The 72,089-nt window shown below is 34.3% G+C and overlaps 1 pseudogene; it reads left to right on the top strand.

The window, feature by feature from the left end:
* The first annotated feature begins 19,591 nt into the window (after positions 1 to 19,591).
* LOC130835879 (T-complex protein 1 subunit zeta-like) lies at positions 19,592 to 21,181 on the top strand (annotated as a pseudogene).
* The last annotated feature ends 50,908 nt before the right edge of the window (positions 21,182 to 72,089 follow it).

The raw sequence follows: 72,089 nt of genomic DNA on the forward strand, positions 1-72,089 counted from the left end.
CTGAGAACTTGCTCTTAATGCATTAACAGATTAGGTTGGATGATTGCAATAAGAGCTAAGGTTTACTGGGCACACAGAGTGCTCTAAGCATTGTGATAACACAATCTTCACAACTTTATGATAATGGTACTCCTATTATTCACATTTGGTAGAGAAGAAAATAGAAGCAAAGAGAGGTTAAGTAATTTTCAAAGGTCACAGAAATCTGATTCAAGTCTACAGGCTACATACTCTATTTTATTGTCTCTCTTTGATTTCTCTTCTCCTCAGATACCCTGCCACTTTTGTCATTCAATTGGGCTCTCTACAACCTTCAGTCAAAGGACAAGTAGCACAGGATCTATCCCTGAAACCCACTCCTGTGAGCCTAAGGACTCCCCTATCCAATTCATATCTATCCATTATCTTGAGAATGAATAAGAAATTTTAATAAAATTAAGTTATATAAAAATTTATATACAAAAGAACAATTCCAATACATAGTGTTACTGTATAGATAGATAGTACAAAAGTAGAAATTATGACATATACAGTAAATTATCTGTTTTGAATCAGACCGGTGTATTTATAGAGGAGATGCACACTAAAGACAGAAAATGAATAAGAGTCCCCCTGGAGACGTAAAAGGTTAAAGTGTACTGTTCAAAATTACTAAACTATTCAGTGATGCAGCAAGACCATATCATATTTTGTTTTTGTGTATCCCACCCACATATATTCTCTTCCTGTGCTTTATCCATCATAATATAATTCCGCTGTTTCTGCCTACACTCAGGGGCTTTCATCAAAGTGAATTTGCCTAACTTTGACATCACAGGTATAAAGATTTTGCATTGCTTTTGACTAAAGATGTAACAGAAACCAGGCAACTCTTTCTGATTAGACTCGAGGTAATTAAAATGTCCCCAAATGTAACACTTAGAGCCAAAAAATACACAATTAATATACATATAATTCTAGGCAATGATTAACCCTCCAAAGACAACAGCCATTGTATTTTTATATGTAGTGATATTGTGCGTAATCCCCAGAACATTGTCTACCATTTAATAAATATTTGTCGAGTAGATTAATTTAATAACCTCACATTTACCTACCTTTTTTTCTGATAATAATAACTGACCTGATTTAACCCCCAAAGATATATTGCTAATATTGATTCATGTTAGGAGAATTAGGATGACTAGTGATGCTGTGAGCAGTCATTATGGCTCTTGGCTCACACACTTGGGTAGATACAAAAAGTATTTAAAAAATAAATATTTATATATTTTGATGCCTTGTCCAGTGTCTTACAGAAAATAGAGCTCAAAAAACCACTCATGTGCTCTTGTTTTTATTGAAGAATACAATTCCAGGAAAGTAGAAGTGGGGATAAAAAGGAACTATGACCAGAAAGGATAGAGACCAAACAGAAAAGGCATTAGGGAAGTGGTTGTTCTTTATAACAACCACAGCTCATTTCTTGGCTTTCAATGATGTTTTCACAGAAGTTTATTAGCTTCTACCTTGTAGAATAATCCGTGGATGTGAGGAAGAAAAAGAAATTAATTTCCTGTTATGCTAGTCTGCTGTTTTCTCTCACTTGGAGTTGACGCTAATGATAGTTAGACCATGCTTTCCAAATTGTGTCATTAAGCCAGCTCCTTTTAGCCCAAGGTCTGGATTTTCTCCAAGTCCAGAAGTGATGAGAAGAGCCAATAACACTGGGGTCTAGTTTGTTAGTCTAATGCTAGTTAGTTATATATTACTGACTCCTAGTTATATATTACAGTGTAACAAATTACCACAAAATTTAGTGGCTTGCCGTAATCCACATTTATTATCTCAGATTAACTGTGGATCAAGAATCCAGGCCCAGTTTAGGTGGGTCTTTTTCTTCGATGTCTCTTAAGATGGTAATCAAGGAGTTGGCCAGGATTAAGGTCTCAGCAGAACATTTGACTGGGGATGATCTACTTCCAAGTTCAGTTATATGGTTGTTGACCGCATTTAACCCCTCAAGAATAGTTTGACTGAAGGCCTCAGTACTTTGTTGACTATTGTCACATGGACTCCCTGACATGGCCACTTTTTTTTATCACAACCAGAAGAGAGAGAATTTGCAAGCAAGATGAAAGTCACAATTTATGAGTCTAATCATGAAGTGACATTCCATCACTTTTGCCATGTTCTGTTTGTTAGAATCAATTTAATGGGCTAGTCCTCAAAGGGAGAAGATTTCACAAAGGTATGAATACCAGGATGTGGATATCACCAGGGGCCTTTTTGGGGTTTGCCTGATGTAGTACTAAAGAAACTTCAATAAAAATCAGTTAATATTTGAAAAATATTTTTTCCAAAGTTCATATTTTAAAGGAGGATGTGGTAGGTGGAATAATGGCTTCACTTCTTAATCCCTGGAACCTATGGATACATTACTCAGTAATGAAGCATTAAGACTGCAAATGGAATTAAAATGGCTAATCAGCTGAAATTAAGATAGGAAGATTATCCTAGATTATCCCCATGGGTCAAATGTAAACACAATGGTCCTTAAAATATAGAAAGAGGGAGGCAGGAGAGTCAGTGTGGGAGTTGTATAGTGTGAGAAAGACTCACTCAATCATTGCTGGCTTTGAAGGTAGAATGGAACCATAAGACAAGGAATGCGGGCAGCCTCTAGAGGCTGAAAAATGAAAGGAAATATTTTTCCCCCCAAAGACTTCAGAAGAAATGCAGTCCTTCAGTATTTTGATTTTACCCTGGTGCGATCCATTCCGGAATTGTGACCTTCAGAACTATAAGGTAATATATTTTGTGGTTTTAAAGCACCAAATGTATGGCAATTTATGAAGGCAGCAATGAGAAATTAATACAGAGCTATTCTGCCATTTTACTATTTATTTACATTAAATGAAGCAATATAAACTTAGACATAGATAAAGATTTATGATTAGATAAGAATATATTTTATATATGAGTGTATATATTTATGTGAATGTATGAGTAAATAAGATTAAATTGGACAGAAAATATTATAGTCATAGTTTGTGTAGATTTAACAGTTTTGAAAAAAAAAAGCTTTTAAAGCACACTGTATACCAAGTGTAAGCCACAGTGCCTAATATTAAATCACTAAGATTAATGATTAATATTTGATTTTAGTTTCTTCCTGAGAAAGCAAACTTTTACATGGTGAAAATTGTGTTTGCTGGATTGTTACCTCTGATAAAAGTTTGAGTCTTATGACCTTAATTTAGTAGGCACATCGGTTTTAATCAATCACTGTTCCAGCATTTTGGGGACACACGTCACCTAAATATGGTTACTGTGTTAATGACTTTGATTTAGCAGCAAATCAGAAGAAAAAAAAACCCAAAAACCACTTTCCAGTACATTTCTATTTGCTGTATTTCTCTAGATTTTAAAAATGTCTATTATTTATAATCACCATCCCCATTCAGCTTCAAAGACTTATAACTGTTATGTGCAAATGTGATACTATGTCTTAGACTTGTTTTAAGGGGAATACCACGTTATTAATAGCAAGTAGTAACTGACAGCATATATTATACATTGGGAATTAGATTTGATTTACAAAGCTAAAGAACACCAAAGAAAATGTGTGGATTCACAGCATTTGAGTATTGAGCCATGTTTATAAATTTTTTTTTTTTTTTTTTTTTCATTTTATTTTATTTTATTTTTTTTTTTGGGGGTACACCAGGTTATAAATTTATATGATACTCCAAGGGGACTTTTTTCTCATATAAAACATCCATAAAATTGTTAAGAAAAGTTCTAGCATTCTTGGATTATGAGCAACACTCCCTCAGGGTATTGTAAAAATTAATTATGAGCACTGTAATTAAGAATACAATGAAATTTATTGAAATTAAATTTATCTCTGATACTGCACAGAATGACAAATTCCTATCTTTTAACATAATAATATCTTTGTATATGTTAATTTATGGATTCTAAAATTTAACTCAAAATGAATAAAGTTTTCTAAAACCATGATTGTGTTATTGGCTAGTACTCATATTTTCCTTCTGCTTTGAGATCAATAAGCTTTGTATATATAAAGAGAGTCATAAAATGTCAGACTTTGATGAAACCTTAATGATCATTCAAACAAATGTACTCATTTTTCAATTATGAAACCAAGTGTTATAGAAGCTATATTATGGTACACAAATTTACATAGCAAGTTACCAATAAAGCCAACTATATAGCACAGCTCTCAGCTCCCAAAGCTAAGGCCCGTTTCATTTTTTATACCATATTATCAAATCACCTGACCATCTCAAGCCATTAATGAGGATCCAATTTCACTAATATAGAATATTATCTATTAGAAACAATTTTTGTAAAACAACTTTATTTTTAATGTAATTCCAGTATAGAAAAAAACAACTCACATGTTAAATATCTTTTAAAGAAAACAACGGAAAAGTCGGGTGTACCTGGGTTGGATTGGGACGATCCTAATTTGTTCCTATGATCCCAGCCTAAATATTAGGAGTTCTTACTTTCTCAATTAATTATGATTCAAAGCCATCAGCTGAATGTTGGGGTGAAGTTGTGATAAAGATAAAGAAGGGATAAAGTAGTGTGAATATATAATAAGAAAGTAAGCTTCCTAAGGGCATAGTGTAAGATCGCAGGCAGTTTTGAATAGTCATTTGAGCTATGTTATCACTTATTTAAAATTAAACCAGTGAAACTGATTGCATGAATTTTTTAGAAGATAGCTGACTTCAACTGTGATTGGGGTTCACCAGTTCTGTGATGGTAAAAGAAAGGGGATAGTCAATTGAAAAGTTATGCAAAAGTTTGACTTATAAACAAATCATGGAATCAAATCTGGGAAGGAGAGAAAATAGAGTTCAGTGCAATGGATACTTAGACTATGGTAGATGACTTTCTCTGTAGTGAAAGGGAAAGATGGGAGGTAGTGGCCTGGGATATTTATAAATAGTAAAGTTACCTGTGACGACAAAGCTGTGACTAAAGGAGTCAGTGTATGTGAACCATGAGTGTAAGTGAAAAGCAAAAGATATTACTGAAGTGGAGGCTGAGAGATCTATACATTGTAGCTGAGCAGAGAGGGGGCTTTGGAGGCACACCTGAGCAACAGAACACCCACTCCATGGCACCAAGCCTCCTCCTTCTGGCCCTGAGACTAACTACAGTGAAAACACCTTCTTCTCGATAATGCTAAAGCCAGATGCTGTCCTCAGGAACAGCTATTAATAAAGGCCAGAAAGTAGAGAGAACATTCAGAGTTTGCTGCTACCAGATGTGGGGTTCTTGGTGGCAGAGAGAAATGTAGGAGTTAATCAGAGTATCAAGATTCTAAAATCCATGACAATGATATAGAGTAATTCTGCAACTATAAAAAACTCAGAAAAAAAAGGATTTCCCTCACATGGAACACTGTATTTAGGCAGGCAAAAGCTATATCATAATGTCAAACACTAAACATCATGAATTTATTCATAGGATAGGCTCCCAAGCTGTTGAAAGTATTCAATTCCTTTTTAGTTTGTTTTACAGCTAAAATGCAGATTAAAATCAGTAAATTGGCAGGGGAAAAAGCAGAAATATAAACATAGGCAAAAACAGCAATAAAATGAAATATCTAGTAATCTGACTGAGGGAGATCAGAAAAAATAAAGAAAAGAAGGAAGTTAGGAGGGTTAAGAAAGGGAATGAAAAGGGAAAGGGGGGAAGAAGGAAGGGAGAAAGGAAACAAAGTACTAAAATTAATATATATGTCTATTGAAAATTGGTATGCTAATATAGAGAGGGATTCTAAGCTGTGCAGGTTGTAGCTTTATATTATGGCTTTTGTTCTTCATAACACTCTTAGGACATTCAAGGTGCTATATTTACACAACATTTTTAGATGTCCAAGTCACCATGACCCATTCTGTATAGGAGGAGTATGCAACTCCCTTGGGTGATGGAAAAGTTCTGTATCTTAACTAGGTTCCTATTAAATGCATCAAACAATGAACTTTAAAGTCTATATTTATATCTATATATCTCTCTATATATAGGTATTTTGGTATGTGATTTTTAAATCAATTAAGTGCATGGAAAATACTTACACCGGGTTGCTAACCCTAGCATTTGATTTAATTGGTCCTATGTACCACCTGGCCAACATGTGGCTTAAAAGTTCCTAAGTGATTCCAGTTGAGAGACTGCAGTCAATGAATTTTTTCCTTAGGAATAAAAGTTTCAGCTGTCACTACTTAAATGTATTAAGTTTACCATCGCTAAGTGTAGATAATTTATGTGTCATTAGTTAGCTGTGGCTGTCATAACAAACAGCACAGACTGGGTAACTTATTTTATTGTTCAGCTCTGTTTGTTATTTATATCTTCTAGCTCTTTGTTAAACATTTCTTCTATCTTCTCAGTCTATGCCTCTATTCTTTGTCCCAACTCTTGGATCATCTTTACTATCATGACTCTGAATTCTTTTTCAGATCGACTGCCTATCTCCACTTCACCTAGTTTTTCTTCCAGGGTTTTAACTTGTTCCTTCATCTGGAACATATTCTTCTGCCATCTCATTTTGTCTAACTTTCTGTATTTTTGGTCCCACAGGCTGCAGAATTGTAGTTCCTCTTGCTTCTGGTGTCTGTCTCCTGGTGGGTTAGGGTGCTCTAAGAGGCTAGTGTAGGCTTCAAGGTGGGAGGGACTGGTACCTACCCACTGGTAGGTAGAGCTAGGTCTTGTCCCTCTGGTTGGCAGGAATATATCAAGGAGTGTGTTTAGAGGCAGCTGTAGGCTCAGAAAGACTTTAAGCAGCCTGTCTGCCAATGGGTGGGGCTGTGTTACTGCTCTATTGGTTGTTTGGCCTGAGGTGTCCCAGCACTGAAGCCTATGGGTGTCTCGATGTGCCTTCTTCTTTGTCTTTGGATGTAGAATATCTTTTTTGGTAGGTTCCCATCTTTTTTGTCAATGGATATTCAGCAGTTACATGTGATTTTGGTGTTTTTGTGGGGGGAGGTGAGCTCAGATTCTTCTGCTCTGCCATCTTGTCCTTGCCTCCAGATTGGGTAACTTAAATGACTGCTTATGTTCTCACAGTTCTGGAGTCTGGAAGCCCAAGATGAAATTATGAGTAACTTTGGTTTCTCCTAAGGCCTCTCTCCTTGGCTTGTAAAGAGCTGCCTTCTTCCTGTGCTCTCACATGGCCCTTTCTCTGTGTGCACTCCTCATGTGCACACCAGTCCTACTAGATTAGGGTCTCACCCTTATGACCTCATTTATCTTCAATTACCCTTTTAAAGATTCTGTCTGCAAATACAGTAACATTGGGGATTAGGGTTTCAACACATGAATCTGGCAGAGGGGACAAAATTCAGTCCATAACAAATTCCCCCTATATTGATAAAATAGACTCATTTTTGAAATATTCTTTTCTAATAAATTATATCTACAGTTTATTAAGAATTTATGGCTACTTTCCAGTGTAAGGAAACACAGATGACTTAGTTCAGGCTGCTACAATGAAATACAGTCAGTCCCCCATACCTGTGGGTTCCAGATCCTGAGATTCAACCAAATACAGATCATGTACTATATTTAGGATATACAGTTGGTTGAATATGTCAATGCAGAACCTTCAGATGTGGATGGATGGCAGACAATGGGACTTGAGCATCCCCTTATTTGGTACCCGTGGCAGTTCCTGGAACCAGTCCCCCACAAATACTGAGGGACAATTGTACCAATGACTGGGTAACTTAAACAACAAACTTATTTCTCTATCTGTGATCAGGGTGCCAGTATAATTAGGTTCTCGTTAGGGCCTTCATCTTGGCTTGCAAACTACCACCTTCCTTCTGCATCTTCACTTGGAAGAGAGAGAGAGAACACTGTTCTGTTCCAATTCTTATAAGGATAGTAATCCAATCATGCGGGCTCCACCCTCATGACCTCATGTAAACCTAATTCCCTCCCAATGGCCCCACCTCCAAATACCATCACAACAGGAGTTAGGGTTTCAATATATGAATTTTGAGGTGACATAAATGTTCAGTCCATAAGAGCAGAGAATAAACATAAGCTATATATAGAGAATCAAGCAGATAATTTCAGAGGAAAGGACAGCAAGCTAATGTTAGAGAAAAATTGCACTGTACAAGTTACTTAGAGAAGGAAGACTTTATTCAAGACTGTTGCAGTAGAGGAGGGTGAGAAAGATTCAACTCTGCTGAAATAAAAGGCAGTAGTATTTTCACCACTAGGGTAAGCTTGTCAAAAAGTACTGGAGAATGTTATGGGGGAAGTTGGTCAATGTGATTAAGCCACAGGTGTTTGCTAATCAGTGCTTAATTGGCTCCTACCCTCCCAATGAGTCCTGGAGATGGGGACCCTATCTTCTTAGATAATTATATTTCAAAGGAATGGCTCCCAGGTCCTTAGAAAAATGTTACAGGGTTGTAAAACTGGCAAGAAAATGGGAGATTTATATCTCAAATTGTCAGAGGAAGAATTTACAATTGCAAGTTTTCTAAAGTATATGCTATAAGAAAAAATAGGTCAGAGGCCTATAGTCAGGGAGAAAGCTGTCTAAAGTTTAGTCAAGCTGAGGGGAAGATTAAGACCTTAGTCAAGGATATCTACCTCTGTTTATTCAAGCCAATGAAATTTTTTAAAAGTTGGAGAAGGACCTCTGTAGTTTCAAAAAGACTTAAGAAATAGAATACTGAACATAAAACTTGGACATTTTAGTATAGACTGATCTGAACACAGAAGTTCAAAAATACGTTTTTGACTCAATAAGTGGTATTGGGTATTCTTTGAAATATGTGTGTATATGTGTGTGTGTGTATATATATATATGTAAATAAAATGCCATTTTTATTATGAAAACATTCATATGTTCATGCTTTTTAGAGATATATCCTGTAGTATATATAGGGATGGAATCACTTGATATCAATGATATGCTTTAATATACAAGAAAAAGAAGACCCTCTCTTCTTCCCTCTTTAGATTTCTTCCTTCCATCCTCTGTCCTCTGAGCACCCCTAGGAGCAATAATCAGGGCACCTAGAATTTATGGCCTGGTTTCTAAGTACCTTCGGAAATGATTGTTGCCAGGACCAAGGCAAGGAACCTGAAAAACTTGTTTTTTGAACCTGAAAAACTTGTTTTGTGAGAAAAGTAAGCAATTACTCATGAAATGATAGGGACATATCAAAAGAACACAGAAACTGGCTTCAAGGGGCTTTCACTAATCAAATCTAGGTTATTTTGAGCATAAAAATACTACTAATAATGGATTCTTACCTATTGTATAAAATTGAAGTCTGTGAGTCAACATGGATACTAATAAACAAAAGAATAAATAAACAGAAGTAAAATCTCTTCCTTACCATAGAACACCAACTAGTAAATGTAAAGGATTAAATTAGAAAATTTCACCTGGCAACCGTTATATTAATAACTTACTCATATAAGAAATATCAATAAATGCTAGAACTAATGGGAGAAAGTGGAATGAAAAATGAGATTTTTACATGGTTTCAAAGCACTTATTAAGTACAATGGAAACAGTGGGTTAGGGAAACAAGTCACTTTACAATGGAGAAACCTGGCAGGTGCCACCTTAATCAAGCAACCCAAGTTAACATCACCAGTTTAGGGCCAAATAGATAGTGGGAGTCATCTGATAGAATAAAATGAGAACAATACAGTGTCACATTTGTGATAATTTGGCCAACAGCGAATAACTTAAATTTAATCATGAGAACACTCCATAAATACACACAAAGATATTCTACAGAATTATTGCTTTGTACTAAAAATATTGTAGTCATGAAATGCAAGAAAAGCTGAGGAAATTTTCCAGATTGAAGGAAAGTGGAAAGACATAATAGAGTGCAATAGGTGATCCTGGCTTGGATCCTTTTGCTGTAAAACAAAGCAAAACATTACTGGGACAATTGAAGGGTCTTTGTGTGATGGGTGTGTGGAAGTTTTTCATATTATTCTTGCAACTGTTTATTGAGCTCATTTTGAATATGAGTGTATTTATACAGTCTAATTGATATATAATATAAGGCATTTCAATGAGTTTGGAAAATAATCATTCTGGATTTCTATACTTTCTATATACTAAGTTTGAAATTTTGATCGTTTAGATAATATAGAAAAAATTTTAAGAGAGCATAAAATGTTTCTGCATTTTAAAAATATGTCATAAAAAATTCAAACACATGCAAAAGTAGAGATATTTTAAAATTAACTCCCACATTTTTTTTTCTTTTAATTGCAGGCAAAAAAAATAAACATGGCAAAGTTGTTCCCTTTTTTTTTTCAAGGTACTGGTTCATTTATTTGAAACTTTAAAACACTTTCAAACTTACAGAAAGTTGCAAGAATGAAAGAGCTTGAGAGAGAACATGTGTGGTTTATAGTCAGAAAATAAACACTCTTTGAGAAATAAGTTCCTCTGTGGTAGTGTGAAAGCTGGCGGTAACTCCCTTATATGACTAGGTTGCTGTGTATGCTGTATGGTGCTAAATGGAATTTTACCAACCTGAGATAGTCTCTGCATCTCTCTGCATAACGTTATACTGAGAATAACTTTGGCACATTGTACCATGATTTACAGGAGCTCCTTCAACTGTAAAATCTGATATCTAGCCTTTTATGAGTAACTCCCAGACTCGGCCTATTATAAGTTCATTCAACATGCCCCTGGAAATGGAATGGTAACTCTATATTACCTTTTATGATGGTGTTTAATCTCACCTATTACCTCAAAAAGTCAGACTTGAACTGTTTAGAAAATTAAAAGTTGAAAGCAGATCCTCTTTTATTATAGCAATAATTATCACATAGCACATATTAAAGACCTGGTGAGTACTGAATAATTTGATATTAACACTGGTGTTCTTTCTTTTTGCATTTGGTAAAGTGCTTTGAGTACTGCATTGTTTTGTTTTAAATAAATCTTTGTGTGTGTGTGTCTGTGTGTGTGTATAAAACTAATCAAGTAAACATTCAGAACCAAATATTTTTCCTGAATAATGATATAAAGTAGTTAGTACCTGTTCCAAATCCAGATTACATGGCCTAATGGATTTTATTGTGTTTTTCCATTAAATGCAAACCTATTTATTTTTACTATACTATTTTTTTTCTTTTTTTTTAAATTTATTTATTATTTTTTTGGGGGTACACCAAGTTCAATCATCTGTTTTTATACACATATCCCCATATTCCCTCCCTCCCTCAACTCCCCCCCACCCTCCCTCAAGTCCCCCCCACCCTTCCCATCCCAGTCCTCTAAGGCATCTTCCATCCTTGAGTTGGACTCCCTTTGTTTATGAGTCTAATTTAGTTGCTACTGAGTGTAAGCCAGAAGCCAACAAGCCTTTGAAGACTACTTTTCCTCTTTTGTTCTCTGTATCCAATCAATTATTAGTTTGCCAATACCCTTGCTTCAGTCTCTATAATATAATTACATCTTTACATTCTGTAAAACATTCAATGACTCTCCATAATTTAGCAAATAAACACTAAATGTTTTTAAATGGTGATACAAGGCCCTTCATGATTTGCACCCATCACTTTTTCCCAGTTGCACCCCTTGTAGCCAACACTTGCTGATTCTCAGATACAGTGGGTCTTTCATGCTGCATGCCTTTTGTGTAATCTGCTTCATATACCTGGAAGTCAGTACCTCCTTCAACTCCCTCCCCTCCATGTTTGCCCTTCATCCCCTGAAGTGCCTCCTCATCAGTCAAGATAGATCTTAGGCATCTTTTCCTTTGCTCACCTTACTTGACCTATTCATGAAATATGATTATGTTTCTTTGGTATACACCTCTCTTTTAATGATAGTCTCACAATATTGGAACAAAGCATGTGCATGCTTTTCCCTCCGTTATACATATATGCTTCTTGAGGGCAAAAAATTCTTTCCAACTTATCTTTGTGTCTCCAGAAAAAATGAAGTGTTTTATTTAGAAAAAGGTAATCAGAAAAATGAAGGGGATACAGAAAGAATTTTGAAGCCCCATTAAAACAGAATCTTAAGGGGTGGTAGAGGAAACAGTTGGTTTTATAGATACCTCTTCAGTGTAATTTTAATTCCAATGCTCAGATTTTTATTTATATTTCTTTTTTAAAATTTTTTAGGTAAATTAATAACAGTGATAGTGCAATATTGAGAAACTTTGATCGTAAGTATAAAATGCTGCAGTTGACCATTTTAGTTCTATGGGAATATTATAAAACCTGTATTCTCTTGAGGAGCATTATACTATATGAAAGGAAAGTTTTGAGCAATTAAATATCCATTGAAATATCCACTTTTGAAACACCGCTCACTATAACCTTTTCTTGTTCAGAAAATACCAATATCAAAAGTTAATATATATTGAGTAATTACTTTGTTTTAGGGATTATGCTTGTCTCAGTTCATTTAACTCTCAAAATGGCCATATGGGATAGGTATTCTATCCACATTTAATATAGTATTAGGGAACTATAAAGTAGGGATGTAAATTATACTTCCCAAGTTCACACAGTTGGTAAATAGAACTGTGTCATTTTAACCAGGCAATCTAGATTTAGAACTCTTGTCTTCAAGCACTAAGACTCCAAAATATTGCCTATGTATGCCTGTCTTAAAGAAACTATGTATACATCAATGCTTTATTACTTATTAACAAATATTAGCTCCTTTATGGCAGTTATTTTTTTCATGTTAAAACTGAAGTTTTCTGTATATTACTTTTTTCCCCTTAGGATTATAGGAGTAGAAACATACAGATCTTCCTGTTAAGTGTGTGAGCACAATTTTCACCTGACAGATAAGGTATTGTAGCTCTACACAACCATATATTTTTTAGAAATATTTTCTCTATTGATCTATATAAAATAAGTCAAGCATATAATTTTGGCACTTAAATGTCAACCAACATATACCATATTTTTATCTCTTTCTCTTATTTGCTTTCTATGAAAATTTTATAACTTATTTTATGCTCATAACTTTATAATAAAATCCCAATTAGCCTGAGGGTATAAGGAATGAATAATTTTCTGATTCAACCCTTACTCATGAAAAGGCTTTCAAAATATTTGACTCAATATAAGACCCATGTACCAGGAACAAGATTTATGATTTACCTTGCTAGTTAATAGGGGCTATCTAAAATACGTCATGCTATTTTATGATTTTTCAAATTTAACAAGTTTTTCCCATGTAAATAATAAGTAAGCTAATGAAAGTGAAATAGCAATAGGTGATGTCAGTTACAAACTTTTCTGGTCAACTCAGGGTTTTTTGTGGGTATATTGAGATTGTTTATAGCAAATAGCTGTTAAGTCAGATGTCACTTTAGGAATAAGAGATTCTGGAAGTTCTATACAACTTTCTCTCTGTAAGGCTTATTATTTGATGGATTTAATGTCATTGTACATATATTTTATACACAGATTCCAGGTTCAAAACAAATAGGTAAAGCAATGAACAATATATTTTCTCTTACCTGGGAGCTGGAAAGTAGTCTTCAGAGGGCTATTTCAGTCAGTGTAGGATGTAATAACTCCAAAATATCGATATCTTGGAAATGCCAAGATTTATTTCTTTCCTTCACTCTGTAGATGTCTGTCATTGGAACTGCCTTTTAAATATCTCAACCTGCAGGTACCACATGGGTGCTCTGCCCCTCATGTTTCATTGGGCCGAGCACGTTGCTTGACCATGATTGTGGAGATAACTGTAATTTTCCAGTATGCCTAGAAATAACGTATTTCTAGGAGAACTATAATAACCAATATCTAGGAGAACTAGGAGAACTAGATATTGGTAAACAGGGGTAATATCTACCATATGTACCAAGATAGTAGAGAAAGACCTTTGTGCTGTATTCTCAGGTTGCTCCTAATATGCCTATTTTACAATTTTTGGTATTTTCATAGTTTTGTTTTCTAACATATTTTTTTGTTTTTCCTTTCTAAAATATGTATTATTTTTAATAATGTTATTGCATGGCACTGCTGCAGAACCACTTCTTTTCTCCCATTTTTGACTGTTCAGTACTTGTTGAAGACATAGGGTAGCCCATGAATGTTATAAATATTTATGGAAGATACGGAATTTTATTTGATTTTTAAATTTTTTAAAGAATTATTTGCTACTCAATATGAATTGAGAATTATTTAAAATAGTGTTTTAATAAGAATCATGTGCTGTTAATTATTGTTTAGAAGGAAGAGATGTTAGGGACTAGAGAAATCAGCTAAAAATGCCTAGAAATATAAGAAGGATGATATTGTCAAGATCATACAAGGGACAGTGGAAGGAGGCAAGTATAAGATCAAAGATGAAGAGAGTAAGAAATTAAGTCGTCTTCTAGAGTCAAATCATGAAATTAAGAAAAAAGAAAACAACTCCAAATGTCAAGTGGTATCTAAAACATCTGAGTAAATGTGAGGAAGTACATTTAACCACCGTCATCTTCCTTTTACTACATTCTATCTGGAACCTGAGACCCTGAAGCTTTTTTGCTTTGTACTATTCTCATTTAAGCAAAAATCTGTAGGAATATCAAATTTTTCATATTAAGTGGCTTCTTTGTTACATCTGCTGCAAGGACAGAAAAAATAAATCCAGGTCTACAAAGGAAGTCGCACATTGTTTAAATTAAATCAAACCACTGCATCCCTGTTTATAATGAGGCCTGTGACAATGCATTCTGTGCAAAATGTGTGACTGACTTACTTTTGTTTGAGATGTCAGGTTACTTGCCCAGCTAGAGCAGAGTCTTCACAGAGTGAATTGCTACAAAACTGGAGGCCACAAAAAAATAAAATAAACTTTCAGTTCTAAGAAGATAGATATAAATGTCCCTATGAGGCTTTTAAACACACTCACCATTTTATATGTTTTCTCTTGCCTTATTCCCTGTATAACATGAATATTATATTAATAGCTACAGGGTTGTAAATGTATCATGCAGGGCCAAGAATGTAAACTCAAAAGAATGAAAAACGCAGGAATTAAAAAAAAACAATATATTTAAATCCCTTTTCTATGACAATATTGCTTTGCTCAGTTTCATTAAAACTCAAGCCATGCTTCTAGCTATAGGCCAGAGACAATACTATTTATTTACATATGACAGTACATCATTTAAATAAAATTGTACTGAAGAATTAATGCATACCTTGACCTGTTTACAAGAACAGATTTTCTTTTGAGCTATGGTTGTAGAGCTAATAGGTGCAAAAGAAAGTGCTTTTCAAATTAAAATACATTATAATATTGTAGCATATTATAAAGGAAGGTGATTACATATATATCCATACTTAAGACTTAATATAAAATTTTATTTTAGAGTTCATGTCATGAATTTCAAGTATTAATACAATTGCCAATAACAATGGCATTGGATATTTCAGGAAGTTTACCCCCCTGTGCAGTTGCATACATACCTTTTTCACTGAAATCTCGCAGTCTTAAAATTAAAATATAGTATATTTAGATAATAGTGGTTACTACTCAAAAACAATTGTCCAATATTAAATACATGAAACAACTTAAATGTATTTTTCAATATTTTTATTTCCTATGTGGGTATCTATCCATCTAGCTGAGTCTGCTCTTTTCAAAGTATATGTGTGTACTGACAGTTTCTAAAAAGAAAAACAATTCTTGAAGGTTTCAAATAGTTGTAAGTTGAAGTTCATGAATTTTTATAAACTCTCAGAGTTACAATATTATATGAGCGGCCTCTGTCAATTTTATTTCCTTCGTGCCTTAACCAATATGGATCAAGAATCTTTTTTGATATTTATCTAAAACAAACTTAAAACATATAGTTCCTTTTAACAGTTTTCATGAGCATCTTAGTTCACTTTTATATATAATTTTATTAATAAAAGCATGCACTTTTAAAGTTATTAAGTATAATATTAATTTTGGGTAAAAAACAAACAATAAAAACAATCCCCAAAAGCCCTCCTACCAAAATCTACTTAATGTTATATGTTAGAATAATTAAATCTCCTCTTTTGTAGTACTTCAAACTTTTGAAGTAAGTCTTCTTCCTTCAATCCAGAGAGATTATTTTAGAGAAAATGGAAAGGGTATGAAACCCAGTGATAAGTAATCTAAAGTATTGGTGTGAAAGAACACTGTTCTGAGACAAATACTACCTTTGTGGGAACTAGAGTAGAAATGAGACAGTTTTTTCAAAGAAGAAGCAGTATCTGGGTAATTAAATCTAAAATATATACATTGTATTTTTTTTACCACTGTATTAAGATCTTTATTTTCAGTTCTTTCAGAGTGTTTATCTTCTCTGTATTGATTGAAAATGCAGTTTTTTAAGAGAAGGGAGCAAAGGCTAAGATGACTGAGAATCAAGGCCTTGGAGTCAATAATGAGGGTTAAAACATTCAGTAGAATAGTAGGACTAGAGCCCTTAGTTACAACTGAGGACAAAATGACAACCAAATAGGAAGCAAAAAGATACTTCCCATCAAGTAGCTAAATCTCCCAGTGAAAGATTGTAGCAGAAGATGTCATATTTGAAGAAGTTATCCGAAAGACTTGTTCCTTTTTCTATGGTAAGTCCAGTTTCTTTTATTCCTTCTTCAGTTGATTTTAAAGTTTTTACTTTAAGGTGTCTAGCTTGAAAATAGTGTTTTTAAGGTTTTATATGACGCATTATTATACTTGATTGACACTTTCCTCAAAATTACCTATTAATCCATGTAACTACTGGCCTCAAATTTATTGGTACAAATTGGCTGCAAACTCAGAGCCATTAAGGCCAGGGACCATGTTTTAAGCATCATTGTATAGCTACTACTGAAAATAGTGGATGGCATATCTCAGGGTCTAAAGCACCATGCATCAAGTAGTAGTAACCCAGACTCCATTCACTTTTTTTTTTAAGTTTAGTTTATTGAAGTATAATTGATTTACAATATTGTGTTAATTTCTGCTATACAGCAAAGTGATTCAGATATACATACAGATACATTCTTTTTCATATTCTTTTCCATTATGCTTGAATATAGTTCCTTGTGCTATACAGTAAGACCTTGTTGTTTATCCATCCTATGTATAATGGTTTGCATCTGCTATTCCCAAACTCCCAATCCTCTCCCTCTTGGCAATCAGAAGTCTGTTCTCTATGTCTGTGAGTCTGTTTCTGTTTCATAGGTAAGTTCATGTGTGTCATATTTTTGATTCCACATATAAGTAATATTATATGGTATTTGTCTTTCTCTTTATGGCTTAATGTGATAATCTCTAGGTCCATCCATGTTTCTGCAAATGGCATTATTTCATTCTTTTTTTATGGCTGAGTCAAGTCACTTTTTTGTCTACTTTTTCATCTAGGAACTTTTCTATTTTCTTATAGTCTACGTTATTTTTAAAGTCCCAAAGTGTCACAGAAGCTCAAGAATATCCTCTATGCTAAAGTGGAACATTCCCTTTGCATTTTTGTTGAGTGTTATCACCTCAGTTATATACCACCATGTTTTGTCACCTAGATTCTGACAGACATCACGTCCATCACTTATTAAAGAATGGAATCTCCCATTAGGCACCTTATCACTACCAGATATTGCCAACACTAAAAGAAGCATTCTACCTAGAAATACCAAAGTAGACAGAGGCTTAGATAAATTAAAACTTTCATCTTATTAACCAAGTGGCCCCAATGTTTAAATCTTTCCCTCCCTATAAAACCCATAATCCTTAATAAATAGTAGGTCATCAAGAATGACAGGAAGAGTAATCATCTAGCCATTTCCATAACATAAAGATGATAGATTTTGGCAACATTTCCTAATGATCTTATCTACTTGTGGAAGTTTAGCTTCTTACAACACAGAACTGGCTAATTAAATTAGTCTAGGGACTATCTCCTGATGGTTTAGAAAGGTTGAAAATTAGATCAGCATTTTCAAAACTGCTGTTGATTTGATATATGATAATAGCTGCTAGAACTTCATTTGCTAGAAGGTAAAGTTGTCATTTAAAAACATACTCTTTGGTGAAATATGTTTGTGAAATACTGTATTATTATATATCTCCCTCATATATCTCCCTCCTGAATATTCAAAGTGAAGATAAACAAAACTGGTTCCAAGATTTCCTACACCAAACACATCTACTGACTTTTAACACAGCATTTCTAAAACTTATTAGAGTATGGAAAATACTTTTGAATCATTGTTTCATGGAATGGTTATTGGCAAATTTTGGCTTAAAGTGATGATGAATATGCTCAACAGTAGCCAGTATAATAGAAAACATGAAATCACAATTATATGATTTCTACATATAACCCAGGGCAAGGTAAAGATTCACATTATAATTTTCTAAGGTTTACAAATATAACATAAGGGCTCTCTCCATAAAATTGAAGAATTGGAAAGAACTGTGTATGTCTTGTAGAAGAAAAGAGCATAAAGAGAAATAAAAGGCAAGGTACATTTAATACAGATCTTTGCCCCTATTGGTTGTTTAAAAATACACAGTTCATCTGAATACTCTTTTCTAGAGATGAGTACAAGATACCAAAAAAAGGAGGTAAATTGACCAACTTAGCATTTACAGGAGGATAAGGAGAATAGATAGAATTTTATTAGATTTTTTTAAGCAAAACTGAAGATGGATTGAAAAGTATAAACAAAGACTAAAAGCCAAGAAAGAACAGAAATTATTCAGCTTTTGTCAAAAGAGTGGGACAGAAAATGGAATCAGTAGTAGATACCTGGAGAGTTAGTGAAGCTCAGTTCATGTAAAGTCTTGTTTACCATCCAGAGGTATTTGTTCTCCACTGTCAAGGCCATGGGAGGAAACTCAGGGGGTTAGTAGAAGGGCATGATCATATTGATTTGTAGAAGGATCACACTGAAAGCATCAGACTTTAGTGCATAAAGGTAACCACTGAGACAGGAATTGTGGTTTGAGTGACCCTGAGGTCTAAAATGAACAGTTGTGGGGCCTGAGAAATAGGGGGATTATCTTAGATTTGAGCTAGTGATTGGAAGGATGATAGTACTATTGATGAAGGTAGAGTTAGGATGTGGAATAGATACAAGGTAAGGAGGGAATAGTGATGTACAGTAAGGTCAGGTTCAACTTCTAGTATCCTGTGAAAAATACAGATATGACCTGCCATCAGGTATATGTGAGTATCTTGAAAGCAAGGTGAGAAATATAGGGTACAAATACAACATTAGGAATAACTAATGTATAAGCAGCATGTGGCTGCATAGATGGAAAGCTAGCAGAGACAGATGGTGATACTGAGAAGGAGCCATCACAGAGAGGAGAACCAGAGCTTTAAGGCATCAAGAACAGAGAGATATTCTAGAAAGTGTGTTGTGAAGTGACCTCAACAAAGGAGATCAAGTACGGTCAGTTCAGCAAAGGTTAGTTGAATTTGGCAATTAGAAACTCATTGCTGCTTTGTATAAAGAGTTCTGATTTTGAAGTAAAGAAAAATTAAGATGCGGGCCATGCTGAACCAGCTCAGAGCTTTTCACATGCCAGGTCCCCTTATCTTCCTCTGCTGGGTCAGCTGTGGTGGCTGTGAAGACCCTGAACCCCAAGGCTGAGGTGGCTTGAGCACAAGCGGGATTGTCAGTCACCATCAGCACAGTCTGGGGGCTGCAGGATGTGCTGAGGACCAACTTGGGGCCTAAAGGCACCATGAAGATGCTTGTTTCTGGTGCTGGAGGCATCAAGCTTGCTAAAGATGGAAATGTGCTTCTTCATAAAATGCAAATTCAACACCCAACAGCCTCCTTAATAGCCAAAGTAGCAATAACCCAGGATGATATAACTGTTGATGGTACCATTTCCGATGTCCTAATCATTGGAGAGCTCCTAAAGCAGGCAGATCTCTACATTTCTGAAAGTCTTCATCCCAGAATAATTACAGAAGGATTTGAAGCTGCAAAGGAAAAGGCACTTCAGTTTTTGGAACAAGTCAAAGGAAGCAAAGAGATGGACAGGGAAACACTTATAGATGTGGCCAGAACATCTCTACATACTAAAGTTCATGCTGAACTAGCTGATGTCTTAACAGAGGCTATAGTGGACTCTATTTTAGCCATTAAAAAACAAGATGAACCTATTGACCTCTTCATAGTTGAGATCATGGAGATGAAACATAAATCTGAAACCAATATAAGCTTAATCAGATGCCTTGTTTTGCACCATAGGGCACAGCATCCTGATATGAAAAACAGAGTAGAAGATGCATGCATCTTCACATGCAACAACAAGTCATTAGAATATGAAAAAACAAGTGAATTCTGGCTTTTTTTACAAGACTGCAGAGGAGAAGGAGAAACTAGTAAAAGCTGAAAGAAAATTCATTGAAGACAGAGTTAAAAAAATAATAGACCTGAAAAAGAAAGTCTGTGGTGATTCAGATAAAAGATTTGTTGTTATTAATCAAAAGGGAATTAACCCCTTCTCCTTAGAAGCTCTTGCAAAAGAAGGCATAGTAGCTTTGCACAGAGCTAAGAGAAGAAACATGGAAAGGCTGACTCTTGCTTGTGGTGGGGTAGCCCTAAGTTCTCTTGATGGCCTCAATCCTGATTGTTTGGGACATGCAGGACTTTCTAGGAATATGCGTTGGGAGAAGAGAAGTTTACCTTTACTGAGAAATGTAACAATCCTCACTCTCTCACGTTATTGATCGAAGGGCCAAATAAGCACATGCTTACGCAAATCAAAGATGCAATAAGAGATGGCCTGAGGGCTGTTAAAATTGCTGTTGATGATGGCTGTGTTGTTCCAGGTGCTGCTGCAGTGGAAGTGGCAATGGCAAAAGCCCTGATTAAATACAAGCCCAGTGAAAAGGGCAGGGCCCAACTTGGAGTTCAAGCATTTGTTGATGCGTTGGTCATTATCCCCAAGGTTCTTGCTCAGAATTCTGTTTTTGACCTTTAGCACACACTGGTCAAAATTCAAGCAGAGCATTCAGAATCAGGTCAACTTGTGGGTATGGACTTGAACGCAGGTGAACCAATGGTAGCAGCACAAGTAGGCATATGGGATAACTGTTGTGGGAGGAAAGAGCTTCTTTACTCCTGCACTGTGATTGCCACCAACATTCTCCTGGTTGATGAGATCATGAGAGCTGGAAGGAATTCTATAAAAGGTTGAATTGAAGCTTCCTTCACATCATGAAGACTCCACAGAGTGATCTAAGGATATAGCTATGGAATTTTTGTCCAAGCTTCAAGTGATTTTCAAAGGATTTTCTTTCCTTTTCCCACATGAAAAAAGGAGAGAACTCTGGCACCTATTCAGATTCTAAAGTTCTGAAATTATAATTACAGTATTTTTTTAAATTGCACTGCAGTGTACATACACACAGAGGCCAAACTTACCCACTAAACAGGACATTTTGCTTTGGCTTCAGTGATATAAAAATACATATTACATAAGCATATGTTATTACCTTGTTATTAAATATTCCTTGAAAAACAAAAAACAAAAACAATAAAAGAAAAAGTAAGTTGCAATGAATTTGGATATTGACCTTCCAGGTTTAGTACTTTTTATAGAAATTGTTTTTGGTGAGCTTTCTATAGAATTAACTGAAATTTAGTTTCTAGGGTTACAAAGTCTTTTGATAAGAGGGAAGTTTAGAAGATAGAGTTTTCATTTATCTCTTTGCAGTTTTGGTGAACAAAACTGGAACTGTTATGCAAAATTAGAAATGTTAATTTAGAAGAAAATTACCATAGAAAACTTCTTGTTCAGCCTTTTATTTACAGATTGGGAAACTGATGTGGAAGAAGTGAAAAACACACTTAAGTTGTCTTAATTAGATAACCCTTCTTAACTAATAATTTAATATAGTTTGAGACTGGCTATAATCTAGTATTAAAATGTATAGGAAATCTGTGTTTTTAATTTTGTTCACTGACACAAAGAAATTTGCCTCAACTCTGTAATAAAAATTGAATTTAATCATGACATTGTTGACATTTACCAAGATGTCATCAAATAGGTAATTGAGCTTAATTTTTTTTATGCTTTAATGTCATGATGACAGTCTCAGTTGCACAGTGTATAATAAATGTTAGAGATAGAACTGTTTTTTTCTGAATTTTTGTATCTTCCAACCAAATGTTATCAAAACAAATTAAAAAATGGGAATATCACTACCACTGACTTGTAATAAATCTGGGCTTTATTTTTTTGTATTACTTTCTACACAGAGTGATTTTTCTTTAGTGGAAACAAGAAATAGAAAAAAAAAAGAATAGATAGTCTTTCCCTGGAGTAGCCAAAAAGAGCAATTCACTGATGACCACTGTAAATTGCTTTAGTACAATAAAGAATATTGATTCATTGATGCTGCACATAGTGAAGACTTATAGCTATAAAATGCCAGGAAGAATAGCGTGATATGATATAAGGGGAATAAGTGCAGTAGTAAAACAGAATAAGGGAAAGCACTAATATAATATTCTGTGGCATAAAAGTTCAGACCTGATGCAATATTTAGAAAGTAGCATGATTTTAAAAAATGTACTATAGATACCTAAAGCAGAACAGTAAGCCAAAAACAAAGGGAGAAAAAGGATCCAAAATCAGCACACCAAAAATAGAAGAGGATTACAGTTATGGGAATTCAGAATGAAGAGAGAAGCTGAACTGAAGAAGACTGACAACAAAAGGATAATGAGAGGTGAAAAAATTGAGAGGCAGGGCAGTAGGAAAGCAACAAGCTAACAGGACGGAAGGGAGGAAGCTGGTTACAGAGTAATCACAGAGTAGCAGCTATATGATGACAGGAAAGACTGACAGTAAATCACACAAAAGGCAAAGGGGAAAAAGCATCAGTTGGAAACACTGGTTGATATATGAGGGGGAAATGTTGGATTTGTTTGAAAACAAACCAATTTTTCTTCTAGCAGTGGAGAGAAAAACAATATCACACGTTTCATAAGGGTTTGCTACATTGATACATGAAACTTGGTATCAAATTTCAATAAGATGCACAATTAGGAAATATACTTATGAGCATATCTGGCATTTATTTTTGTGCATCTGCAAGATTTGGTGTGTTCACTAAGCTCTGTCAAGGAAGCCATGAGTTTCAAGGTAATTGAATGAGGAATTTGAAATTTATAAGCATGTAAAAATGATTAGGTACAGTAGAGAATGCAAACTAAATTAGTTAAATTACCCCAAAGTAAAATAGTTTTGACAGAGCTACTAAATTAAATCTGAACACAAGAGGTCAGTTCAATTAGATTAGCCTCCTTCTGGTTCAGACTGGGGGTGAGAGAAGGTTGCTATAGATAACACTTTCAAACCTTAAGTGATTCCAGTTCATTTGATGGAGTTGACTACTTTCTCCTTGTGAAAAGTCTCTCTTTTCATGGCTTGTATCACACTATTTGTTGTTTTAATTTTTTTTTAACTCCTTCCCACTCCTACCTCCTTCATCTTACCTTCTCTCTCTATGGAGGTATTTTCCACCTACTCTCTTTATATTCTCTGCCCTTCAAGTTCATGTACTTTTAGGAATGCAGTACTTAATCTAGGAAAATAACTCCAAACTGTATCACTAACTGTGACCTTCCTCTAGATTTTCCCACAGAGTAGTGGGAAATTTCACTTTTCTAATTTGCTCTCTTGGCCACAATATAACTGATTCTGAACTTATTTTCCTTCACATTTTTTTCTCTTTATTCTGTTTTCTGTTTTTACTCTTTTTTTTTTTTCTCCTTCTATTAATGACGCTAGTGTCATCTCAATGGCCCAGACTTGAAAGCTTGGAAAACTTTTCCTTCACATTGCCCCCACAAGTCGTGGGTTATAAGGCCTTTCCATTCTCCCCACTGATGCCACATATGGTTCATTCATGCATTCATTCAGCAAAATTCAATCTACTACCTTCTAGGTAATTTTGATCACTATCTAGCAGCTGGAATATTGGTGCAAATGTCCCATTCACATGCCTTACCTCATGAATTTAAGTTTAAGTGGTATACGTTTCTCTTGGATGACATCTGAAAGTAAGCACATTTATTTCCCCAAGCTCAATAAAAAGCCACTCACTTCAAAACTTTGTTTATAGCAAATTCTGGTTAAACATAAGTTTTTCCTGGAGTTGCAATCCATTAATTTTCTTGAATGTACCAAATGACACCATTTTAAAATATTCTGTCAATCATCAAATATGACCAAGCATTTGGAGAAAGGACTCCATGAAATGCCCTGTATGGCAGGACTGAGGGGTGTTACAAGTTTGGAAGTTTATCTTACTCTCCAAAAAACCATAAAATGTGACTTTTACAGCATTCTTTAAAAATGGTTTTTCATGACACAGTGCTTATACTCAAATATGCTTTCTAAATATCACTTGTATTTTTTTTTCACTTTCTCCTCAGTAAAGTAGAAAATAATAATGAAAGAAAAGAAAAATAATGCTCCCAACTTCAACACTCAGGGAAACATTTTGAGTCTGAATGAGTCGTGTTTTAGATTAAACAATCTGTAATTCCTCTAGCCTTTCTGTATGAGCAACATTTTTGAATCTATATTTGTCTTCCTAACTCCCACCTTTCCTCTTGGAAGTCTTTCCACTCACATGTTTTGTGGATATTGAAATGGGGCACAGTAGTCTAATACAGTTCTGCCCGTCCCATCTTTGTGTTTCACCTGAAACTCCTCATTTGAACTATCATGAGAGCCTCGTGATGCTTTCTTATGGTCTGCTTTTCCAATCCAGTTCTGTAATAGCTCTGTATTTATCATAATATAAAAGTAAATTTTGTTCCATAGTTGTTTAGAATATACAATAACTGAATAAATGAACTAAATGACCGCCTAGATATCATTAAATTTTTTAAATATCAGGAGCATTTTCTAGATGTAGAATGTATTTTCCAGATACATTCTACAATTAAGTATAACAAGTATTTACCAGAAAATGGAGATACTGAAGGGAATCTTTATTAAATATATTGATAAATGAACAGCAATTTTCTACATTAGTTTTATCTACTCAACTTGAAAAGATTGTCTGTGATTACTTATGCTTGTTACAATGCTCCAAAACAATTTAACTACTTCTTGTCAGTTCTATAATAATTTCCTGTTGACATATCAGGTAAAAACACAAGAATGAACTCAAAGGACAGAAAAGATTATACCGTTAGTATAATCCAGTTCTCTTCTATCACCAATTTTTTTTAGTGTCTCTGATTTTTAAGATCTCTTCAGTTTTTCATGTAGCAATTTTATTTCCCTTTCTTTCTTTCTTCCTTCCTTCCTTCCTTCCTTCCTTCCTTCCTTCCTTTCTTTCTTTCTTTCTTTCTTTCTTTCTTTCTTTCTTTCTTTCTTTCTTTCTTTCTTTTTCTCTTTCTTTCTCTTTCTTTCTCTCTCTCTCTTTCTTTCTTCTCTGTCTCTCTCAGTCTTTGTCTCTCTCTCATCACATACAAACACAGACACATGCAAACACACACAAACAACCCTGTCCCATAGAGGAATTACTTTTTATATGTCTGATCAGATTTGTACCTGTTGTAACAAACAGGTTAAATTTTTGAATTAGACTCATGGGATTCAATTAATGTACCCCAAACCAAAACTTACTAATAATTCTAAGCGTAGGCAACCACTATGCACATTCTTTTACTGGAGAAGTCTGAGACCTACAGATACAGCTTCTGGTTAAGAAAAAAAGATGTCTTTTTGTCTCTTACTTTAGGACAAATTTTAGTTATAAAATTAACACGCAGGATGGTCAGTTCAGGAGGAAACATTACTCATGCAGAGGAAACCTTTTCAGTTATTATCTCCTTCTCATACCTCAATAATTGCATGGATTAGGTTACATTTTCTGGCTAGCCATGGCCCCATTAATACATAAATGCCGTATTTATTTACAATAGTCGGTAGTGTAAGAGCAAACAGATCCTGTTGGTAATATTTTATATAATAATAGAAAATACCAAGAAAGTCATGCAGATTCAGTACCTTTCGGCAGCTCAGCATTGTCCAGAAGGTTTGAATCAGAAAGCATGTAGGATGGTCGTACTCACTCCCACTTCTCACAGTCCCCATCACTCCACATGTTCTTAAGCATGGCTGCTTCCCACTTCTAAGTTAACTCCCTGAATTCTGAAGTCAAATCCACTTGAGACCCCTTGAAAAAAGAGAAATTGTCTCTTTTCCAAAGCTATTCCTCCCACTTGTGTTCACAATATTAATTGACCTCTTTTTGTATTGAAAAGAGCATGCTTTGCTTTCATCATTCCCCTTGGCCTAAAAGCTCACTCAAGCCTCTCTTATTTTACAATGACCATCCCTTAAAGTTGAGAGTAAAACAAACAGCTAAAACCAGGGGTAAAGGCAGTAAAGTCAACTAATTGATGTTTTTGATTGGTATCTAAGTCTTCCACAGTGTTTAATGGATATCCACTGTCCAACATTTAAGACAGCACAGACTATTTCTATTTAAAATAGTAAAAGAAATGAATTCTTAGCCATTTAAAATATAATGAAAGAAGAATATATTTATATCTAAAACTTCACTCCTTATATAAACATAAAATTTTAGTGCTTCGAAAGAACATTAGTTAATTTCTTCTTTTAGTGGTAAAGAAACTGATGCTCATACTGGGAAACCAGATCGCTCGCGTCACAATTTATGCTCAATTCATGCTCATATTATAAGCCATGTCTTCTCAACAATTAATACGTTTTTATTGAACAGTTATTGTGTTTCAGGCAATAGGTAGCGGAGTAAAATGCTCGCCACAAAGCCAGCCTAATGACTCCTTTCCCTCCATTGAAAGAAAAAGCCTGCCCTAGATACTGAAAAACACTTTGGTTCAGTCCTCACCTTCTATTTTTCACTCTTCCCAGTCTCATTTTTCAAAGTGAAACTGCTTTATTATTGCTCTTCCTCTCTAATCTTTTAATGGCATATAGATATGCCATTAAAATATTTGTATATAAACAATACATTTATAAAAGTAAAGGTTTTACGTGTGTGTGTGTGTGTGTGTGTGTGTGTATATATATATATATATATATATATATATATATATATATATATATATATATAGTGGCCAAGCTTAGATTAATGCTGTATTTGCCTCATAAAAGTCTGAATTTTTTAAAGCATGCTTTTTTTTTTTTTTGCTATAACAGTGCTTTCTTTTATTTATTTATTTTTTTTGGGGGGGTACACCAGGTTCAATCATCTGTTCCTACACACATATCCCCACATTCCCTCCCTTCCCTGACTCCCCCCCCTCGAGTCCCCCCCACCCTCCCCACCCAAGTCCTCTAAGGCATCTTCCATCCTCGAGTTGGGCTCCCTTTGTTATACAACAACTTCTCACTGACTATTTTACAGTTGGTAGTATACATATGTCTGTGCTACTCTCTCGCTTCATCTCAGTTTCCCCTTCACCCCCCGCCCCCTCCCATACCTCGAGTTCTCTAGTTCATTCTCTGTATCTACATCCTTGTTCTTGTCGCTGAGTTCATCAGTACCATTTTTAGATTCCGTATATGTGAGTTAGCATACAATATTTGTCCTTCTCTTTCTGACTTACTTCACTCTGTATGACAGATTGTAGTTCTATCCACCTCATGACATATAGCTCCATCTCACCCCTTTTTATAGCTGAGTAATATTCCATTGTATATATATGCCACATCTTCTGTATCCATTCATTTGTTGATGGGCATTTAGGTTGCTTCCATGTCCTGGCTATTGTAAATAGTGCTGCAATAAACATTATGGTACACGTTTCTTTTGGGATTATGGTTTTCTTTGGGTATATGCCCAGGAGTGGGATTACTGGATCATATGGTAGTTCTATTTGTAGTTTTTGAAGGAACCTCCAAATTGTTTTCCATAGTGGCTGTACCAACTTACAGTCCCACCAACAAGTGCAGGAGAGTTCCCTCTTCTCCACACCCTCTCCAACATTTGTTGCTTCCAGACTTTGTTATGATGGCCATTCTGGCTGGTGTGAGGTGATACCTCATTGTGGCTTTGACTTGCATTTCTCTGATGATGAGTGATGTGGAGCATCTTTTCATGTGTTTGTTAGCCATCTGTATGTCTTCTTTGGAGAAATGTCTATTTAGGTCTTCTGCCCATTTGTGGATTGGGTTATTTGCTTTTTTGGTATTAAACTTCATGAGGTGCTTGTATATTTTGGAGGTTAATCCTTTGTCCGTTGTTTCATAGGCAATTATCTTTTCCCATTCTGAGGGTTGCCTTTTAGTCTTGTTTATGGTTTCTTTTGCTGTGCAAAAGCTTTTAAGTTTCATGAGGTCCCATTCATTTATTCTTGATTTTATTTCCCTGATTCTAGGAGGTGGGTCAAAAAGGATGTTGCTTTGATGTATGTCATAGAGTGTTCTGCCTATGTTTTCCTCTAGGAGTTTTATAGTGTCTGGCCTTACATGTAGGTCTTTAATCCATTTGGAGTTTACTTTTGTGTATGGTGTTAGGAAGTGTTCTAATTTCATTCTTTTACATGTTGCTGTCCAATTTTCCCAGCACCACTTATTGAAGAGGCTGTCTTTTGTCCATTGTATACTCGTGCCTCCTTTGTCAAAGATAAGGTGCCCATATGTGTTTGGGCTTACTTCTGAGTTCTCTATTCTATTCCATTGATCGTCCTTTCTATTTTTGTGCCAGTACCATACTGTCTTGATCACTATGGCCTTGTAGTATAGTTTGAAGTCAGGAAGCCTGATTCCACCTACTCCATTTTTCCTTCTCAAGATTGCTTTGGCTATTCGGGGTCTTTTGCGTTTCCATACAAATCGTAAGATTTCTTGCTCTAGTTCTGTGAAAAATGCCATTGGTAATTTGATCGGGATTGCATTGAATCTGTAAATTGCTTTGGGTAGTACAGACATTTTCACAATGTTGATTCTTCCAATCCAGGAACATGGTATGTCCCTCCATCTGTTTGTGTCGTCTTTGATTTCTTTCATCAATGTCTTAAAGTTTTCTGCATACAGATCTTTTGCCTCCTTAGGCAGGTTTATTCCTAGGTATTTTATTCTTTTGGTTGCAATGGTGAATGGGAGAGTTTCCTTAATTTCTCTTTCTGCTCTTCCGTTGTTCGTGTATAGGAATGCAAGAGATTTCTGTGCATTAATTTTGTATCCTGCTACTTTACTAAACTCATCAATTAGTGCTAGCAGTTTTCAGGTAGAGTCTTTCGGGTTTTCTATATATAATATCATGTCATCTGCAAAGAGTGATAATTTTACTTCTTCTTTTCCAATTTGGATTCCTTTTATTTCTTTTTCTTCTCTGATTGCTGTGGCTAAAACTTCCAAAACTATGTTGAATAATAGTGGTGAGAGTGGCTTCCAAGCATGCTTTTCTTAAAATAAAATTTATTTAGGCATGTTATGCCTTAATATTTTGTTAAAGTTGCATTTTAGTATAAATGCTCAGTAAATAATATTCATAGTTTTAATAGCTTAAATGTATAAGGAATATATTAAATTACAACTCACTTAAGCCTTTTATTATAAATCTCCATAGGTTTTAATAATTTATAAAATAAGCATCTTTTTTTGTCCAGAGTGTTTTCTCACTTTGTACATGTTTAATGTTAAATGCAGAATGGAGATTCTAGCTTATTATTTTATTTAGAATTACTAAGGGCTTATGACCAATTAATGTTCACTAATGTTGCATGTCTCAATAAATCTATATATTTCCAATAAGGCGAACTGATACGTGAAGATATCCTCAAAAAGATCAAGAAGAGAACAGTTTATCACTACAGCATCCATCTAAGGATAAAATCTTGGTGTTCTTCCCTGGAGCATTAGCCTTCTCTGGTTAATTTAGTTGGCTTGTAGTAATGACTTGACGCCTGACCTAAGCTCTAAATATTGCTCTGTGAAATGTTCAGTATTTTGTGTCTTCTATTTACTTTTGTGAAGTCGATATTCCTCTACTCAACTGCAAACCTAGTTTCGTATTCCCTTGTTACTTTCCTTAGCAGAGCTAACACTATATTATTTTTTTTTTTAACTGTAATAGTTGACTGCTGCCCTGCAGCCCCTAACCACCTCAATTCCCCTTGGTTTTCAAATAGAAAGATTGGAAATGCACATAACTTCAACTTTCACAAATTCATTGAACCTGAAAAGCTAAGAAAACCTTGTTAAATGCTGGAGGAGCACACAAGAAAAAGTCTAAAGCAGTTGAGAAATATAACAGAGAAGTAACGATCTCACTGCCTGAAGAAAAGAAATCAAAGTGGAAGAACAAAAAGGATACCTAAAATAGAGTGGAAAGTGGATAACAAATGTGTTTTATGTGTATTAATTGAAATAGAGTTCTAATCTCTAGCTTTAAAATATCTACATATGCACTTATATATAAGAATGCTTACCGTGTTTTTTTTTTAATTATTTTAAACTATGGAATGTGTTAGACTAAGCTCTACTTTTCCAATATTGTTTCTGCTTTTTCGATATTATTACCCTTATTTTGGAGTTGATAATTTATTTGCAAATAATTCATATACTTTATTCACTTTCTGAAAATTTCATGAATAAGTGGGGTTTCAGAAACTGTTTGAAGGAGGAAGGAATACAGCATAGTACTTTTTTTCTTCAGGAAAATATTTTAAACTTAAAGACTGAAAGATGCACTGCAAAGTGAATCCTAAATAAAGCACAAACTTTGAAATTGGTTGAAAGCCAAGGCAATACATTATTTAGAATTCCCTTACATTATATGCAATTATTTTATTAAATGTGTCACATTTTATCTTGTATATTATGACTTTGTGTCTTAACTCTAAACCCTAAGCTCTTAGAGTGAAGGATTAATGCTTGATTTCTATTTCTTGTTCTGCAGCACTTAGCATGGCACTTTATTAATATCACTGTGGTGAATGGAATGAGAAAAGAAAAGGAAATAGAAAAAAGGGAAAAAGAGAGAAAAGTATGTTATTTGGATACTTGTATGAAAGTATAGTGAAAGAGAGGTTGGCAATGATACATAAGTTAGGACAGAAGCAATAGAAATGTTTGAGATGGTCAGGAGGACAATGTAAGCAAATATTCTATTTCTGGGGTGACATATTTCTAGTGTCTCTTTAAGAGACAGAAGAAACATAGATTCTGTCACTTTATAAACCAAGTTATCAAATAAGAACTCAGTTGACCACATGCCAAACTCATTAGAAGACTTACCAAACTATGAGCAGGAAATATATCTACGTGGCAGTATATATGTTTGTCTCTGCATATTATAGCCTGGATATTCAAATTGTAGATAATAACTGGATTAAAACTGTAAGGTTTTCCTTCCATTCCATCGTGGAACATAGTTAGTGATGAAAGATGAGTTACCTTGCACTTTTAAAATGTGGATTTAATCAACATTGAAATAACAACCATAACACTGTTTTTAATCATAAGTAAACCAGTCACTTTTTTTATTGTAAAAACTATTAGCAACTTAAAGAGAAGCAGCTTAAAGTGTTTTCTTTTCACTTTGAAAATTAAGTGGACACACACACACACAACAGCAAAGGAAGAATATTATGTAGAACTATATAATGTGAGAATATGTTCCTATTAGTGTGTATAAATAGTCATTTCCAACATTACATACAATAACAGTCAGATATCTGTTATGGGGAAGAAAATACATTTTTTAAATGGGCAGTCATAGATTAATACGACAGCAATGCAAGTGCATTTGCTTCATAAAAGTCAGGACTTTAAAAAGAGTTATGCTAAATAAGTAATACTCATTATTTTAATGATTTAAGTGTGTAAGGAGTGTGTGATGAGCTGAGTTAGAACTCATCTGAGCCTTTTACTGTACATCTCCATGTTTTATTTTTAAAAATTTATAGAAAGAGAAGCACACTTTTGCCTAGGGTGTTTTCTCACCATATCATTTTACTATTTTATCTATACAATGGAGAGTCTAGCTTATTTTATTTATAATTACTAAGGATTTAAATAATCTTTTATTCATGTTAGCTTTCTCAGTACATCTATATACTTCAATAATCTGACATAGTAGTAGGAAGCTATTCTTAAAAGGATAAAAAAGAGAAGAGTATTTTATCACTAAATTATCCATCTAAAGCATAACATCTTGAGCTCTTCACTGCAAAAAGAGATGGTCGATGAAATCAAATTCTCTCATGCCAAAGGTTAATGGTGAAAAAATACATTATGACATTAAAAACCTTTTATTAATAGACTTTATTTTTTAGAGAAATGTTAGGGTTAGAGAAAAATGGTGCAGAAAGTACAGAACGTTTCCTTATGCCCCTCAACCCATTCCTTTCACTCAGATCTTTTCATTGTCCACAGTTATATGTCAAAAGTTCCCATATTTGGGAAAAGTTAATAGGCAATTATTATTAAAAGTAATCTGTTAACAGTCCAAAGGCCTTCATTTTCATTACAGTAAGTCCCACATAGCCTTGTTTTCAAGGAAAACTGTCTAATTTTTTTACGTATTTGATATATTTCCTAAGAACAAGATATTTATATGCACAAAGAATCATTGCTGAAAAAAAAACATATTTTATTCAGGAGGACACTTTTGAATGATGTTTATGCATTTTAATTTCAGCATGAACAATGTCATTTTTTAATAACCTAGCTAAGCCTAACTTTTTGTGACTGACTACATTATTTTATTTTTGAGTATAAGGGACTGAAATTACCCAAATGACATAGAAGCGTTTATCTGCGATGTGAATGGAAGGTAAAAATAGTTTTACAAATGTTGTTAACTCCTCCAACACATATCAAGGTAAAGATAGGAACAAAGGTACAGCAGGCATTAAGTCCTAGAATATAGTATAAGATGGTAAAATATTGTGTTAGGAGGAGTGTCTCCTCACTCCCCTAAGAATATGTGACCTCGTGCAAGTCATTTAACTCTCAGATACTCCATTGCTTTCCCTGTGAAACAAAAAGTTTAGCATAGATAGTTTCAAAGCCTGTTAGTCTTAAAAATCTGCCCACCATCAGAAGTCCATACTTATGGCAAGAACATGTAGTTATAGAATTGTTTCATTTTGAATCAAAATAAATAAGCTAGCATATTAAAAAAATTATGTCTTTGTTAGGAACCTATTGTGGAGTGATCATTTTATAGATGAAGTCAGTTAATGTAAATTTTATGGTCTGAAAAAACTTTCAATATTAATGGTCAATTACTGAAAAGTGACCTGGGATGCCCTATGTTAATAATGGTAGAAAATTTCTTGACATTCCTTTACGTGCAATGACTTTTACTAAGAGAAATAATATGACAATTATATTTGTAAAGTTATGGAAAAGTACAAAGTCTTTTTTCCCTTTCTTTTACTAGATAGGATTTTATGGAACTTTATTTCACAAAAGATAATCAGTGCCCCAGGGATTTAGAAGCATTCAATTTGCCTATTAATTCTCCTAATATCTTTGTGCACTGATTGTTTTACTAGCTTTTATTTGGTCTCATTTTTAAATGTCTTATTTGTATAGCCTTATTTTATAAGAAAGAAAAGCAATAGCCAGATATATTTTTTAAAACCCATCTGTAATTCAGTTTGATCTGTGATAGTTAAAAGCTGCTAAATAACCCCCAAATTTTCAAATCTTTTTATAAAGTAACGTACCATGAGCATCACAGATTCATAAATTATATTATTTTTCTTCTTTAATTTTTAAAATAAACTTGTAAATATTTTTGAAATGTAACAAAAATGATGCAATCATATTTTTATGTACTTTGTTCTTGCTCCAGAAAATATGAAAATGATTTAATTCATTATTAATATCACATTAAATGAATTAACTCTTAAAATTGTATTTTATTATATTTTAGCAAGATGTTTTCAGTCTATTATACAATTTAAGCAAATACTCTTTCTTCTCTGTAAGTTTTTCATGTTTTCTCTTCCCAAACCCATGGGATTTTTTTAAATAAATTTATTTATTATTTATTTATTTATTTTATTTATTGGCTGTGTTGGGTCTTTGTTGCTGCACACAGGCTTTCTCTAGTTGATGCGAGCAGGGGCTACTCTTCATTGTGGTGTGCAGGCTCCTCATTGTAGTGGCTTCTTTTGTTTGGGAACACAGGCTCTAGGCACATTGGCTTCTATTGTTGCAGCACACAGGCTCAGTTGTGGCTCTTGGGCTCTAGAGCACAGGCTCAATAGTTGTGGCACGCAGGCTTAGATGCTCCGCAGCATGTGGAATCTTCCCAGAGCCGGGCTTGAACTCATGTCCCCTGCATTGGCAGGTGGATTCTTAACCACTGTGCCACCTAGGAAGTCCAATCCATGGGATTTTATTGGACTCTATGAATATTACTATTGTTACATATAAAAAGATTGAAACCTAACTGGTAAGCAACAGTGTTGTATATGAATCTTTCAAGTTCACACTAAATGTCAGACTTTTCTGAGTGGCTAAAATGTCTCATGTTTTAAAAAAGGCAACATTGGATATTGTATTTATGTTTTTAGGATTCATGGGCAGTAACCCATGAGCATGGATTCCAAAAGGGCATAAATTATACCTTATGACTACTCATGCTGCTCAGAAAATTTTATTCATCATTTACAGAGGATATTTATGGTTTTCTTGATGTGTTCAAGCTCTGTATATATTTTAAGAGGATTTTCTTAAAATATATAAGCATAGTTGTTTTTATTTCTAAGAAATGATAATACAGAAGGTAAAGTCCTGTAAGTGTACATGACATACACTTTTTGAAAATGATGATTTTTCATTTTACATTTTATATTATCAAAAAATGAAAAAGCATTTCTCATTATCTGTTACATGAATCAGAAACAAAAGGAGCTATCAAAATATAACAGAATCCACTAATTAGCTGGGCATAGAAATGTCTATTGTGAATAGGTCTATGTTTTCTATATAATATACTATAGTCCAACTTGCAGGGTAAGCCAGAAATAAAAGGCTGAGTGATATATATTGACAAACAAAAGCAGAGAAGGCTATCTCAAGTTCTAGCTGTGTTTCTAGTAGCATTTTATATGCCCTTCGTGGACAATTGTGGATGATTTGTGAGCTCAACTCGGAATCTTTGCACTTGTCTTCTTGGAGCATCCTTCCTCTAGACACCTGAATGGTTCTGTTCCTCCCTTCCCTCATTTGGGTTCTGGTCAAATGACCCCAGACATTTATTGATTCTCTTTCTAAAATAATATTCTCTGCTATCTTATACTCTATTGTAATCATCCTGCTTTATCTTTTCTTTGAATAAACACTTTTTTAAATTAATTTTAGACCTACAGAAAAGTTGCAACAAAGGTTACAAAAGCATACAGGAAGTTCCTGTATGCCCATTACCAGTTTCAGTTTCCCCTGATGTTATTGCCTTGTATTACAGTAGCACATTCATCAAACTAAAAAAAAATTTAATTAATAAATAAATAAAAAACCCTGATGTTAGTATGTTACTATTATCAATATGTAAAACTGTTCAAAGTTAACCAGTTTTTCCATGAGTATTCTTTTTGTGCTCTAGAAACCAGTCCAGGGCACCACATTGCATTCAGTTGTCAAGACTCCATTGCCTCCTCTGATCTGTGAAAAGATTTCAGTCTTTCCTTATTTTTCATCTCAACAGTTTTGAGGATTACTTCTCAGGTATCTAGTCCCTCAGTTGGGCTTGTGTAGTTTTCTCATGATTAGACTGGAGTTATTATTACTATTATTTTGAAAAAATAACTTTTAAAGTGTCTTAAAATACTGTTATAATATATACTTATTTTATATCTACATATGATAGAATTTCTTCTTCTAGGAAGAAACTTCTCTCTTCTTTTTCTCTGTCAGTCTCTCTATTTCTACCCCTTTCTCCTTATATCCCTCTGTCCCTCTTTCCTTCTTCATCTGTTTTTCTTTCATTTCTATACATTTTAATTGTTTATATGTACATAATCTGCTTTCCCCACTCATATAATTACAATTAAATACATTATAATTATAATATATTTTGAGCACGTTATTTGGAAGGTTGTTTGCATCCTGCTATACATAAAACAATGAACAAATAGTATATCTGACTACATGAGAGTTAAATTCATAAAAGAGGACATAAATATCAAATAATTAGGTAAATAGAGAATGTTGGATGGTGGTAAGGATTTCAGAGAAAACATAAAAATAAGGGTGGGTGGAAAACTAATTTAAATAGGATGGTCAGTGAAGAATTTATAAAATGAACTTGGGGGGAGGGAACAGAATGAATAAGGGATTATTGCATGGGAATCCATGAAGAAGTCCAAGTGGAAGGAAGAGTACTTTTAGTTGCCCTTTTTAAAAAAATATTGAAGAGTTTTTATCCACAATTTTTAATAACTTTTTTTCTTTCGATCTTTATTGGAGTATAATAACTTTACACTGTTGTGCCAGTTTCCTCTGTACAACAAAGAGAATCAGCTGTATTTATACATATATCCCTATATCCCCTCCCTCTGAGCCACGCTGACCCCTCTAAGTCATCACCAAACATTAACTTGATCTCCCTGTGCTATCTATTTTACATTTGGTAGTGTATAAATGTCAGTACTACTTTTTCACTTGCCCTTGAATGGAGGAATGCTTTGTGTGTCTAAAGACCATCAAAGAAAATAATGTGGCTACACAGGAATGACTGGGTGAGTAGTCAAAGTTGAAATCAGAGAGATGATTCAAGTGCAAATCATGTAAGTTCTTATAGGCTAGTTTAAGGACTTTTACTGTGAGTGAGATGGGATGCTATTAGAAGATTTTGTTATTATGTGACTCAGATTTTTTAAATTGCCACTTGGAAAATCCTAGACTTGGGTGAGTGAATAGCAAGGGAAAAATCAGAGAGAGAAGCTAGGAGTTATTATAATAATCCAAATGAGGAATAATTGTGGATTGTACAGTAATAGAAATGATGAGAAGTGGTCAGCTTCTGGATAAATTGTTAAGTTCGATCCAACAGCATATATTGATGGAATGGTGCTAGAGATGAATCAAAAATGCTCTCAAAGCTTTGGGCTTAAAGTGTTATAACAATTACCTTACCATTTATTGAGAAGCGAAAGATTTTAGAATGGGGGGGGGGCTTTAGAAGAGTGAAGATAAATATCAAGATTTTGATTTGGGACATTTTCAGTTTGTGATACTTACTAGACATTGACTTAACAATATCATTTAGGAAGCTGGTTATGAGTCTAGAGTTCACATAAGAGGTTCTTTCTGAGGGTATAAATTTGAGATTTATCAGAATGTAAATTTAAAGCATGCACTCTCAATAGGAGTGATATCTCCCTCAAGGAAGTGAAAATTGATTCTTAGAGGGTGGAAAAATCTTGGATATTACAGTGTTCTGTGGCCTCCATAGTTCAAACCTATATGACAAATTCATATTCTTAATATTTAATTTCTTTCATTAGGGAGAATGTAAATTCAATTTAATTTTTCTCCTTAGAGATATATTAATGGAAAAAATGTTTTAGAAACACTGATTTAAATTTATAAAATTTGATCTGATTACCCAAAATATGAGTTCAGAGAAAGAATAGAAAATTCTAAAGAATGATCCCCAGGGCACCATAGATTATAGAAGTCCCAAAAATAATAAAGAGCCAGTAAATGAAATGAAGAAGGATTGGCCAGGGAGGTAGCAAAAGAACAAAGTGCTGTCCTGTATATAAGGTGAAAATGTTTTTCAAGAAAGAAGGAATAATATTATGTCAAGTGCTGTGGAAAATATGTTGAGGAAAACCTTATCAATAATTCTTTTGAGTATTTTATTGGGAAGGAAAATAAGAAAAGGCACATTAAATGGAGGCTTTTGTTTGTTTGTTGGTAAATAATGAGATATTACTGTGTACCTATATGCTTATGATAATAATACAATAGAGAGGGTAAACTGATATGAACAGAAGAGAAGCCAATGTTTGGATTAATATATTGGAGTAATTAAGTAAGCATCGATTCTAAAGAGTACGAAGATTTGGCATTAGCTATAAGCACAATTACAATATCCTTAATTACAGGCGAGATAAACAGTGCAGCCACAGAGGAAGAGATATTGATATGTGGCAGTGATAGCCCTTGGAACACTTTTCTTATTGCTTTTATAGTCTCTGCAAAATAAAAACAAAGTCATTAAGTGATAGTGAAGAGGAAAGAATGTGTTGGAAATTTTTTTTATTAGAATATAATTGCTTTACACTGTTGTGTCAGCTTTTGAGGTACACCAAAGTGAATCAGCTGTATTTATACATATATCCCCATATCCCCTCCCTCCCACAACTCCGTCCCACTCTCCCTGTCCTGGCCCTCTAAGGCATCACCCATCATTGAGTTGATCTCCCTTTTTTATATAGCAACTTCACACTAGCTATCTATTTTACAGTTGGTAGTGTATATATGTCTAGGCTACTCTCTCACTTCATTCCAGTATCCCCTTTGCCCCCCCCCACAAACCCCACGTCCTCCAGCCCATTCTCTGCATCTGCATCTTTATTCTTGCCCTGTCACTGGGTTCATCAGTACCATTTTTTTAGATTCTGTATATATGGGTTAGGATACGGTATTTGTTTTTCTCTTTCTGGCTTACTTCACTCTGTATGACAGATTCTGGGTCTATCCACCTCATTACATATAGCTCCATCTCATTCCTTTTTATGGCTGAGTAATATTCCATTGTGTATATGTGCCACATCTTCTTTATCCATTCATCTGTTGATGGGCATTTAGGTTGCTTCCATGTCCTGGCTATTGTAAATAGTGCTGCAGTGAACATTATGGTACATGTTTGTTTTTGGATTATGGTTTTCTTTGGGTATATGCCCAGGAGTGGGTTACTGGATCATATGGTAGTTCCATTTTTACTTTTTTAAGGAACCTCCAAACTGTTCTCCATAGTGGCTGTACCAACTTACATTCACATCAACAGTGCAGGAGAGTTCCCTTTTCTCCACACCCTCTCCAACATTTATTGTTTCTAGATTTTGTGACGATGGCCATTCTGATTGGTGTGAGGTGATACCTCATTGTGGCTTTGACTTGCATTTCTCTAATGATTAGTGATGTTGAGCATCTTTTCATGTGTTTGTTAGCCATCCGCATGTCTTCTTTGGAGAAATGTTGCAATTTTGAAGAGAGATGAAAAGGAACCCAATAAACTTCAAAAAGAATATAAAAATTAACTAGGAAAATATAATATGATTCCCAGTAGTTTTGATGTCCTATTTGAGATTAAGAATCATTAAGTAAAGTGAGCTCACTTACTGTGGTTTTATGTTTTCCTCTAGCCAGTTATCTGCTAAAGCAAAGGCTGAGAATATGCGGAATACTGTATTTGTTTTTTTTTTTTTTCCAGAGGAAGAAGAAAATGGCTCGAGGCTTTTGCAGGGAAGTGATTGTAAAGATGAACAATGGAATCTAGAATGCATAGAGAATAAGTGAAAACATGAAGGAATAGGGCTGGGAAAAATTGGGAAGAACAATGGATGGCATTGAGAACTATAGGAACTGAGAAATTATTTGAAGTCAATTTTGGTGTTGACATGGAAAAATTGAAAGTAATAGTTAGAAATTAGAATATTTGAAATTTAAATTATGAGAAAGTGTTAGGTATTGGTAATGTCAAATTCTACAACATTATCATGTATATCAGGGGACCAGGTAAGGTGGAAGACACATTCACAGTAGAGGGAAGACACATTCACAGTAGAGGGAAGTTTGGGATTCTAAGGGCAATTGATATCGAAAGACTATGTGCTTGGTTTTTAAAACACCAAGAACCAAGACAGAGTAGTGTTGTTAATAGTAAAACCTTAAAAAAATAAGAGTAATAAAGTAAAAGTCTGTAGATTGCAGAAAGGTGTGGTAGTGTATAACATCATATGATATTAGCATGAATCTTAACACTGGGGACTTTTAGGGAGAAGGGTTATAATGGCCTATAGACAGTAATGTGTTTCATTTCATTCTCTGCTAAATTCCCTGCATATAGCAGAGTTCCTGGAATTTAGTAAGATCTCTTCAAACATTTGTTAAATGAATGAAACTATTAATGCATCTGTAAAATGAGAGGAATTGATAGTAATTCTTAAAAGTAATTCCCAATTCTAAAATTTTAACATTTCCACATATGAATATTACTCACTATGTGCTGTACTTAGGGATAGTTATAATGAAAATGATGCTTAACAATTTGTACCACATTCGGCTTTACCTCACCTAGTCCAGTTATTCCTTTAATTAAGTCCTATGCCATTATCTCTATTTCAGTAAGTACTGGGCTCAGCAGTAAGTCATTTTTGGTACTGTTTTTGGATTGCTCTAAAGCTACAATGGATAGATTTTTAAGTCTTTGAACACCAGTCTTGGAGGTAGGGTTCCTAATATCTCTTGCAGGTCTTACATGCTTTCTTATTCTAATTTTCACCAAATTAGAATCCTACTAATAGCCTACCACATCTTTCCCCAGTGGACACTCAGAATCTCAGAGTTAGCTTCAAAAAGGTTTAAATGTATGTCCCTATATTCTGCTCATTTCAATTTCAACTAACTTTGATCTACATCTGTTGAATTCCTTTTAATTTTTGTACTCATATCTCTTCTTGCTGATCTCCTGATTCAAAAGCTTAACTTGCATTCAATATAATTCAATATAAAACCCTGACTTTATCTACATTCCAACCTGCCTTACTTATTCCTCTGTGTACTATGACTGCTTAGACCCCGGTCATGAAAAATGTAAAGATTTCTTTAGAGAATTTTTTTGTGTGGGACACAGAAAAAAAAATGTGTGATGTGTTTCAGCAAATGATCAAAGGTACAGTCTTTCAACATGCCAAACACCAGCAGCATGTGGTGGTGGCATGCATAAATGACACGAAGTCAATCTAGCTTTCAGAATTGACAAAAGTATTCCATGAGGAAAAACATAAATACTGGCTCTGTTTAACACTATATAGGTATCAGCGGAGAATATCCATGATACCAACGTTTCAAGCTGCCAAAGAAAAAAGTGAATATGTAGTTTAGTCATCAGGTTTACCCAGCAAGGAAACTGAAGCTCAGGGTAGCAGGTATTAGAGGTAAAGGACTTATCCCCCACTCCTGATGATTTCTTCAGTGTAGGAGGAATGTACGTTAGCTCTGAACTCCTGTTCTCTTTTCATATTCTTACTAATTTTGCTCCTGGATGAATCAAAAATCAGCTGGGAGTGATCATTTCAATCTCTTCCTCTCTCTTCCCTCAGAATCTGACTCTCCACTGGAAGTGTGTTTTCTGGTCTGTCTCTATGTGGAAGTTTTACAATGTATTTAATTGCTAAACCCAAAAGCCCTTTCTAGTACATTGTAAAATGATTTTCTGGCATACTTGTAACTTTTCTCTAGCTGCTTTCTTAAATTTGGTTTCTCCTTTTCTTCTTCTTTTTTTTAATTTTATTTGTTTATTTATTATTTTTGGGGGGTACACCAAGTTCAATCATCTGTTTTTATACACATATTCACGTATTTCCTCCCTCCCTCCCTCGACTCCCCCCCCCACCTCTGCTTTTCTTCTTTTCCCTTTAGCATCACTTACATAATTTGGGTCTATGATGTCCCTGTTTTCCCTAAACTATTCATGTTCCCTAAAAAAGTCATTGTATGTAGTGGCTAGAAAAATAAACTCTGTACTTATGAGCTGTGAGAAATAGAACCAGTGACTTATTTTTGTTGTTGTATTTCCACTTGTGTAAATTGAGCCTAGAAAATGCAAAAGTACTTCAGTGATATTTATTGGTCATCATTCTGCCTCAAGGAGAGCATAGTTCCTTCATAGCTTCTAGAACACTGGCAAATGGACAATCTCATGACCTTTCTATTATTTTCTTTATGCTACCCCGAGGATGTAGATGTACTATTTACACTATCTTAGGAAATTGAGCCACAGGAATAACCTTATTTTTGCAATGGAGCACCTATTTCACAAAAGGTTCTAACATTATGACCAAAGGAGAAAACGAATCTGTTTTCCCACACTTCATGGAAAACACACTGGTATATTTAAAAAAAAATTACTGTGCAGAAATATTTTTAGTGTTAAGAAGTACAAAAATTGCAATTAAAAATTGCTTTGTTCATTGATGAGAGGAATATTCATATGTATGTCACAATGGCAAAACTTTTTTCTAATTTGTTCATTTACTTTGTCACATACGTTGCATCTGAGGGAGCATTAAACTCTAGGAAATGATGTGACTCCATGGTACCTATGTGACTTTTCAGAGGGAGAAAACAAGAGCTTTGACATGGCCATAGTGTATCTTTGTAGAACACCCATTCCCTCATCCTTCCATGTGGAAATAGTAACATTTAAGCATTGAGTTTCCCTAGAGAATATCTCGCTGGGACCAAGAGGGAAAAAAAAGATTACCCTTTCTTTGTTAAGAATAATGTTGATATGTGAGAACTCCATGAGTAGAGAATAGGCATTTTATATAAAAATGGCAGAATTATTTGTTGTTTGTTTTTAATTATACTCTTTTTTGAGTTTTTTTGTTCATTAACTGGAGTTATGATTTTCTTATTTTGCAACCAGTCAAGTCAATTGTGTTGTCCTTTTTAGTAATTAAATTAAATGTCAGTTTTTAAGAGGAACATTATTTTCTTTTTTTAGGGATAATCTTCAGGATACTTTTTGGAAATATATTTATATAAAATGTGAATTTTTGGCTCCTGTTCTAAATACTTGCTAATCACATTAGTGTGAACGTAAGTGGCTTAAAACACAATTTAGAAATAAACTCCCTTCCAGCATTTGCTTTCTGAAAATAAAATTCTCAATATCTACCCAAAATAATTAGAGCCATCCAATAATGAGGTCAAGCTACGCGCTATAATCGATCAGCATCCTGGCAGTAATGGTGTCTGGAAGAAATACATCAAACTAATGAGCAGCTAAGAGACATGAAAATAACTCTCGGTGCTTTAGATCTAGATTTTCAATGGCTGTCTGAAATACTTCAAAGACTAGGAGCATTAATTTTTTGAATAAGTCCTTAAAATAAATGTCTTGAGTATCTTTTTCTTTGCAGCTGAAAATCAAATGAAAGCAATTGCAATTGAAATATTTATTGTAAAAACAAATCATCCTGAGTACATGAAAGTGAGCACCATTGTACTTCCTTTTCTCAGTGACTTGCTGTATGAATATACAGTCAGTGGAAAAGAGACTTGGAGACTTCCCTAACCTTGATTTTGGGCACAATTTACACTTAAATATAAATGAATAAGAAAAATAGTTGACAGTACTTAACTGTTTATAATTTTCAAACATATTTTAATGTTTCAAATTTCTATGTACAAGCACTTGTCTAATATGCAAGGTATTCCATAAATCTAATTGGTAAAATTTGCTCTTCTTTTCCATTTTTTCCTTAGGAATAATGTTATACTCAGGACTTTAGTTGATAGTTTAGACCAGAGAAACCCTTGGCTTAATGATGGGAATTATTGTCATTTTTCTTATTTAACATATATTAATACAGTAACCATAGAAGAAAAATATTTTAAAAATTATGGCTAACAGTTTTTTAGGAATTGTTATATTCCAGGAAGTATTGTACATGCAATAAAATAAAACAACCCTATCACAGAGCTTCTGTTAGTATGTCCGTTTTGCAGTGAGAAAACTGAAATATAGTATGATAAAATAACTTGGCAAACACATTCAGTCAATAAATAGTGGAAGTCTGGTTTGTTCCTTAGTATATAGATCTGTGCTTACACTTTACATAATTATGCAGTGCTATCTTGTATTAGAAGCTGCTTTAGGAGAAATTTAGAGTTCTCATTTGGGAAACCCAAAAGACATATTTCTTGTCATTCCTAGAATCTACTTCTGTTATTTCCACTTAAAAATCAGGGGGTATAGATCTACATTGTCCTGTAGAGCCTTTTGCAGTAATGAAAATGTTCTTAAAATCTATACTCTCCAATAAGGTGGTTACTAGCCACATGTGACTATTGATCAGTGAAAATGTAACTGGTATATCTGAGAAACTAAATTTAATATTTTGTTTAACTTTAAACTTAAATTTAATTAGCCACATGTTGCCAGAGGCTATCGAGTTGGAGAGTGGCAGTGTAGACTTTGTGGTCTAGACAGATTTATTCAAGAGGCATAAACAGCGTGTCTAGGCTAATTTGCCTTGGAATTCATGCTCCTGATCCTATTTACAAATTGGTTCTTGTTCTAGAAATTCCAGCCCGATTACATTTATGATCTTTCCTTAATTCCTTTCTTCACAAACCTGAGAACGATGGCATTAATGTCTTGAAGAAGGTGAAGATCAAGGACAGTAATTACGGACTAAAGACAGGAGTGGGTCAAATAAAGAGACAGTTAGATCACCTCTCCTAAAATTTGAGGATTGGAGAATTTAAGTGCGAAGTTCTTCTACCAATGTAACTACACAGATGGTTCTTTTCTTCCATCTCTTCAATGAAGCTTTTATCCACTTTCCTTTTCAGTGCTTGTGGATACTGCTTTAAATCAGGTTCTCTATAGAATAAAATTAGTCTTATTAACTTGAACCAATTTTCCTTTGACTGGAGTTGACATACCTTTTTGAAATGTCGTAATGCAGTTGCTATTAAGGAAAGGGAAACTAATTGAAGGGAAAAGAATGCTTTCTCTTATATCACCTTTTTCTATTTTTATTTTCTCATAGGAAGTGCCAACTTTGTTTATGTATATTAATTATTACTTTTTGGATACATACAATCTGAAAAAATCTTCTGTATTTCATGGGAAAACCAGCTTCAAGTTATAGCAGAGGCAAAGACAGAAGGGCATTTGAGGATGATTGGAAAATATATATATGTTATACATTTGAAAATGATGCCAGTGATAATAGCAGTGGATGAAAGGGAAGAAAAGAGGTAAAATATGTATTATCCTGACTTTAATGACTCTGCTCCTCATAGTTTAAGGTAAGAAGCAGGCATCTACTTTGCAGGAAGGGACCAGATTTTAAGGCAACAGATTTATTCGAAGAGGAGTAAATAGGAGAATATGATGCAGTAAATTAGAGGTGTTTCAGCAATTACTTTCTGTTCTGGTTTGTCAGAGCATAAAAGATTTGTGGCCTTATGTCCCTTGGAGATTTTTCTCCCAACTTGTTTCTAGATGTTCTTTCTTGGTTTTAGGTAGTTTGTCCCTAATTGTGCACAAGTTAGTACTCAATAAAATACTCAAGGAATCTCTTTGGAGATCTCTGCAATGCTCTTGCTCTCTTGCTCTCTCTCTGTCACTGTAGCTTTCTTCTATAAAGTGTTTTGCTATGCAAATTCCAGCTGCTCTGGCCACCCCAAGCTCTGAAATCTGTTTCTTCCACTAAGTGAGGCTCTGCACTGAAACATTGTTACTGAACCAAACTTGGATCTGCTGGCACACGTGCATTAAAGACAATCTACTGACACTGGGTTGTGGTGAAAGAAAGTGGAGCATTTTATTTTAAGGCACCATACAAGGAGCCAGGGGGCTTTTAGTGCTCCAAAAACCTGAATTTCCCATTTGGTTTCAGCAAAGCATTTCTAAAGGCAAAGCAAGGGAGGTGAGTCCCAAGGTATGTGATCAGCTGGTGTACAATTTTCTGATTGGTTGATGGTGAGGTAAAATAAAAAGGTGATATGTTGTTGCAATTAATTCTTGGTTCTCTCCAGACTCCAGAGGGGATATGTTAGTTTCTTCCATTTGATGGGGATTTTAGCAATTGCAAAACAACCCGGAAATATGTATCAGATACTGTTATTTAAGTACTTCAGAAGGGAATTAAAGCAGAGGATATGGGGGAGGGGTCTGTCCTGGGAGGGCTCCATAGGATTTTGCTCCTTTACAACCTGGATACTCCTTACAGGCTTGGAACTGGTACAATCTTAAAATTCACATTTTTTGTTTTATTCAGTATTCCCTAACCCATGGTGTTTTGTTTTTCCTTTTCTAAAACCATTGTTTCATCTATTTTTTTCTGCTTTTCTAGTTATTTTGGGCAAAAGGTTAAATACAGTACCAATTCCTGCATCATATCTATGAGGGTGAGTCAAAAATTATCCGCACTCTGGCTGTAGAATTTATTTTCATTAATTTTTAGAAAAGACGAATACATCATTTTTCTACATAATCTCCTTGCTTTTCAATACACTTTGTCCATCTGTCAGCAAGCTTTTGTATTCCCTCATTAAAAAATGTTTTAGGCTGAATTGCAAGCCACAAATGCAATTCTGTCTTCACTTCATCAGAAGTGAATCTTAATCCTCGTAGGGCTGCTTTTGGGAGACCAAATAGCTGAAAGTCCGATGGAGCAAGATCAGGACTATAGGGAGGATGCTTTAAGACCTCAAAACAAAGTAATCCATGACAGACTTAGATTTTGAAAAGTCTGTGTGAGATGGGTACCAAAACGACTCATGGAAGAGCATAAACAGAAGCATTTGGGTATCTGCAAACAAATTTGGACTGATACCCTAAGGAAGGTGAAAGTTTCTTAAAGAGAATCATTACTGGTGAGGAGACATGGATTCATCACTACGAGCCTGAGTGTAAATGGCAGAGTATGGAATGGAAGATATCACATGCCACAGAGCAACTAAGCCTGTGCACCACAACTATTTAGCCTGCAACAAGAAAAGCCATCACAATAAGGAGCATGTGCACCACAATGAAGAGTAGCCCCTGCTCCCACAACTAGAGAAACCAAGTGCAGCAATGAAGACTCAGTGAAGCCAATAAAAATAAATAAATAAATAAATAAATAAATAAAAGTTAATTTTTAGGGTATAGGATAATAAATTATGATAGAATACATCTCATAGTGTATCAGATAAGCCCTCAGGTATTTGTATGTTACCCATATACCTCCAATATAGAATTTGCATGGTATTTAAATTATCTTTTTTAATATCTGTGTATTCCAACTAATATTCATCATATTTCTCATTGTATTCCCATCCCTTAGTACTGAGCTTTACAATGGTATGTAGCATGTGAATAAATAAATAAGGAACAATTAATAGGGTAATTATATTATACTACATTATAAATAATAAATTAATGGCAAAAAGCACACCCATAAGCAAAGTGAAAAGACAATTGATAAGTGGTGAAAATATATATCCAGCCCATCTCACAAATTAAAGCTCATATACTTAATTTAGAAGAAGTTTTTAAAGATTTAGAAAATAAAGACTGAAAAGCATAGTGAATGGGTGATATATGAACATACTAGTCACAGGAAAAAAGATACAAATTACTCTATAAAATATAAAAAGACACATATTGCATATAATGAGAAAGACAGAATAAATCCCTACTAAATTACCAATGGCATTTTTCAAAGAACTGGAACGAAAAATCTTAAAATTTGTATGGAGACACAAAAAACCCTGAATAGCCAAAGCAATCTTGAGAAAGAAAATTAGAGCTGGAGAAATCAGTCACCCTAACTTTAGACTATCCTACAAAGCTATAATCATCAAAACAGTATGGTACTGGCACAAAAATAGAAATATAGATCAGTGGATCTGGCTAGATAGCCCAGAAATAAACCTACACACCTATGGTCAATTAATCTACAACAAAGGAAGCAAGGCTATACAGTGGAGGAAAGACAGTCTCTTTAATAAATGGTTCTGGGAAAACTGGACAGCTATATGTAAAAAAATTGAAATTAGAACATTTTTTAATACTGTTCACAAAATAAACTCAAAATGAATTAAGGACCTAAAGGTGACACCAGACACTATAAAACTCATAGAGAAAAACATAAGCAGAATACTCTCTGACATAAATTGCAGCAATATCTTTTTCCATCCATCTCTTAGAGTAATGGAAATAAAAACAAAAATAAATGGGACCTAATTAAACTCAAAAGCTTTTGTACAGCAAAGGAAACCATAAACAAAATGAAAAGGTAACCCACAACATAGGAGAAAATATTTGCAAATGATGTGACCAACTAGGGATTAGTCTCCAAAATTTACAAACAGCCTATGCAGCTTAATATCATCAAAACGAGTAACCCAATTAACAACTGGACAGAAGACCTAAATAGACATTTTTCCAATGAAAACATACAGATGGCCAAGAGGCACATGAGGTTTAACATCACTAATTATTAGAGAAATGCAAATCAAAACCAAAATGAGGTGTCACCTCACCAGCCAGAATGGCTATCATCAAAAAATCCGCAAACAGTAAATACTGGAAAGGGTGTGGAGAAAAGAGAACCCTCCTAGACTGTTGGTAGAACTATAAACTGGTACAGCCACTATGGAGAACAGTAGGGAGGTTCCTTAAAAAACTAAAAATAGAACTACCATATGGCCCAGCAACCCCACTCCTGGGCATATATCCAGGGAAAAACATGGTCCAAAAGGATACATGCACCCCAGTGTTCCTTGCAACAATGTTTACAATAGCCAAGACACGGAAGCAACCTAAATGTCCATGGACAGATGAACAGATAAAGAAGATGTGGTACATATATACAGTGGAATATTATTCAGCCATTAAAAGGAATGAAATAATGCTATTTGCAGCAAGGTGGATGGACCTGGAGATTGTCGTACTGAGTGAAGTAAGTCAGACAAAGGCAAATATCGTATGATATCACTTACATGTGGAATCTTAAAAAAAGATACAAATGAATTTATTTACAAAACAGAAACAGACTCACAGAGAGTGATAATGAACTTACAGTCACCAGGGCAAAAGGTGGGGGGGATAGTTAGGGAGTTTGGGGTTGACATGTACACACTGCTATATTTAAAATGGATAACCAAGGAGGACCTACTGTATAGCACAGGAGACTCTGCTCAATTTACATAACAAGCTAAACAGGAAAATAATTTGAAAGAGAATAGATACATTTACATGTATAACTGAATCACTTTGCCGTACACCTGAAACTAACACAACATTCTTAATCAACTATAGTATAAAAATTTTTTTAAATATTAATCATTATTAGTACTAATATCTTGATATGACAGTGTGAGAGAGTTATAATTATTCTCATATTACACATGAGCAAATTGAGAATCAGAAAATTAAAATTTTTGTGGTGAAGAAAAATATTTTAAAAAACGTATGATTTCTCATCTATTATAGTGGCAAAATATCTCATTTGACAATGTGTCTAATACATCACTAATGAAAATGCGAAATGCTACAATTCTTATGGAGAGGAACTTGATGATATATAAATTACATATGCATTTGTATTTTAGTACAGCAATCCCACTTCTAAAAATCTATCCTAAAGATACACTTGCAAAATGGCTTATGAACAAAGTTGTTTGCTCTATAAAATCTGTAATAGCAATGTTAGAAACAATCAAAATAGCCATCCATAAAGGACTGTGTAAAAAAAAATGAAAAAATAATTATACAGTCACAAAATAGAGTGCTAGGCTCTTATAAAACCATATGAGCAACCTCTACACACTGGTAAGGAGTAATCGCCACAATATATTGTTAAATGAAAAAAAGAAAGACACAGAATATATATTATGTAGCCTTTTGAATAAGGAAGTGGAAAAGATGAACACACACATACACACTACATTTATATTTGCAAAAAACTAATGAACACCAAACAGAAACTACTAAAAATAGAGAGGGAGGAACAAAATGGAAGGAACAGGGATGAAAGGAATTCTTGTGAATGTACCTATAATATAATTTTTATATGTGAATCATGAGTCTGTTTTATACAATCAAAATGAAATCATAAACGTAAATCTCTTAGTTAAAACTAATTGAAACAAAAAAAGATAATTATATATAATTTTGGTGATATAACCTTAAAGATGGAGAAGAATCAGTCCAAGTGTTTATACATTCTCAAAGCAGTATATCTAAGGACAAAAACAAATGCAGAGAAATCTCAGACTTTATTGTGTTATTGTTATCTTGTACATACTTCATGTATAATTTTTGATATTGTGGAATAAAGCAATGAAGTAATTATGGTAATATTGTGTAGAAAAATAACCTTTCCGCATAAAAGATAAAATGGTACAAAGTTCATATTTGAACTGAATAAAACAATGCATGTTGTTTCTATATTTTTATTTTTGAATGCCTGTTCTAACACTATCCATTGAAAATATTTAAGGGCAAGAGAAACCTAGTAGGAATAAACTACCTCTAGCAGCCAGAATTTGTTCATTAAATGCCTTTCAGCAATAGTAGTAATGAGGTTGCTTAAAGAAAAGCTCTTTTAGGTGCTGAGCAGGAAATGCACAAGAAGTTTGGGGCATAATGTTGAATATACTGTATAGGGAATCTACTTAATGCATTGTGATGTCCTAAATGGGAGGGAAATCTAAAAAAGGAGGGGATATATATATATGCATGGCTGATTCATTTGCTGTGCAGTAGAAACTAACACAACATTACAAAGCAAATATACTCCAATAAAAGTTAATAATAAAAAAAAAGAATGGAAGCTATGAAAGGATTATGCAGTCTGTACAGAAGGCGCAGAAGCCATCTTAAAAGAACTCTCACTGTTTTAGGTTAGAATCATTTGTGATTTGAAAAGAATGATTACTAAAATATATTGTAAACATCAAGCATATAAAAATCCCAGAAATGAATGATAGATAGATAGATGATAGATAGATAGATATAGATAGATATAGAAAGATAGATTGATAGATAAATATAGAGGTATATGTAATCAGAGAGAGATAAAACAGTGCTCCTTAGAGAACACTGGAGTTTGCCAGGGCACTAACTCATTATGATGAACATTGATAGTTAAATGAGAAAAATTAAGAATTTTGTCTGTACCTCCTGGATAGACTACTTTTCAGTGTGGTTAAAACCCTACTAGATGTGGGAGGAAGGAAGGTTTAAAACACAGGATAACTGCAACTAATCAATGCAGAATGATTGAAAGAGCTAGAAAGTCACAATTTTGAAATTCCTAATTGAATAGCTGATTTAGGCAATGGTGTAATTTATGTTAATTATTGCTCCAAATGAGGATGTGCCAAGGTCAAGAAACTTAGGCAAGTTTACAAACTAGGGGCAAGCAGTAATTTGCAATGAGGCAGTCTCATCATATAGGAGTAAGTAAAATAGTGGAGATAGAAAGTAAGAAAGAGTTAATTGCATTCTATCCCAGAGGGTTTTAATATTTTTGAATCTAAAATTAAATTCCCGTTACTTGTGAAAAGTTCTATACTCAGCTAGGAGGCTGCTATGAAACATTAAACACTATCAATTCTTACTGTGATGCTGCATTAATACTGCATAACATCAATATTTTATATTAAGAATGTTAATTATCCCTGAGATTCTGGAATGCCTAACAGTGCTAAAGTACTAGAGCACTAATTTTATTTTTAATTCATTTTCTTTTTTCTATTGGCTGTTCTCCCTGGATCTGATTCTTATCCCTGCAGTGAGAAATGAGTTAAATCAGCTCTCGCTGTCAACCGGAACAGCCTTGAAACTGAGTTAATTCATCACCTACTGACAAAAGGTTAAAAATATTGAATATCAATATCCAGAATGTTTTCCAACTCACAGCAGTTGTTTGGCAGTGCTGATATCCGAGCTCTGGAAGTAAAGTGCAAGGTTCTGGCATTTTCTGTGTCCCTGGAGTTGCCTTCGTTATATGCTTTATATATGAATATAAATATAAATTTTTACCTTCACTTTTCTTTTAATATAGTTGATACTAGATACATAAAAATTTTGAAACAAAAGCTAATGCAATAATAAAATGTGTATATCTACTTTCACAATAAAAGCAAACTTTCACAACTGATTTTCAGAACTATCAGCTGAATCTATAGTGTATAGACTCATGCTTATTCATGCTTATCTGATTACACATTCAGTCTCTAGTCATCTACAAAGACTGAACAATAGGATCATTATTTTTGGAATGAATTTAACTTAATTAGCATGTGCAAAGAACTCAGACATGAGGAAAACTAATGCAAACACTTCTGCCATGAACACATGGAATCACTATTCTAGCAGTTCAAGACAAGATATATTTGTGTGTGTGTGTGTACACAAATGCATTATAGAGAAAATATATTAGAGAAATATGGTAGCTTAGAAAAAACAAATTATGTTGTCTGTTGACTATGCCCTTAAAAGTTACTTCATTGAGTTTTTTTTTTTTTTTTTTTTGGCACACGGGCTTAGTTGCTCCGCGGTGTGTGGGATCTTCCTGGAGCTGGGCTCGAACCCGTGACCTCTGCATTGGCAGGCGGATTCTTAACCACTGCGCCACCTAGGAAGCCCCTCATTGAGATTTGAAAATGTTAAAAAAGTAATAAACTGGACTTAAAAATAAGCAAAACTATTGTCAGTGGAGATCATAGCCATCTCATGCATTTCATTCATTCCTATGCAGAGAATATACTGTAAAGAAATATGCACAGGAGAATGGATAAAAATATTAAAGTTCCAAATTGACTTTTCAAAATACATTCTGCATGAATGGAGGGTCCTTAATCACAAATTTTTTTTATGACAATAACAACAGCAACAGTAGTTATTCATTCTGCAGAAGATAAGAAATATAAACTTATTTGGGAATGTTTTAACCCAGGAACAGTTCCAGAGACCTTAAAGAACAGAAATATTCCATTGAGTGGAAGCCAGACTATATGTTATTAAGGAGATTTTATGGGTAAGCAGTGATTATAGTATTCTGGTGAGGACTAATGAGGGTCCGATCTATGGCTGTGTCATGGCAAATTGGCAATAGGAAACGGAGGTAATATAAACTGGGAGACACCATACATCTATTGAACTTGGTAGATAGAGTGAGAAAAGAGTGAGATTCAATTCCGTAGTTTCAGGCTTTAATGACTGGTAGTGTATACATAAAGCTGTGATGCTACCTGGAATGTAAGAGAGAGAAAAACCACATATACACGAATATACAGACATTTATACACGTGTTTTTATAAATGTATACATACACTCACACTACTGTCATTTGCAAAGGAATATGTCCCTATGGGCTTAATATTGAATTTTAACAGTCTCCACAGAGAATCTGAATGGTGATTTTCAGAGGTCAGGGTAGGTGTGTGACCTGAGGCCATAGTTAGAGGATTGAATTGACCTCATCAACATAGAAAAACCAATAAAAGCATTATAGATTATTTTTACTTGTTTAAAATTGAAATCTCATCTTAAACAAAGTAGGAGTAAATTTTAATATATTTTATCTTACAGATTTTTTTTCTGAAGACTTCATCAAAATTTGTATAGAAAATATTTTACTCATTGGCTTTATTTTTCCTTGTTGTATGCAAACATCAACCGTTTTTGTTTTATTATGTGGTTGGATAAGCTCCTGTTGATTTTGTGACCAGAAGATTTCTGATACCAGAGGTTCTTATAACATATGAGAACTTTTAGAGATCTTCAGTTATCAGATCTTTAAAATAACCACAAAAGTGAATTTGGTATTTCTCATTTACCTAGTGTCCTGCAAATTATTTTCGGCGTTATATAGGATGTGTAATAATATCTCAATGGGGCTTTAAGACTGTTTAGGGCTTTAATCTGTGTAAAGTCAAAATAAATATATGTATCTCTTCTAGTGAGATGGAAGATTTAGGTTGCTTCAAATTTTTTGCTATTACAATATACTCTGTGGTACAATGCTTCTTAGTACACACATGCCAGAGTTTCTAGGTCATATTCTGTGGGTATAATTCATAGATTATGGATATTACCAACTTTATTTTAAATCTTAAATTACTCCTGAAGTTGTAAGACAGGGATGTGATGTATGCTTCCTTCATATTGTTCCATACCTTTGCAATTGACTTTTTTATCATGCATTCGACTACATAGCAGTAGTGACTGCTGACTACTGAAGGTCTGTATAGTAAACATATCATAAGTACTGTTATTTAGCAGTGCAAAAATTAAAATGCAATACATCTGTTTGTTCATTTACTTTTTTATCTCAAAAGTGTGCATTTTTCTCAACAACTCTGATTTTTTTTCTAATGAAGAAAGAAAAATTGTGACAAATGAAGAAAAGTAATGTAGAAATCGAGACGTTTAATAGCAATGTTACATTGGGGCAAAACAAATGTCAGAACTGTCAATATTTGAGGACTCAGTAATGTTCTGTCCACCAGTGTCTGGAAATAAAAGATTGCCTCTGAGACTTAAGCTACAAATATAACATCTAATGGATCATTACAGAGCCACACAAAATGATCTTAGTCAAACTTCTAAGCTGGTAACATTTGATTGTATCTTTAGTAAATGACATGTAACAAGTCTAAAGAAATAATTCCTTAATAAAGGACAGTATTATTACCACTAAAACATGAGCTATCTAAATTCTTCCAAGGAAAGAAAGTCTTAGAATTCGTTTTCCAAAACAGTAGCAACCAACAATATATGTGGCAATTAAATTTTAATTTTAACATTACTAATATTAAATTAAATTAAAACTAAACTACTTATAATATTCACATTCCAAGAGCTCAACAGCCACAAGTGACTAGTGGTTACAATGCTGGACAGCATACAGAGAAGTTCCATGGTCACAAAGAATTCTACTGGACCATGCTGCTTTAGACAATAGATTTCAAATAATTAGATATCATTGTGGAAATGACACACTAGTTGTAGTTTGACAACTTTCAGTATTGTAATCATATTTCTAGAATGATTCTCACTGTGAGAGAAATCCATAAAACTATGCTTGCATGACACTTTCCTACTGAGCCATTTGACAGCTTTTGCTGTAAACCACATCACTAAAGAATCCTTACTTTGTTGTTTGTCTTCCCATGTTCAAGTTTGGTCTATTAGTATAGAATGGGCTGTCCGTGAATACTCAGTTATGCTAACCCTTATTAAAATATTTCTTATTTAAAATGAATAAATTGAGTATCTGATTTGATGTGACACAGCAAGTCACTTTATAGAGAAATAATCTGTTGATAATGCCAATACATGTATTCCACCCCAAGCATCAGTTCTGTTTCTTGCAAGCTAATACGCTGCCCTTCTGGCTTTACACATCATTCACATGTGCTCGGTTATTGCTAAATGCACCCAAGATGCTGTGACAAATCTTAACATTTGTACTATATTTTCATTAAAAATTTGATGGCTATAGCAGCTGATTAGGTGCTGGATTATATATAATTATATACTGTCAGCAAGACATACACACGTACACACACAACACAGCCAGTCCCCAGAAAGTGGCCCAGGTCTATAGCTCCTACTTAGTTACCTTTCATAAATAACCAACCACTTTCAAAATTAAGAATACTAACTGAATTAATTGTTCAAATTATTGAACTAGAAATACCACAGTGCACACAAAGGTAAAAAACAGAAAATAAAAACATAAACTTAAGTGTTCAGGAAACAATTGTGTTCTTTCACTTATTCCTTGATGACTCATAACAAGGTTCTGAATTTCTCCCTATGCTTCTGTTTTGTTTTTTTTAATTAATAAAATGGAAGTAATTATATTCTACCTTATAGCTTCAGAATTATTTGAAGTAACACTTTTAAAACACCCACAAAATATTACCAGGATCACAGTAAACATTCAATAAATACTGATTGTTATTAAAGTATATTAAGACATTCATCATAAACCATCATTTTTAAAATGTGCTTTACTTTAGAAGACTCTAGACAGATTAATGTTGAAGTTTGAAAAAAAGCTTTTAACTAATTAATTAACAACCAATAAACAGGAACATTTCACTACAGTACTAGATTAATCATCAGAAAAAATAATTGTCAACATCTATCAAATTGTGAAGTGGATAAAATACTTCAATGGCAAAGATATTTAAAATAATTTCCTAGTAAAAATCTATCAACAACATTTATTTCAGATCATAATGAGGGAGTCATATAAATTAAAAAGTAATAAAACCTTAAGATTTTTTTCCAGGTGATAGTTAAGTTAGTCTAGTGAAACATTAGACTGCATATTTTTAAAAGGTGGAAATGTAGCAAAAATCTCAAATGGAGTAGTTGAAATAATCCTTCTCAGAAGAATCTTCAGTTTTTCGTTACTTCACTTCTGCTGATTTTGCTTGCCTCACTTCTGGGATTTCCTCATTTTGCCTCAACCTGTAGCCACTTTATGGTGCTGTGATTGTTCAGTCACTTTCAACTCTATGACTTGAATGTTCTGCTTTCTTCCTCAGGGACACGCATCTCCTAAGTTATTTTGTCCTCGTATTCACCCTTTGGAGACTGATTAAGCATAACACCCTCAGGAGTCATCCTTGATCATCTTCCCTTCCCCACTTTAGGTAACTTTTCTCTACTTTGCATCCCCTGGTACATTTCCTTCACAGAACTTACTTTGCATTTTTTCACTTTTGTTAGGTTTTATTTAAAGTTTCCATTGTTTACTTATTTTTAACAATTATTGTAGGTATGCATCCTTAACTATATTGTCACCTCACTGAGGTCAATGGTTTTACCTCAAAGAATTATGCGCCTCTGACTTAACACCTGGCAGGTACATCATAAATGCTTGTTAAATGCATTAAGAAGGTAGGAAAGAACTAAAATCTCTGAGGAACAGTGACACTCTTCGTAAACTGACTATGAAGTAGCAAAACTTCTTAGATAATTTAAAGTTTTTCATTCCTTTACTTTAGATAAATGAAATGCTTTCTTGTATTTTATTCCCTAAAGTTATGCTAGTTTAAAATTGAGAAATTTCTCTATGTACTGTTGAGCTTGATAGCTATAATATTTTCTTTTCAGTTTTGACCACATTAATTCTAATTTTGTTTTTGTTAAATGGCTATGCAGTCATGTTCCTGCTTTCCAATGAAGAAAGATGTTTTTATATCAATTGTAAATTTGGCAATTGGGAGATGTATTTCAAATCGTTGTTCAGCATCTCACAAACTTTGAGTCAACATTAGCCAGACCTAGAGGATTAAAACATTTCCTACTCCTGAGGAAAACACTGTTTAGTTTCTGTCCTTAAGACCAAAGCTGGATGACAGACTGCAGTTAAAAGGCATGACAACTCACTGCATTCGATCCCTGATGCCTGGTACTACAGGAAGCACTTTAGTTTTCTATTACAAATGTACTAATACAGGCTAAAGATCATCATTTGTTTGTTTTTTGTTTGCTTTTTAATTAAACTTTGTGACTCAAAAAAAAAGTCTTATTGAGGTATAACTAACATACAAAAGGTTGTGTGTGTTTAATATATACAACTTGATGAGTTTGGAGATAAGTGTATGTCTATGAACTGTCACCACAATCAATGTCATAAACACATCCATCGCCTCCAAAAGGTTTCCCCATCCTCTTTATTTTTGTGATAAGAACACAACATAAAGTCTACTCTCTTAGCAAATTTTTAAATATATAAGCAGTATTGCTAACTCTAGGTACCATGCTGTACACTAGATCTCTAGGACTTATTCATCTCACCTAACTGAAACTTTATACCCTTTAACAAACACCTCCTTGCTTTACCCTCCCCTTAGCCCTTAGTGACCACCATTCTATTATATGCTTCTGTGGGTCTGACTATTTTAGATTCCTCATATAAGTGAGATCACATAATATTTGTTCTTCAGTGTCTAGCTTATTTCACTTAGCATAATGACCTCCAGGTTTATCCATGTTGTCACAAATGGCAGGATTTCTTTCTTTTTTAAGGCCAAATAATATTACATTCCATATAAATTGGTGCAGCCACTGTGGAAAAGAGTATGTAAGTTACTCAAAAAATTTAAAATATAACTATCATATGATTTGGTAATCTCACTTCTGGGTACATCATATTCAAAGGAATTGAAATCAGGATTTTGAAGAGAAATCTGCATATTTATTTCAATATTAGTATTCAGAATCATTTAGTTTATATGGCAAACTTTTTGAATTGAAAGTAGAATGAAATTTTAAGCATGGAAATACAGTAAAATTTTAGCCTTTATAGAAAAGCCCTGCTTTTGTATCATCTTTAATACATTTTCTAAGGAATATCATTTATTTCTTTGCGTTAATCATAAAGCATTCCTTAAATAAAAGTAGAAATCCTAAATGAAATTTTTCAAATACATGCCTCTGACCTAATTTTTATGACTATAGTATCTCTTCCAAAGTCATAATTATTCTCACTCCTTAATTTGTTATCTTACAGTATTATAAGATAACAACGTGACTTCAATGAATGTTAAACAGGAAGAATCTTACATTAAACAAAGGGTCTCCTACAAAATGTACAATACTTAGAAAATTTTGTGAGTGTGTTTATGTGCATGTGATTGGTCAAATCTCAGTGGCATATATAGCATATTTGACACAAGGGTAGATCATTTTTTAGTATCCCTTCCTGTACATGACAAAATTATTTTGGGTAATAATTATGTAATGAAACAAATAATATGTATGGCCAAAAAAACTCATGCAGAGAGAATATTCTTGTCTTGACCATTGTATATGTATAATGAAGGCAGTAAATAACTAACTAAATAAATAAAATCTAGTAGTACAATTCAAAATGGCTTTATGTTAATTATGTCAATGTATTTTTTTAAAAGAAAGGGACAAATCTTAGACATATATTGTTAATAAATAATTTCTTCCACATAAAGAAATGGCAGTATCAAGAAATGCCAAAGACTCCTGTGAGCTTTAAGGGGAGCAAGCTACCTGGTCCAGCTAGAGGAACTAAAGGTAATGATTCTTCATTGTAACTTCTGAAATGCAAATTTTAAACGTTGATTTCTTTCCCCTGTGAAGGTTGCCTTTGTTGCTTGTTTTTCCTTTGCTGTTTCTCTGTTAAGTGACTTGCCCAAGTTAGATGCATGAAATTGGTTTCCCCTGTATATTTGTCATTTGATGTTTCTCCTTAGTTTTTTATTTGGTGTTTTATTGATGTTATATTTAAGCCTGTTCTTCCAGGGCTTACCCCTGCATTTGTGTAAGAGGACAGCCAGTGATGGAACAGAGTTGTTCTCAAATGCCTTGATATAGTAAGGCATTCATTTTCTGATGGGTCTCTGGGTGGGTAGGGAAGGGAATTCAGTGTTTTTAGGGCTACTCTAGCTTATACTTTTCACAGGGCTCTTGTTGCCTCTCTTCAGTGGGCATAAGCACCACTTCGTGACTGACTCTGAGTGTTGTTAGTTTGAGCCCTCTCTGAGCCTACCCTATGCAGGTGTAGTATCTCAGCCAGGTGTAAGTTTGTCCCAATCAAGACAGAAACCTCAGGTACAAGGGCTAGATTTCCCAACTGATCACCCTCTGGAATGATCACTTCCACAGACAATACTGCTGCATTGTCCAATGCTCAAAAATGAATGATATTCCTTGGACCATGGCAGAGAGAAGTCAGTGCTCAGATTGACCCCTTACCATGTAGAACCTTCATGCTTACTAATGGAGGCTGGGGCGTGGGAGGATGCAGAGGGGAAGGAGCTGATGGGAGCAAGCCTAGGGAAAAAAGGCCATAGATTCTGGGTTCTCACACCAAGTTTGGCATTTTCTTCAAGAATAAAGGCTTCTGTGATTATTTTACACTTTTGAGCCATTTCCAGGGCACTGAAAAGTTTGTTTCTGTCAATTTTATTGAGCTTTATAGTTGCTTTTTGCAGAGAAGATTTTCTGATTGCCTCACTTGACTATAGCCACAATAATCTTTGTTCTTCCTGAAACAGAATGAGCATGCTCTCGCCTGGGTCTTAGCAGGTACTCATCCCTCTGCCTGGGTGCTCATCACACATACAGCTGCTTGACTTACTCCTTCAATTAACTCAGGCTTCACCTTCAGTATGATCCTATTGGGAGAGCCATCCTTCCCTGCACAATAGCTTCTGCTCTGTATCATTTCCCCTTGTTTTATTTTGTTTTATCCTACTTACCACCTCTTACAAAGCTCTTCCTTGACTTACAATGGGTTTACGTCCTCATAAAACCATCCTAAGTTGAAAATATCATTTAAGTTGCAAATGCATTTAATCCACCTAACCTACTGAACCTCATAGCTTAGCCTAGCCTAACTCAAAAGTGCTCAGAACACTGCATTAGCCTACAGATAGGCAAAATCATCTAACACAATGCTTATTTTATAAAAAAGTGTTGAATATGTCATGCAATTTATTGAATACTGTACTAAAAGTGAAAGAATGGTTGTCTGAGTACAGAATGGCTGTAAATGCACTGGTTGTTTACCTTTGTAATCCTGTGACTAAGAGCGGCGGCTTACTGCTGCTGCCCAGAATCACAAGGGAATAGAAAGAGTATTGGATATTAACATATTGCTAGCATGGGAAAATGTAAAAATTCAAACTGGAAGCATGATTTCCATTGAATGCATATTGCTTTCATGTCATTGTAAAGTTGAAAAATTCTAAGTCGAACCGTCACAAGTTAGAGACCATCTGTACTAGATACTTATTATATGCCCCCTCTCCAGACATGATAGCCAACTTTTTTTCATTCATTGCTGTGTTCTCAAAACATGCAAATAATATCTGGACAGAAGAGGTGCTCAATAGGTGTTGAATGAGTGAATTAGTTAGTGATTGAGTGAACAAAGTAAAAAGATAATAAAGCACACTGTGCCAGAGGGTTTTTTCCTCTTTTGAGTTAGCACTAAGGATCACTAAAAGGAAGAAATGATGGTCTTTAAGATTGAGTCACCATTGTATTTTCCATTCAATTTCCTAAAAGTGTTTTAATACCTTACAAATAGTCTTTGAAAAGACCTCGCTTCCTTTCTGTGATTTAATATGGCTTCAGGACATTTCTTCAAGGAATTTCTATTTCTTGGATGTGGCTGAGGATCCCAAAGTAAGAGTCACTTCATTATGCTAGCATTAAAACATCATTATCTTTCACACTTGAGCTACACAGTGCGTAATTGCTCTGCTAGTCTAAAGGTACTACAGGAAACATTTTCTGTAATGTAATCACACGACAAAGTTGATATCTGTATTAACTACTGACAACCAAGTGATGCTGTTGCATAATAATGTTCCCAAGGGTCTTATTGAATAGGGAAATATCAGAGACACAAGAATAACTAATGGGCAGGCAGAAAACAGAAGACCAAACAATTGAAAAATTAAATGAAACCAGTAGTGAAGGTGCTATATCAGAGATCAGGGATTGGAAGGGAAGAGGAGGCAAAACTAGTTGGGAGTTTGGAAAGCTTCAAAAAGAGGTGGTGTAACTGTGAAAATGACTATACTACACAAAGCAATTTATAGATTCAACGCAATCTCTATCAAATTACAAAAGCATTTTTCACAGAACTAGAACAAGAAATCTTACCATTTGTATGGAAATGCAAAAGACCCCAAAGCAATCTTGAGAAGGAAAGACAGAGTTGGTGGAAATAGACTTCAGACTATACTACAAGTCCACAGTGATCAAGACAGTGTGGTACTGGCACAAAAATACAAAGGAAGATCAGTGGAACAGAATAGAGAACTCAGAGGTAAACCCAAGCACATATGGGCACCTTATCTTTGACAAAGCAGGCAGGAATATACAATGGAAAAAAGACAGCCTCTTCAATAAGTGGTGCTGGGAAAATTGGGACAGCTACATGTAAAAGAATGAAATTAAAACACTTCCTAACACCATACACAAAAATAAACTCAAAGTGGATTAAAGACCTAAATGTAAGGCCAGACATTATAAAACTCCTAGAAGGAAACATAGGCAGAACACTATGACATCCATCAAAGCAAGATCCTTTTTGACCCACCTCCTAGAATCAAGGAAATAAAATCAAGAATAAACAAATGGGACCTAGTGAAACTTAAAAGCTTTTGCATAGCAAATGAAACCATAAACAAGACAAGAAGGCAATCCTCAGAATGGGAGAAAATACTTGCCTATGAAACAACGGACAAAGGATTAACCTCCAAAATATACAAGCAGCTCATGCAGCTTAATACCAAAAAAGCAAACAACCCAATCCACAAATGGGCAGAAGACCTAAATAGACATTTCTCCAAAGAAGACATACAGATGGCCAACAAACTCGTGAAAAGATGCTCAACATCACTAATCATTAGAGAAATGCAAGTCAAAGCCACAATGAGGTATCACCTCACACCAGTCAGAATGGCCATCATCACAAAATCTGGAAACAATAAATGTTGGAGAGGGTGTGGAGAAAAGGGAACTCTCCTGCACTGTTGATGGGAATGTAAGTTGGTACAGCCACTATGGAGAACAGTTTGGAGGTTCCTTGAAAAAGTAAAAATGGAACTACCATATGATCCAGTAACCCACTCCTGGGCATATACCCAGAGAAAACCATAATCCAAAAACAAACATGTACCACAATGTTTATTGCAGCACTATTTACAATAGCCAGGACATGGAAGCAACCTAAATGCCCATCAACAGATGAATGGATAAAGAAGATGTGGCACATATACACAATGGAATATTACTCAGCCATAAAAAGGAATGAGATGGAGCTATATGTAATGAGGTGGATAGACCTAGAGTCTGTCATACAGAGTGAAGTAAGTCAGAAAGAGAAAAACAAATACCGTATCCCAACTCATATATACAGAATCTACAAAAATGGTACTGATGAACCCAGTGACAGGGCAATAATAAGGATGCAGATGCAGAGAATGGACTGGAGGACACGGGGTTGGGGGGCGGAGGGCGAAGGGGAAGCTGGGTCAAAGTGAGAGAGTAGCATAGACATATTTACACTACCAACTGTAAAATAGATAGCTAGTGGGAAGTTGCTGTATAACAAAGGGAGATCAACTCGATGATGGGTGATGCCTTAGAGGGCCAGGACAGGGAGGGTGGGGTGGGAGGGAGTCGCGGGAGGGAGGGGATATGAAGATATATGTATAAATACAGCTGTTTCACTTTGGTGTACCTCAAAAGCTGGTACAAGAGTGTAAAGCAATTATATTCCAATAAAAGCTTAAAAAAAAAAAGAGGTTGTATAGATGAAATGTGCCTTCTCTTTTCTCTGTCTTTACATAGCAGAAAGTAAATTCATATCAGTACACTAAATTGAATATTTAGTAATAAAATGACCAACAGATAGCCAATGGACAAGTCAATGGAACAAATGAGAAGGGATGAGATTGTTAATTTTTTTTTTCAGTAAAAATATGTTACTTTTAATGAGTATGTAATAGTGTACAACATGTATTTAGTTTATAATTAATTCTTTGTATTAAAAATAGATTTTGTGTATTCTGAAGCAAAATGTTTCTATAACATGTAAGCAACTGAGCCATTGACTCATTTTACTTCAGTGGCCTTGTTGGGATTTTTAGGGCTACTTTGGGACTGTCCTTTTTTTTTCCTGCAGGATGCTCCTGAATTTCTGAATCAGCTTGAAGTCATAGAATCTTTTCTATAGATGACAGAAAAAATGTTTCAAATGCATGAACCATACTTTAAAAGAAGCCCCAATGCATCAAATTTGCAATTGGTTGCTGTACTTGAAAGCAGTCATTTAGAGAAATATGTAACAATTTCATTCAATTACCTCAGATGTGGTGTGCTACTTTAGAAAAAGTAAATGGTTCAAAATGTGCTCTTTAAATCCATCCAAATGCAAAGAGAAAAATATAGTTGGTTACTTGATGCTGCATCTTAATAATATGGAAAATCCATTTATTTAGAAATATTTTTTCATTGAATAATGTACATTAAAACTCTACAAATAAGAAAATTTTAAGCTACATGAGAATATTTTTGCATTTTTACTTTAAATTCTGTATTACAGTAGATACTTGTTTAGCATACTAATGATTTTTCACCATGAAATATACACTTAAAAATTATTTAGAAGACCTACTTTTACACTGAGTGGAAAGTAAAGCAAGGATAAGAGGTATCCCTGACCAAGAAATACGGATCCTTGGAAAGGTAAGGTATTTATAAAGCACTATACCAAGCAGTACAATCTTACATATTTCACAGGCTAGTCATTCAAATCACAATCCAGGTGAAAGATATAGTTCTGTGACTCCCAATGCACTATTTTTGTACATTCCATCTTCCTAATTTTGTCACTTTAAACCTGCTAACCACAAGCAAAACATTTTTGTATATTTTCTCTTTTGCCTTGATACAAAATAATGCCATTTGTAGTTTATTGGGATCCAGGGATTAGGAACATTATGCTACAGTCTCATTTAACCAATATAACATTTCAGAATTCTGTCCTCAATTCCCCTAACCATTTATCATAAAACAACACATTCAAATCCTATTTTTTATATGAGAGAGAATTTTGCCTAGAAAGAAATTTCTGTTTTATTCAGGCATTCTATTTAGTTTAACTCTGTGTGTGTGTGTGTGTGTGTGTGTGTGTGTGTGTGTGTGTGTGTGTGTGTGTGATGGGATTACCTCTGATCTGGATTTTGAATTGATTTAAAAATCAATTTTGTTGTTGTCAAACTAAAGTGTAAAACATAACAATTAATGTTACTTTTAGAATACCAGGTTGGTATGGACTTTCTGTTTCTTCCAGCTAAGTTTCTTTGGATAATTTTTGCTTTTATTAAATAAGGCTGAAACTAAGCAGAAATTAATTACCATCATCAGCATGTTGTCAGGTTTATGCAAATGAATGATTAGAATCCTGCAATGCCATTTAAACAGTTTCTTACTTCATCCTTCTCTTTGTATACAGAGAAATCTGGAGTCTGAAAAATCCTCCCTCAACATTTGTTTCATTTTTCTTGCATGTAGGATCAGACAGTTGCATGGAACAGTAACAGTGTAATTGTGGAAACCTGTGTTTTGTTTCTCCTAGTATCTCCCAGAGGAAGAGCCTATGATTCCATGAAGACAAGGGGGCACCATTCTCATTTATGTAGACCACTGCTGTGAAAGTGACAGATTAAACAAACTTCAGCCATTTCCTACAGTTACACTTCTTCATGTCCCTAGCCATATGGAAATCTGTAGTCTGGTTATTCAGTCTGCACTGTTTGAGCTAAACCTCAAACCAAGGCGTTGTTTTGTCCAACACATTGGACACTGCCAACTTATATGTGCTCTGATAAAAGGAGCTTCCAACAATCGTATTTTAATATTTTTATTGACCATCAGGACACCCACCCCTCACGTGCCTCACTTGATAATACAGGCATAAGAATTTTGGCTTGTCATATAATGGATCACAATGTTGCAATATATACACTTAAGAATTTTGGCTTGTCATATAATTGACCACAATGTTGCAAAATCTTGAGGCAGCAGCTCAGCTACTATTTCAAATGGTTATGGAGAACCTAGAGTTTGTAATTGTGTAAGGTATCCACATGTATTTTATGCTCTAGTATTGTGGAAGCCTTAAGAAAATGACTTATGCATCACTAAAATGCCACAGATAATGGTATTAGTGGGACTATCTTGGAGGCCAGTGATTCCCATCAAATTATGTACAATGAGTAAAATAATTCTACTTTATATGTCTTTTCATATAGTCCTAGATTACACAACATAGGAATTTTAAGGTTTTATAATTATTCTCTTTATCATTTTGAAATACTCTTAAAGCACTCATTTGTGGACATTACTTATCTAAATATTAAGAAAAGAGTTTGGAGGTATAAAAGCCAGATAGAAAATAAATTTAGATATGGAAAAAGTGGTTTCTCAGCTTATGAAAATGTTCTGCATTCAACCACAGACCTAAACAAACATTACAGCAAGGAAACAGAAAAACAGGTCATGTGATAAAATATGAAAGAGTAAGAAAAAGATACCATTTTCCAGTCATTATAGAATGAGCTGTTGTAAAAAAAAAATAACCATTTTAATCTCATTAGATTTTGTGGACTTCCACTGTCTTCTTCATTGGGGCTAAAAAATTTTGAGTATTTATTCTAAGGCACAAAACAAAGACCTTTGCATGCAACATATCAATTAATCACCTAACAACTCAAATTGGGTGCCAATAGTATCACAATTTTATGGATTAGAAAACTGGGGCTTAGAAAAATTTTATAAATTGTGCAAATCACACAGATGGTAAATAGTTAAATCAATTTTCAACCACAAATGTATTTGGTACCAGAGCCTAGATCTTCACCTCCCTCATGTAATGTCCCTGAGAATTACACATATGTTGCAATTAACATATATATATATACAGTTTTAGAGTCTTATTACCACTCCAACAATTTAAAAACATAGTATATAATATTATTAGCTGCCTATGTATTTGTTTGAAAAAATTGTCATATACACACTCAAGATAAAAACTCTCAGCAAACTAAAAATAGAGGTAAATTTCCTCAACTTGGTAAAGAATATCTACAAAAAAACACACAGATAACATCACATTTAATGGTGAGAAACTCAAACCTTTCCCATTAAGATCATGTGTAAGACAAGAATGTGCACTCTCACCACTGCTTTTGAACATCCTACTAAAGTACTAGTTAATGCAATAATACAAGAAAAGGAAATAAAAGATATACAGATTGGGAAGAAAAAAAAAGATATACAGATTGGGAAGAAAAAAATTATTTGATCATCTATGTAGAAAATGCTAAAGAATCTAAAACAACAACAACAGCACAAAATTCTGGAACTAATAAGTGACTAAAACAAGGTCACAGAATACAAGGTTATGCAAAAAGTCAATTGCCTTTCTGTACTAGCAATGGACAAGTAGAGTTTGAAATTAAAACTACATACCATTATATTACCTCCACTCAAAATGAAATAGATAAGTATAAATCTAACAAACTAGGTACAAGGTTTATTTGAAGATAACCACAAAAATCTGATGCATAAAATCAGAGCATAACTAAATAAAGGAGATAGTCCATGTTCGTTGGTAGAAACACGCAAAACTGTCAAGATGTCAGTCTTCACAACTTTATTTTTGGATTCAATGCAATCCCAGTCAAAATCCTAGCAAGTTATTCTGTGGATATTGACAGACTATTAATAAAGTTTATAAGGAGAGGCAAACAATTCAGAATAGCCAACACAGTATGAAGGAGAACAAAATTGGAGGACCAACAGCAGCCTACTTTATGACTCACTGTAAATCTACTGTAATTAGGACAATGTGATACTGGTAAAAGACAGACAGAGAGAACAATGGAACACAATAGAGAGCCTAGAAATAGACCCACATAGATAAGTCAACTCAAAGTTGACAAAGGAGCAAAAGCAATACAATGGTGCAAAGGAAAGTCTTTTCAACAAATGGTGCTGGGATATCTTGGACATCCACATATAAAAAACAAAGTAAACACAGACTTTATAGCTTGCACAAAAATTAACTCAAAGTGGATTAGAAACATAAATATAAAGGAGAAAACTACAAAACTCACAAAAGATAGCATAGGAGAACACCTTTGTTACCTTGGGTATGGTGTTGAATTTTTAGATCCATGAAAGAAATAATTAGTACTCTGAACTTCATTACATTTTTTAAAAAATCTGTTTCGCAAAGGACAATGTCAAGAGAACAAGAAGACAAGCCACAGACTGGGAGAAAATGGTTGTGGAAGACATATATGATAAAGGACTGTTATCCAAAATAGACAAAAAACTTAAAACAGCAATAAAATAACAAACTGATTAAAAATAAGCCAAAGACCTTAAGACACCTCACCAAAGAAGTTATATAGAGGGCAAATAAGCATATCAAAAGATGCTCCACATGATATATCATCAGAGAAATGCTACTTCAAACAACAATGAGATACTACTCCACACCTATTAGAATGGTCAATGTCTGGATCATTGACAAGAATGTGGTGCAACAGGAACTCTCACTCACTGCTGATGGGAATGAAGGATGGTACAGCCACTCTGGAAAACAGTTTGGCAGTTTCTTATAAAACTAAACATGTGCTTACCATATGATTGAGCAATTAGGTTCTTTGGTATTTACCCAAATAGGTAGAAAACTTATGTTTACACAAAAACCTCCACAGGGATGTTTACAGCAACTTTACACATAATTGCCAAAACTTTAAAGCAACCAAGGTGTTTTTCGGTAGGTAAATGTATAAAGTGTGATACATCCAGACAATGGAATGTTATTCAGCACTAAAAAGCAATGAGTTTTAAAGTTCTGAAAAGACATAGACGTACCTTAAGTGTTTATTATTAAGTAAAAGAAGCCAATCTGGAGAGGCTGTATACAGTATGATTCCAACTGTAGGGCATTCTGGAAAGGCAAAACAGTGGAGAGAGACAAAGAGCAATGGCTTCCAGGGGTGGGGCGAAGGGATGAATAGGTGGAGTGCTGAGGATTTTTAGGGCAGTGAAAATACTCTGTATGATTCTCTAATGATGGATGTATGTCATTATGCATTTTTCCAGACCCGTACAATGTACAACATTAAAAATTGAACCATAGTATAAACTATAAACTTTGGATAATTATGTTGTGTCAATGTAGATTCATCAATTGTAACACTCTGGTGGGGGATGCTGATAATGGGAAGGTTTTAAAATGTGGCTGCAGTGGTATATGGGAAATCTCTGTACCTTCCTCACAATTTTGCTGTGAACCTAAAACTGCTCTAAAAATTAAGTAAAAAAGTAATCTATACTACATTTTCAAGTCCATATAGTTTCATTTAGATTACAAAATATATGGAGCAGAATAAGAAAAATTAGACAAAAAAATCTGAAACTTTTGTATAACATTTTGTTACAAAACTAATAAAAATGCAGTGCAGGATTCCTTTAAGGTGAAGCATATCAGTTGCTAGTAATAAATTATGAAACATCCAATGTTTGTGGAATATAATCTTTTAATCTATTTGACGTTCTTATGTATCCTATATATAATGGATATATATTACATTTAATATATATTCCTGCATATATACAGGCCATATCCATTATAATCTATTAAAAACAGTTTAACATACCATAAGACACATGAGAGATTGAAAGTTCATCTGATCCTCAATGAAAATAAGCAAGGGCCTAAGAAGTCCAGGGAGCAATACAAGCTAATAAAACCAGTTTTAATGAGAATCTGATATCAGGCCTGTGTCCTTCCAATGTGTCAACAGCTGAGAACAATAGAGGTTATTCTGAAGTCATTCATCTTTGCTTCTCTCTTCTATTTCTCTTTAGCATTGACAAAACAGAGAGAACTAGCTAAGACCATGGGCTCTGGATCAGACATGAATAGAAATTTCTGCTCTGCTATTTACAAGCAACATGGCCTGGGGCAAGTTATGAATACCAGTAAACCACAGTGCTGTAAGCTCACATATGGTTATATACCCACCTGGTTACATTGTTGTGTGAATCATATTAGGTTATAGAGATAAAATAATGTAACACAGCACCTTATTTAGTAAGCACTCCACAAATGTTAGCTATTTATTATTTTATTTAATATTTAGTATCATTTACTATGATTTTTCTAATCACCCCTACATTAGGGGAAATGCCGTATTTATAGTGTGTGTATGTAAATACATAAATTCACGTCAGTAAATATTTATTGTGTACTTCCTGTGCTGGCAGTGGAAGTAAACTGTACATAGCAGATATACCTAATATTGCTGACAGATGCAGTTGAATTTTATTTCTATGAAAACTTGAGATGACTGAAATATCTGAGCAAGGGACAGAAGGAGAAAATATAGTGCTTTGCTCTAATAGAGAAACTGATACTGATAGAGAGCTTGCTTTCTTGCTGAATATCTTGATAGTAGCAAAATACTTGGTTGCTCAACGATTTTGTTACAGTAGATCATTATATACTGGTTTGAGACCATAAAAATCTAATTTATCCTAAAAGTATATTTTATTAGTCACACCTAGTTTAAAATAGACTTTTGCTTTCAGCAGAAATTTTATGTAATTCTTAGATTTAATAACGTTTTAAATTTTTGTTTTTCAATTAGGATTTTTGTTCCTTTTAGATGTAAAACTGTAAGATGAAATCCTCTGCACTTGTCATAGGAATCATTTTATCTTTTTCAAGGGCTTCTTGATTCCTTTGAAAGGAAACTAAACTCATATTTTTTTCCTTCAATTGATGTAAGTAGAAATTTGAAACTAGATTCATATTCCAAAATGTTCACCTACAGTTATACTCCCCACAGCTAAACATGTGACTTAGTGTAATATAAATTATTCATTAAGATGAAACATTTTGGCCTAGCAAGCTTTATTGCTGTTAGGAGAGGTGCAGTTGAAAACCTGCTCTGAATACAAATCAAAATAACTGTGTCTCCTACCAAAGCTGAGGGTAAGTCTACATGGTAAAATTCCCTGCAACTAAAAGCACAAATTTGAAAGATCATCTAATGCAGCCTTTGACGTGAGTGCTGAACTGCAACATATTCATTCTAAACACATGGATATAGTGGTTCTCACAGCTCCTTTATTTTCTTCTCACAGTTCATGATCTCCTCACTGCCCTCTCCAAGATTTTCTATCATTTTATTCCTTTACTCTACCCTCCAACACCTTGCCATTTTCTAGATTTTCATCTCCTGCCTTCCTTCATAGTCATTTACACCCTTCTCTAAAACAAAACAAAATAAAATCCATAACAGATCAAAACAAAAAAGAAACTTCTTCTAGAAATCTTTTCAAATTAACCTATAGTAACATCTTTACAAAATAAAATATTCAGTAGCGCTTCAGCATTGACTCAGCTGTGATATATCAGGCACATTTATGTGAAGGATGTGTTCTTATGTAGAGTAAGTGTGCTATCCATTACTTAAAGGTCAATTGCTTCATGGCAGAATATTTTAAAACTATTTCCTTTTCAAGTCATCATCTTAACAAAGTTTTCTCTACAGGATAATTTTCCAAATTGAGTATTTTGCTGGACATCAAGGAGTTTCTTAACATTTTCTTATTTCCACTGTCCATTATATCAGTAAAAATATCTTTACACAACGATTTTAAAGGAAATAATGTACCAAAAATAATTTTTACTGTGGCCATGAGGCCTTACAGAGGGCTTGAGGATGAAATATATAGACATTGGACACGGTAGTTGAATGTACACTTCTGTTACTAGCTAGGGCTTTAGTCCTAAATATTTTACGTAGCTGCCTCGGTTATATCTGTAGTTTTATATATACAGATAATGATAACTGCTATGAAGGAAACAAAAGCAGTAATGCAACAGCCAGTGAAAGTGAAGGGATAAGAGCAGGAATGGGAAGGTGAGGTTATTTTGGATTGAGTTGCTGTGGAACTGAAGTTGTAACTCTTAACTGAAGACCTAAAAGAAGCATGACATCATCACAATGCATGAATTTGGAGTCAGGGTGAGTTGCACATGCAAAGTTCTAAGGCAAGTGCTTGTTTCACTAATGGAAGAGATATGATGCAAGTATAGCTAAATAATAAATGAGTAATATGATGTGAAGCCAAAGAAGTTGTATATTAAGGTAAAGAGGTTAGGTTTGATCTTTAGTGTAATAGACAGCCATTATGTGTTTTAAACAGAGGAATGACCCTATCAAATTTGAAAATATTACTCCTGCTGTGTGGAAAATAATTTGTAGATGAGTAAAAGTAGATGCTTGGGGGTCAGATGGAGGTTATTGCTGTTATTGGATTAAAGAAGGAATGTGGCCTGGCTTAGATGGATGACTGGGATGCTGGAGAGAGGTGGATGGGTATTAGATATATTTTGGAGACAGAAACAAATAGATTTAATGATGCCTTGACTATGAGAGATGAGAGAATTTGCTTTAGGTTCATTTTCTAATATAGGGAGGAGCATGGGAAGACCACGTTTGGGTGGAACACTAAAAGGTTCTGTTTTATGTTTATTGGGATTGAGGTTAGGAATATTAGGATAAGTGACCTTTAATTTGCGTCTGGAATTTCTCACGCCATTCTCTTTCAAATGTCTATGCTTTTGCGTATGTTTCCATCAACCCTCCCGGTTCTACTCCCTTCCTCCCTTGGTGCAATCCAAATGATCTTGCAAATCTTAACTCAGATGCTATCAGCTTTGGAAAGCCTTCCTAGTTTTAGCCTAGATGTCTGGTTGAT

Source organism: Hippopotamus amphibius, chromosome 14, assembly GCF_030028045.1.
Source record: "Hippopotamus amphibius kiboko isolate mHipAmp2 chromosome 14, mHipAmp2.hap2, whole genome shotgun sequence".
Classification (NCBI taxonomy): Eukaryota; Metazoa; Chordata; class Mammalia; order Artiodactyla; family Hippopotamidae; genus Hippopotamus; species Hippopotamus amphibius.